This window comes from Hyla sarda, chromosome 4 (assembly GCF_029499605.1).
Source record: "Hyla sarda isolate aHylSar1 chromosome 4, aHylSar1.hap1, whole genome shotgun sequence".
Taxonomy (NCBI): domain Eukaryota; kingdom Metazoa; phylum Chordata; class Amphibia; order Anura; family Hylidae; genus Hyla; species Hyla sarda.
In genome coordinates this window covers 145,492,063-145,564,151 of record NC_079192.1, presented here as the reverse complement: position 1 = coordinate 145,564,151, position 72,089 = coordinate 145,492,063, and the positions used below count along the sequence as shown (strand labels likewise).

At 45.1% G+C, this 72,089-nt stretch overlaps 1 long non-coding RNA gene across 1 annotated transcript; it reads right to left on the bottom strand.

Annotated features, from left to right (window-relative positions):
• Window positions 1–31,293: 31,293 nt before the first annotated feature.
• On the bottom strand, window positions 31,294–56,116 carry LOC130368543 (uncharacterized). Its single transcript, XR_008892498.1, has 3 exons — window positions 56,024–56,116; window positions 52,531–52,719; window positions 31,294–31,439 (listed from the first exon to the last, which is right to left on the bottom strand). It is a non-coding gene; the product is annotated as an uncharacterized LOC130368543 (long non-coding RNA).
• Between the last annotated feature and the right edge of the window lie 15,973 nt (window positions 56,117–72,089).

The following is a 72,089-nucleotide window of genomic DNA, read 5'->3' as shown; positions in this document are numbered from 1 at the left end:
ACAACACATTCGAACTGCATGTAGTGCTTCAGGAAAATGCATCAAAACTGTATGAACTAACTGATTGTAAACCGTCAATGTGTCAGTATTCATTCAACAAGTTGACAGTATACTATCAGTATTTCAGCAGCAACTTGCAGTCTAATTAGATCAGAGGGTCTCAAACTGGTGTCCCTCCAGATGCTGCAAATGTCAACTCCCAGCATGTCCAAACAGCCATTGGCTGCAGCCAATGGTTGCCCAGGCATGTCCAGGCATGTCGGGAGTTGAAGTTTTGCATCATCTGGAGGGCCACCAGTTTCAGACCCATGGATTATATGAACAGATGCAATGATCAAACACCCCACTCAGTCTTTCTGCACAGCAAGAGTCTGGAAATGTAGGCTGCATTATCAAGTGCAATCAGAAATGGCTGGAAACCCACATCTGCCACATCAGCTAAAACAAATAAGCAGAAGGCATATAAAGGAACCTCAACATTATTCTTTAACCCCTTAATGACCACGAGCATATATTTACGCTCGTGGCCTGTTTCTGTTATGTGATGTGCGCTCAGGAGCTGAGCACGCTTCGTACCTGCTGGGTCCAGGTTGCTATGAGCAGCCAGGACCTGCGGCTAATACCGGACATCGCCGATGGGGCTGTTGTCCAGTATTAACCCTTTAGATGCTGCGATCCAAGTTGATTGTGGCATCTAAGCCAGGAGAAAATGCTGCTGGTTAGTTCAGTGGAGCTGCTTGGGACCGCTGCAGTGAAATCGCGGTGTCCCGGACAGCGGGAGGCGCCTTACCTTGCTACTCGCTATCCGATCGTCACTTCATTGCTCGAAGCCTGAGATTCAGGCTGGAGCAATCGAGCACAAATTACACTGATCAATGCTATGCTATGGCATAGCATCGTTCATTGTATGCAATCCAAGGATTGCATCTAATAGCCCCCTATGGGTACTAGAAAAAAAGTGCAAAAAAAAAAGGTGAATAAATGTGATTTAACCCCTTCCAGAATAAGTTTGAATCACCTTCCTTTTCCCATTAAAAAAAAAAAAAACATAACGATGTGGTATCACCGCATGCATAAATGTCCGAACTATAAAATATCATGTTAATTAACCCCTTAAGAACTGAGCCCTTTTTCACCTTAAGGACTGAGCCCTTTTTTGCAATTCTGACCACTGTCACTTTATGCATTAATAACTCTGGGATACTTTTACAGATTATTCTGAGATTGTTTTTTCGTGACATATTCTACTTTAACACAGCGGTAAATTTTTGTCGTTACTCGCATCCTTTCTTGGTGAAAAATCACAAAATTACATGAAAATGTTGAAAATTTTGCATTTATCTAACTTTGAAACTCTCTGTTTGTAAGGAAAATGGATATTCCAAATACCCTATTTATCGAGGTATACCACGCACCGGCCTATAACACGCACCCTCATTTTACCAAGCATATTTGGGTAAAAAACGTTTTTTACCCAAATATCCATGGTAAAATGAGGGTGCGTGTGTGCGCGTGTATACCCCGATACACCCCCAGGAAAGGCAGGGGGAGAGAGGCCATCGCTTCCGGCTTCTCTCCCCCTGCCTTTCCTGGGGTCTAGAGCCCTGCTGCCGGCCCTTCTCTCCCCCTGGCTATCGGCGGCGCTGCCCGTTCTGTCCCCCTGACTATCGGTGCCGGCACCCCATTGCACTGACGTCATGCGCCGCGCCGTGCAGCGCATAGCAACGACGCAGGGGACGCACACTGGAGGCCTGAAGCAGCGCGGACCCGACCTCGGCAACAGGTAATTATGCAACCAGGGATGGGGGGAGGCAACGGGGCAGCGGCGCCGGCAATGGGTGCCGCTGCCCCTTCTCTCCCCCTGGCTGTCGGCGCCGCTTCTCTCCCCCTGGCTATCGGCGCCGGCACCGATAGTCAGGGGAACAGAATGGGCAGCGGCGCCGATAGCCAGGGGGAGAGAGGGGCCGGCAGCAGGGCTCTAGACCCCAGGAAAGGCAGGGGGAGAGAAGCCGGCAGCGACGGCCTCTCTCCCCCTGCCTTTCCTTGGGGTGTATCGGCGTATAACACGCACATAGACTTTAGGCTCAAATTTTAGCCTAAAAAGTGCGTGTTATACGCCGATAAATACGGTATATTTTATATTGATTCACAAATACAATATGTCTACTTTATGTTGGCATCATAAAATTGACCTATTTTTTACTTTTTTAAGACTTTAGAGGGCTTCAAAGTATAGCATCAATTTTCAAAATTTTCATGAAAATTTTAAAATCTTAATTTTTCAGGCACCAGTTAAGTTTGAACTGGATTTGAGGGGCCTTTCTGTGAGAAATACCCCATAAATGACATTCAAAAACCCTTTAGGTGCTTCACAAGAATTGCAGCAAAGTGGAGGAGAAAAATCAAAATCTGCGTTTTTTACACTAACATGTTCTTGTAGTCCCATTTTTTTCATTTTTAAAAGTAGTAAAAGGAGAAAAAGCCCCCCAAAATTTGTAGCCCAATTTCTCTCGAGTATGGAAATACCTCATATGTTGACATAAAGTGCTCTGTGGGCTCACAACATGGCTCAAGAGGGAAAGAGCAACTTTAGGATTTTTGAAAACCAATTTTGCTGTCATGGTTTTTGGGGGCCATGTTGCATTTAGGAAGCCCCCATGGTGCCAGAACAGCAAAAAAATAAAAATAAAAAACACATGGCATACTATTTTGGAAACTACACCCCTCAAGGAACGTAACAAGGAGTATAGTGAGCCTTAACACCCCACAGGTGTTTGACGACTTTGCGTTGAAGTTGCACGTGAAAATGGAAAATTAGATTTTTAACACTAAAATGTTGGTGTTACTCCAAATTTTTCTTTTTCACAAGGGATAATAGGAGAAAATGGACACCAAAATTTGAAGCCCAATTTCTCCCATTTAAGAAAATGCCCCATATGTGGACATTAAGGGGGAGATGTATCAATGTTGTTATTGGTAGACGTTTTTTGTAGATCATTTTGGTTGGTCTAAATTTGGAGCAATTTCTCCAAATTTATCAAACTTGTGCAAGCCCCATGATACATTTTGTGCAATGGTCTAAATCTCCACACAGTTCTATTTGTAGACCTGTTCTACACCTCACAGGAATAGTGGTGTATCCTGGACGCTGGTCTTTTGTTCTATTGTTTTTCAGGATTCCACTGAGGTTTTTTTTTGTCCACCAGCAAAAACTCCTGAAAAACGGTCCCAGCTTTTCCTGCATTTTGGTAATTTTTCTTGGGGGAGATTTATCAAAAACTGTACAGAGGAAGAGTAGTGCAGTTGCCCATGGCAACCAATCAGATTGCTTCTTTACAAAAATGAAAGGAGCAATCTGATAGGTTGCAATGGGCAACTGCACCGCTCTTCCTCTACATAGGTTTTGATTAATCTCCCCCTTGTGTTTTTTCTTGCATTTTTGCTGGTGTGTGGAAACAAACATTTTTGTACCCTGTGTGCATTTTTTTCACTGCAGGTACTACTCCATGGGTCGGATGCAGAGCGCCCGCCCTACGGAGTGTAAGGAGGTGAGGAGTGATGTATAGCATATACATATACAGGGTGCAGAGCATCACTACTTACCTCCGCCCGCTGTATAGTACGCTGTATAGTATACAGGGGGCATAGTGTATCCATGTATACTATACAGGAGCCCAGCAAGGAAAGAGTTAACCCACACTGCAGCTCTGAGTTAAATCTTTGTGCGCTCTCCTGTATATACAGCCATCTATAGATGACTGTATATACAGGATACAGTAGGCAGACAAGAACAATTGGAGGCTCCCTGTTACACACTGCAGTATGGGCGCACTCACCAGGTGAGATCGCAAATGATGTCCTAACCTTTTTTTTTTCTCATTTCAGATACGTGAATGGGGAGGACTACGTCAGATTCAGTGTATTGCGATGATGACCAGCTTTTTTTTAAATGTCAATAAAAGGTTTAATGAGGGCTGTGTGGGGAGTGTTTTTTTTTTTTTAAATACATTTTTTTTTCAATGCCGGGCTTAGCGTTAGCCACAAAAACAGCTAGCGCTAACCCCCAATTATTACCCCGTTACCCACCGCCACAGGGTTGCCGGGAAGAGCCAGTACCAACAGGCCTGGAGTGTCAAAAATAGCGCTCCTGGCTGGGGTTATTTAGGTTGGGGAGAGCCAGTAACAATGGTCCTCACCCACCCTGGTAACGTCAGGCTGTTGCTGATTGGTTGGTATCTGACTGACACTGAAAATATGGGGAACCACACACTTTTTTTTATTACAAAAAAAAACAACACATAGGCTTCCCCATATTTTCAGTGTCAATCAGACACCAACCAATCAGCAACAGCCTGACATTACCAGGATGGGCGAGGACCATTGTTACTGGCCCTCCCCAACCTAAATAACCCCAGCCTGTTACCGCCTAGGCCAAGGAGCGCTATTTTTGATGCTCCGGGCCTGTTTGTAACGGCTCTTCTCGGCACCCCTGTGGCGGTGAGTACCGGGGTAATAATTGGGGGTTAGCGCTAGCTGTTTTCGGGGCTAACGCTAAGCCCAGCTTAGTAATAGATTCCGTCTACAAGACGGCTTCCACTACTAAGCCTGAAATTTCAATTATAAAAAACACAACACATGAAATAAAAAATGGATTTAAAAAAACACTCCCCCACAGCCCTCGTTAACCCTTTTATTGACATTAAAAAATGCTAGTCATCGTCACACTCCACCGAATCTCAGGTAGTCCTCTGCATTCACTTATCTGAAATGACAAGAAAATAAAAACACGAAGAATGGGTCAGTACATTTTTGGTGCTCTCCCCTGGGTAGAGCGCACATAATGCAGTGTGTTCCTAAAGAGGGAGCCTCCAATTGTTGCTAAACTACAACTCCCATCATGGGGGCTGTAGGTTAACAACAGCTGGAGTCTCCCTGTTTGGGAACATGCAAAACGCATAATGAGAACAGAGCCATACTTACCACCCTGGCTTCAGGCCTGGACTGTGAAGCTCCGCCCCCTAATGATGTCATCACTAGGGGGCAGGGGCGGAGAAGTTGCAAGGGGTCTCAAGAGTGAGACCCCTGAGATCCGTCAGTCTGCCCTTGGACTACTACTCCCATCATGGGAAACTTTGTGTCCCATGATGGGAGTAGTTGTAGTACCGCAGTGCTGAGGGAGGGCTCTTACACATCCCCCAGCTGCGAAACTGTATTGTGACTGTTAGGACTACTACTCCCATCATGGACAGACTCTGTCCATGATGGGAGTTGTAGTCCTCGGGCTGAAGGACAGATCGCAGCAGGTCATTCTCCATTGACCCGCTGCGATCTGCATTTATTAACTTAAAAAGCCAGCGGCAACACTGCACTCCCCTCCCCCCCCCCCTCCTCCTGTATACAGATGTCACAATTCATAATCCCCGCCTCCGGGAGAGGGGAGCTCTGATTGGTGGAAAGCTATTCACCACTATACACCAATCAGAGCTCCTGTCTTCTGGTGGGGATTATGAATTGTGACAGGTCTATACAGGGGAGCGAGTGGAGCCGCTTCTACAGTATATAATTGTTATGTGTACTGTACCCCCCCCCCCCCAGACTAATACTGACCCCTTCTATAGTGAGCGCTGGGACCGCTGTGTGATTGACAGGTCCCCAGCGCAAGTGTCCGGCCCCACTGACCTTTACATGTTGTAAATCTTTATGATACACACTGCCCGTCCTCCTCTTCATTCTTCTCATACCGGAGACGAGCGGCTTCTGTATCATAGTCTATAGACAGAGCGCCCCCTCCCGGCCTCCACACTGCACAGGGCTGGGGTCAGACAACAGCAGGGGGCGCTCTGACTATAGTGAAAGCAGAAGCCACGCGACTCTGGTATCAGAGGAATGAAGAGGAGGACGGGCAGTGTGTATCATAAAGATTTATAACATGTAAAGGTCAGTGGGGCCGGACACTTGGGCTGGGGACCTGTCAATCACACAGCGGTCCCAGAGTTCACTATAGAAGGGGTCAGTATTAGTCTGGGGGGGGGGGTACAGTACACATAACAATTATATACTGTAGAAGCGGCTCCACTCGCTCCCCTGTATAGACCTGTCACAATTCATAATCCCCACCAGAAGACAGGAGCTCTGATTGGCTAATAGTGGTGAATAGCTTTCCACCAATCAGAGCTCCCCTCTCCCGGAGGCGGGGATTATGAATCGTGACATCTGCATACGGGAGCCGGCGGCAGCGCAGTGGAGCCGCATATACCGCCGGCTTTTTAAGTTAAGAAATGCAGATCGCAGCGGGTCTCTGGAGAATGACCTGCTGCGATCTGTCCTTCAGCCCCAGGACTACAACTCCCACCATGGACAGAGTCTGTCCATGATGGGAGTAGTAGTCCTAACAGTCACAATAGAGTCCTGCAGGCAGGGGATGTGCGTCTCTCAGCGCTCCGGTACTACAACTACTCTCATTATGGGACAGATTCTGTCCCATGATGGGAGTAGTTGTAGTACTGCAGTGCTGAGAGATGGCTCCTGCATCCCCCACCTGCATCTTCCACCGTCTGCCATTTTCTACGAGTCCTTGCTAGCACTCTTAGGTTTAGACTACTTTACTTGCAAAAAAGCGCAATTGCGCAAAAAAAAACATCTACTTTTTTTTTGCGCAATTGATAAAAACCAGTCCACTGGATTAGGTGGTGTACTGTAGACCAAACTGGTGACAACTTTAGAAAACTGTCCACCAAAAAAAACGCAGCTCTATGCAAAAAAAGCGCAATTGCGCAAAATTTGTAGACGTGAAAAATGGTCTAAATGCAATGATACATGTCCCCCTAAGTGCTCTGCTTGCGCACTACAATGCTCAGAAGAGAAGGAGCAAAATTTGGCTTTTTGAAAGAGAATTTTGGTGAAATGGTTTTTCGGGGGTATGTTGCATTTAGAAAGTCCCCAGGGTGCCAGAACAGCAAAAAAACACCACATGGCATACTATTTTGGAAACTGCACCCCTCAAGGAAAGTAACAAGGGGTATAGTGAGCCTTAACACCTCACAGGGGTTTGATGACTTTGCGTTGAATTGGGAGGTGAAAATGGAAAATGTGATTTTTAACACTAAATTGATGGTTTAACCCCAAATTTTCCTTTTTTACAAGGGGTAATTGGAGAAAATGGACCACAAAATTTGAAGCCCAATTTCTCCCGATTAAGAAAATGCCCCATATGTGGATCTTAAGTGCTCTGCTGGAATACTACAGGTCTCAGAACAGAAGGAGCGCCATTGGTCTTTTGAAGAGAGAATTTTGCTGAAATTGAAGTCGGGGGTCATGTGCATTTTCAAACCTCCCATGGAGCCAGAACAGCAGAAACCCCCCCCACATCTGACAACATTTTGGAAACTAGACCCCTCCCAAAGAAAATGTAGAAAAATGAGCCCTCATACCATCCAGTATAAAGAAAAATAAAAAAGTTATAGTTATAATTTTTTTAAAGTAGTAAAATAAATTAAAAAAAAATCATATATATATATATATATATATATATATATATATATATATATATATATGAATTGAGTATCATTGTTATCGATGAACCTACAAAAAAAATGATGGTGTCATTTTTACTGAAAAGTGCACTGCATAGAGTTGGAAGCCCCGAAAATTTACAAAATAGTGTTTTTTTTACCAATTTTGCCCCACAAATATTTTTTTTCTGGTTTTGTCATACATTTTTGGGTGAAATGATTGTTGTCATTACAAAGTACAATTGGTGACACAACAAACAAGCCCACATATGGGTCTGTAGGTGCAAAATTTAAAATCTTCTGATTTTTAGAAGGTGAGGTGGAAAATACAAAAGTGCAAAAACTGAAAAACCTGTGGTCCTTAAGGGGTTAATAATAGTCTATGCTGCATTTTATAATAGGCCTGCTTCTTTTAAGGGGTACTCCAGTGGAAAATATTGTCTTTCAAATTGACTGGTTCCAGAAAACTAAACAGATTTGTACATTATTTCCATTAAAAAATCTTAATCCTTCCAGTACTTCCAGTTGTTCTTTTCAGTCTGACCACAGTGCTCTCTGCTGACACCTCTGTCCATGTCAGGAACTGTCCAGAGCAGGAAAGGTTTGCTATAGGGATTTACTTTTCTACTCTGGACAGTTCCTGACACAGGCAGAGGTGTCAGCAGAAAGCACTGTGGTCAGACAGAGAAGAACAGCCCAAATTGCACTGGAGCATACAGCAGCTGATAAGTATTGGAAGGATTAAGATGTTCTAATAGAAGTTATTTACAAATCTGTTTAACTTTCTGGAACCAGTTGATATGAATGAAAATTGTTTTTCTCCAGAGTACCGCTTTAAGGGCACACCAACCCCCATCAGCCAGGAGACATAAACATCCAGGAAGTGTCTGAGGGATTACTACCACTATCATCTTAAGTGCAACAACCCCCTTTTTACTGTGCCATCCTGAGGAGTGAGTGACGTCTGGTAGAAGTGCTCCAGCAACTGTGACCCAGATCGTGACAACTAGGGAACTACAATCCTCATCCTGCTAGATGCTCCCATAACATTGTGGATCGCTTCCTAGTTCTGGCTACAATTAAAAGGTCAAACATTAGCATAAAAACTAGGTGCGAATAAGGCTCAATAGAACCACCAAAATTCTGTCCTCTCAACACAACAACTAAGACTTAGTATTTAACCGAATTTTGGTACGATCTTAACAAAACTTGCGCCAAAAACTATCTTAAGTGACTTTCACCATGCACGCAATGTTGTCAGGATTATCACACAAACACAGCAACATTAGAATTTACCCTAAATGTGTTCACATTCCCCAGAACACTTCTAACAGTAATTGCCTGTTTTTCTCAGCCATGCACGTGTATCATAGCAAGTGTCTGGCTTGAAAAACAGGATGGACCAGAACTTCCAGATAGCTATTTAAGGCTTTGATGATGCCATATTTGTATCATTGCTAATAATGTTAATCTACAGTACTTGGATAAAAGAAGCAGAATCCCCCAAGGTGGGGGAAGAAGCCCCAAGGTGAGCATTGTGTGTAACTACACTAAACATGCCAGTCCCCTGATTTCTGCAGTAGCCCAGTACAGACACTGGGGGAGATTTATCAAAGCTGTCTATGCATCAATATAGACCAAACTACAGAGGGTTAGGCTGGTCTATTGTGCACCTAATTTATCAAATGGCGCATGGCTCTTGATAAATTCTGCGCACGAACTATGTGATCTATGCTTTAGACTGTATTTAAACCTGCTCCAACATGGTCTGACATTTCGGTGTACTTTCAGCCTATGCGACTTGTCGCTGAAAGTCGCTTTTGATAAATTCAGCACCAATGCAATTTTCCGTCTAAAATAGACTAGAATGCATCATGTTCCAAAAATCCTCTAAAGCAAAAGTCACAGAAAAGTCGCACATATTTAGACTGTGACTTTCTGTGTGACAAATTTAGACAGGAAAAACCAGTCTAAATCCTTTGATAAATCTCCCCCACTGACATCAAAGCTTAGACAGGCATTGTCAGATTCAAAAACTTTTTATAAGTTGTACATCTTGGCAAAACATTAGCCTTTCTAATATACTTTGAAAGGAAATTTTATTTCCTTTTTATAGAAATCATGGCTTATAAAAAACAAAAACACCCCATACCACCCAGAACATAATCTTGTCTGGCTGCAGCATCATCTTTGTCTAAGCTGAAGCACAGGCATGGACAAACTCCAGTAAGTGAGAGTAGGACTAGCACTCCTCTGTGCTCACTTCTGTCCTATTAGACTGCAGCAGCAGACGGTTTTTAAATTCTCCCACCTGCCATATTGTAAAATCGTGCTGCGAATGTGGCCTTACAGAAAGTATTCAATTTGTATTTAAGTTTATTGGCTGAACAGAAAAAAGGCAAGGACCTAGAAATAGCTACTAATGGGCAAACCTCTTCTGCTCCAGACAGTTCCTGACACGGACAGAGGTGTCAGCAGAGAGCACTGTGGTCAGACAGAAAAGAAGTTCCTGTAGAGCATACAGCAGCTGATAAGTACTGGAAGGATTAAGATTTTTAAATAGAAGTACGGTATTTATCGGCGTATAACACGCACTTTTTAGGCAAAATTTTTTAGCCTAAAGTCTATGTGCATGTTATACGCCGATACACCCCCAGGAAAGGCAGGGGGAGAGAGGCCGTCGCTGCCCGCTTCTCTCCCCCTGCCTTTCCTGGGGTCTAGAGCCCTGCTGCCGGCCCTTCTCTCCCCCTGGCTATCTGCGCCGGTGCCCATTCTGTCCCCCTGACTTTCAGTGCCGGCGCCCCATTGCCGGCGCCGATAGCCAGGGGGAGAGAAGCGGCGCCGACAGCCAGGGGGAGAGAAGGGGAAGCGGCACCCATTGCCGGCGCCGCTGCCCCGTTGCCTCCCCCCATCCCCGGTGGCATAATTACCTGTTGCCGGGGTCGGGTCCGCGCTGCTGCAGGCCTCCGGCGTGCGTCCCCTCGTCGTTGCTATGCACTGCACGGCGCATGACGTCATGCGCCGCGCCATGCATAGCAACGGCGCAGGGGACGCACGCCGGAGGCCTGCAGCAGCGCGGACCCGACCCAGGTAATTATGCCACCGGGGATGGGGGGAGGCAACAGGGCAGCGGCGCCGGCAATGGGTGCCGCTGCCCCTTTTCTCCCCCTGGCTGTCGGCGCCGCTTCTCTCCCCCTGGCTATCGGCGCTGGCAATGGGGCCCCGGCACCGATAGTCAGGGGACAGAACGGGCAGCGGCGCCGATAGCCAGGGGGGGAGAGAAGGGCCGGCAGCAGGGCTCTAGACCCCAGGAAAGGCAGGGGGAGAGAAGCGGGCAGTGACGGCCTCTCTCCCCCTGCCTTTCCTGGGGGTGTATCGGGGTATACACGCGCACACACGCACCCTCATTTTACCATGGATATTTGGGTAAAAAACTTTTTTTACCCAAATATCCTTGGTAAAATGAGGGTGCGTGTTATAGGCCGGTGCGTGGTATACCCCGATAAATACGGTAATTTACAAATCTGTATAACTTTCAGGCACAATTTGATTTGCAAATCTCTTTATTGTTCTGTCATGCTCCACTTCCTGGTTTTACTGTGGGAGGGAGGATTCTAATTACACAGTCCACTTACATAGAGGCCCTCATTTACTAAGAAAATCGTGTTGTAAGTCTATGTTGCTTTCTTACCCGACTGCTTTTTTCCCCTGGTATTTATTATTATGTCGCATCCTGTTTGTCGCACGTGGGTTTTGTAGGTTTTGGTTTCCAACTCCTCTGAGCTGTCGGGAAAAAATCCACAACAATTTAACAAATTCGGGTTGGAAACCTTAATAAATACGTGGGAAAGCTCAGAAATGTCGGGTTACGCCCCTTTTTCGGGTTTGGGAGAATCCACATCGGGTCCGTCAGGAAAAAATGTCGCATAGTGTCGCAGACTGGCGCACGATGTCTGCGACATGGCGCAGACAAAGATGCGCCAAAAAAACCCGACAAAAGAGGTCGGGTTTAGAATAGTAAATGAGGGCCAGAGTGTTGGAGTGTTGTGGCAATGCAGGGTGCCTCCGGGGACGTTACACAAGCCCTAGAGCTGCTTGTCACACACAGAAGGTGGAGGAGCAGGGAAGCGCTCTCCTGAGATTTAAACCACCAAAAAAACTACACCATTTTTGTACCCTGTTCTATTCTTTTCTGTTTTATTAATATCTCTTTGTAGACGAGGTCTCCAGAATTGAACACACTATTCTAGATGTGCTCTCGCTAGAATTCTGCACAATGAGATCACAATCATTCTCTGTCTACTATTATACTTCTAGTTATGCAGCCAAGTATTCAACTTGTAGTTACCTATTAGAACATGCTTAGTCAACTTTTCACTGAAAGTCAATAATGCATTAGAATACAAAATAAGAACACACATTTTCTTTAAAAAATATTATTTACAAAAAAATATATATAGTTGATATCCATGTAAATGTAATAAGCATGAAAAAGGGTTAAACGGGTACTCCAGTGAAAAACAAATGTTTTAAAATCAACTGGTGCCAGTTAGAACAGATTTGTTAATTACTTCTATGTAAAAATCTCAAGCCTTCCAGTACTTATCAGCTGTTGTATGCTACAGAGAAAGTTGTGTAGTTCTTTCCAGTATATGAGTGACAGAGATGTGGCCAGGGGCGGAGTCTCACGTGCGCCCTTGCTTTATTAGGTCCGGGGGCCCTGAGTTTTGTCAGTCCGCACCTGTATGGCTAAGGAATGTAATGGGGATAGTTACAAAAAAATCTTGTGTCCTCAAGACCAAAATTGGCTGTGTCTATAAGGTGTTAATATAACTGAAATTGAGGTAACTACACTTACTTTAACTACAGCAAAGACATGAGCCCCACATATCAGACACACGTCAAAAGCCTTGTCTGATGTAGGAAGGGCCGTAGAAATATCCTGGGTTTAAAGACACTTATGGCTGGAATGAGTACAACTTTAGGGATTATCTGTACCTGGAATGAGAGCATGTATGGCATGTTTTTTGGAGTGCATCTGTGGCTGTCAATGTGGGGGTCATCTGCAACAAATACTCTGGGGGCATCTGTGGCAGGCATTGTATCATGGCATCTATGGTAGGTACTGGATATTAAGCAAAATCGGTGGCCCAAACCCAGGTTTGTAGGTGCTAAGAAAAATGGCAATGGGAAAACATAGTAGCATAGTAGTACCTGTCAGATCCCACACAAAAAAAAATATGTTACTCAGTACTTAATCCTGACCATGTGCATCTAATTTTTATGCCTCTGTCACCTTTATTTATGATAAAAGTACCTCTTTTCATTAACTCACAGTGTAAGCCCATGTTCCGCTGCAGCAAAGGGATTCTGCTGCTTTGTGCACACGGCGGAATTTCCATGCCAGATGTCATCGGCATGGAAATTCTGATTTCCGTGTCTGCACAAAGAATAAACATGTTCTTTCTTTGAGCCACGATTGCACGGAATGCCTAGCCGTCTATGAGACGGCGCCCGCACTCTACGGATTGTCCGCACAGAGAATTTCCGTGCGGACATTGTGTCGTGTGAACATAGCTACATGTTCGTATTTTCTGCTGCAGATTTACTATAGCAGATTTAACTGCCCATTAAAATCAATGGGCAGCAAAATCTGCAGCAAAAATAGGCACATGTGAATGCACCCTTTGAATCCTCTCAGTGGAAGTGGGCGTGTCCCTCCCTTGTGGTGGTGGGATTTGATTGGTAAGTCTGCTCATGCACCCTTGTCCATGAGTCATCTCTTGTCCATGAGCAGGGCTGCCATCAGAAATTTTGGGGCCCCCACCCCTGTGGCCCGCCTACTATCTTCCCCATTGTCTATGAAAAAAATATTTTAAAACACAGGACAAGAAAAACAAGAGCTCTTTAGTTTATTGAGAGAGAAATTAAAGAAGATTAGCACCATACATGTAATCATCATACTGTTACTGACCTAATCCTGTATACTGACCAATATTACCAATAATACTAGTATACAGGGAGGAATATTATCACCATGCATATTGCCATCATACTGTTACTGACCAAATCCTGTACACTGACCAATATTACCAATAATACCAGAATACAAGGAGGAATATTGTCACCATACATATTACCATCATACTGTTAATAACCAAATCCTGTATACTGAGACCAATCTTACCAATATTACCAGTATACAAGTGAGAATAATTCTGCCACACCATGACCACTACCATTAGCACAACATAGTGACTGTATAAATATCACTGAACACAGACAATATCCCCCCATACAAAGCCCATACAGTGTTGACCCTGGCTCTACATACCATGCAGACCATGTAAATAATTACAGTGCAGTTACATCTACTGACTCACAGAAGGTGTCTTCTTAACTGCGTTCTCTTTCCTTTTCTTCTCTGTCTATCTTAGTCTGTCATGAAGTCTTCTTCCAATCATGACTTGTCTCCACATAATCTGCCAGGCAACAAACATATTAGGCTCCGCACTTTTTCAGCACATTCCCCCACCTGCTCTCTATCCTAGGTGCTGCAAATAATTCCTCCCTTGGTGCCCTGTATAGTATAAGGGAGTAAGTATGTGTGTTGGGGGGAAAGGGTAGAGGGATTGGGTGGTGGTGGGTGGGTAATTTCCCCACTCCAATCAGGTAGTGACCCCAGTAGGTAGGTAGGGAACTCCCCCCATTAGGTCGGTAATGCCCCTAGTAGGTAGGTAGTACCGTGTTTCTCCGAAAATAAGATCGGGTCTTATATTAATAATTAATATACATTGCCCCCCCAACATCCCCCCCCCTGCCCCGCCAGTTTATCAGCCCAGCGCTGCACCCCACATCGGGGGGCTAATCATACCGTATGTCACCCGCGAACGCTGCTTCTCCCCCCCTGCCAAATAATTATCAGCCGTTGTGCTGTACTTTGTATTCCTGTGCCCGGGCTGCAAATATTAAAAAACAAACTTTAACTTACCTTAGTACTCTGTTTCCCCGTTGCTAAGGAACCGGCCTCATGGTCCCTCCACTGTTATTGCTGCTTCCTGGTGTTGGGATGTCTCAGAGCCTTCAGCCTTTCACCGGCCGCAGCGATGTCCCGCCTCTGCCGATGATAGGCTGAGCCCACTGTCATGTAAGAAGCAAGCCGGCTCCTTACATGACAATGCAGTCAGCCTATCATCGGCCGAGGCGGGACATCTCTGCGGCCGGTGAAAGGCTGAAGGCTCTGAGATGTCCCAACACCAGGAAGCAGCAAGAGCAGCGGAGAACAGTGAGGCCGGTTCCTTAGCAATGGGGAAACGAAGGACAAAGGTAAGTCAAAGTTTGTTTTTTAATATTTGCAGCCTGGGCATTGCCTAGGTCTTTTTTTCGGGGTAGGGCTTATATTGCAGCCCACCCTGTTAATCCAGCTAGGGCTTATTTTCGGGGTAGGGTGTATTGTCGGGGAAACAGGCTAGGTCATGCCCCCAATGGGTAGGTTGTAGGTGATGTCCCCAGTAGGAAATATGTAATGTCACTAACAGGTAGACAGTAGGTAATGCCCCAGTAGGTGGTATCCCAAGGTAGGTTGGGACTTGGGACCGAGTCAACCAGCCAGCACCACCTTCAACCTGGTTGTGCTGCCCGCTTTCTTTTCGTTAGATAGATATATAGATATGAGATAGATAGATATGAGATAGATAGATAGATAGATAGATAGATGGATATTCTGGATTGACCCATGACCTGGAACAACTATGTACTGGCACCCGCCATTTGCTTTCTTTGTTTGGTTGTGCTGCTCTGCTCTTCTACTTATAGATAGATATGAGAGAGATAGATAGATAGATAGATAGATACAGGGTGGGCCATTTATATGATACACCTTAATAAAATGGGAATGGTTGGTGATATTAACTTCCTGTTTGTGGCACATTAGTATATGTGAGGGGGGAAACTTTTCAAGATGGGTGGTGACCATGGCGACCATTTTGAAGCCGGCCATTTTGAATCCAACTTTTGTTTTTTCAATAGGAAGAGGGTCCTGTGACACATCAAACTTATTTGAAATTTCACAAGAAAAACAATGATGTGCTTAGTTTTAACCTAACTTTAATCTTTCATGAGTTATTTACAAGTTTCTGACCACCTATAAAATGGGTTCAATGTGCTGTACATTGTGTTGGATTGTCAATGCAACCCTCTTCTCCCACTCTTCACACACTGATAGCAACACCGCAGGAGAAATGCTAGCACGGGCAACCAGTATCCGTAGTTTCAGGTGCTGCAGAATGGGCAAAACAAAAATTGGAACAGGACCCTCAGTTTACGCAGAAGATTTTGTTCAGTGATGAGGCAAACTTTAATGTGAATGGTGAAGTTAACAAACAAAACCACCGCTATTGGTCTGACACTAACCCACATTGGATAGATCCCTCCAAGACTGTTGGAACACAAAAATTGATGGTATGGTGTGGTATATGGGATACAAAGATAGTGGGGCCATTCTTCATCAATGGAAACCTCAAGGCCACTGGATATGCTAAATTGCTACATGATGATGTTTTTCCCTCTTTATGCACTGAAGCTGGCACATTCCCTGAGTTTTTCCAGTAAGATGGTGCACCACCACATTATGGGTGTCAGGTCCGAACATTCCTAGATGAACAGTTTCCTGGAAAGTGGATTGGTCGTCGTGGGCCAGTTGAATGGCCCCCAAGGTCTCCCCTTAGACTTTTATCTTTGGGGTCAACTGAAGGCAATTGTCTATGCTGTGAAGATACGAGATGTGCAGCACATGAAACTACAGATACTGGAAGCCTGTGCTAGCTTTTCAACTGCGTCAGTGTATGAAGAGTGGGAGAAGATAATTGATAATCCAACACAATGGGCAGCACATTGAACACATTTTATAAGTGGTCAGAAACTTGTAAATAACTCATGAAAGAATAAAGTTACGTTAAAACCAAGAACATCATTGTTTTTCTTGTGAAATTCCCAATTAGCCCCTAACTGGGGTACTGGCTGTACCTCCCTCACAGCAGCCCTGTCCATGAGTCATCTCTTGTCCATGACAAGCCTTTTGCTGCTGCAGGACTGGTTAGAGTCCCAGTAGGTATGGGGACCCCTAGTGGTTGGATTTTCAGGGGCTATTTTCTTTATTAAATATTCAAAATTGTTTAAACAATCATATTACAAAAGGCCTTAAATTTTTATCAGTAACCAAGTTTTTGGATCTGACAGTACCAATTTAAGATTAGTAAATTGGACTGACAGTCTTTTAGCATCTTCTGTTTTAACCCTTTAACGATCACGGATGTATATTTACGTCCGTGGCCTGCTCCTGGTATGTGAAGCGCGCTTTGAAGCCGAGCGTGCTCGTACATGCTAGGTCCCGGTTGCTATCAGCAACGGCGACCCGTGGCTAATACTGGACATCGTAGATAGGGCTAATGTCCAGTATTAACCCTTTAGACTTCGCGATCAAAGTTGATTGTGGCATCTAAAACGAGAGAAATCAATGCCGGTTAGCTCAGCGGAGCTGTTCGGGACTGCGGCAGTGCATCCCGAACAGCTGAGAGGACAGCGGAAGGCATCTTACCTTGCTCCACGCTGTCCGATCGTCATTTGATTGCTCCAAGCCTGAGATCCAGGCTGGAGCAATCGAACACAGATTACACTGATCAATGCTATGCTATGGCATAGCATTGATCGGTATATGCATCTAAGGATTGCAAGTACTAGTCCCCTATGGGGGCTAAAAAAAAAAAGTGAATAAATGTGATTTCTCACCTTCCTAAATAAAAGTTTGAATGACCCCCCTTTCCCAAAAAAAAAAACTAATGTAAATAAACATATGTGGTATCGCCATGTGTGTAAATGTCCGATCTATAAAAATATAATGTCAATTAAACCGCATGGTCAATGGCGTACACGTAAAAAAAAATCCAAAGTCCAAAATATAGTATTTTTGGTCACTTTGTATAGCCTAAAAATTTTATGTAAAAAGTGATCAAGAAGTCCGATCAAAACAATCATGGTACGGATAAAAACTTCAGATCATGGCGCAAAAAATACCACCCCGTAGATGGAGAAAAAAAAATTGGGGTCAGAATAGGACAATTGTAAACATACTAATATTGGTGCATGTGGTTATAATTTTCTAAAGCAGTAAAATAAAATAAAATTATATGAAGTAGAAACAGAGTCCGGCACTGCTAGAGTGGAAACCAGCTGAACACAAGCGCAGGTGTTGAGGCTAGCCAAACGACCAAACGGGGGTGCTCAATCCAAATAGCACAGACCATCCAGGAAAACCAGTAGATATAGAAGTAAAGATGGCACTCACCCAGGTACGTTATGCTGACAGTTTCTTTATTTCATCCACAAATTCGTGCGGGGAGGTGCAGTGTTAGGCAGATGTAAACAGCAGGAACACTGGAGCTCACAGCGTGATGGCTACAGCTGTGTTGTGCTGCCGCACTTCTTCAGACCACCATTTTAAAAATAAAATAAAACCTATATGAACTGGGTATCATTGTAACCGTATAGACCTACAGAATAAATATATGGTGTCATTTTTACTGAAAAGTGCACTACATAGAATTGGAAGCCCCCAAAAGTTACAAAACAGTTTTTCCAATTTTGGCCCACATATATTTTTTTTCTGCTTTCACCATACATTTTTGGGTGAAATGAATGATGTCATTACAAAGTGCAATTGGTGGCACACAAAACAAGCCCTCTTATGGGTCTGTAGGTGGAAAATTGAAAGCATTATGATTTTTTAAAGGAGGAGGAAAAAACGAAAGTGAAAAATACTCAGTCCTTAAGGGCCTCTTCTGGCCATTTTTTCTGGATTTTATAGCCTTCTGGTATGCTGCTTATGGCAATTTACTCCACTATCACATGCCATGCATGAACCTCTGCCCTCACTCTCCTCTTACAGGACAAGTAGCATGGTTACACTGCAGTAAATTATGCACCTTATAATCCTCCTGGCTTGGTGTTAGCTGTGAAGTTGCATGCATACCTAATAATTCTTTATATAGCACAAACAGATTCTTTAGCACTGTACACTCAAATTGGTCCCTGTCCCTAGTAGGGCTCACAATCTAAATGTACCTATCAGTATGTTTTTGGAGTAATCATACAAACACTTTGCAGATTTTGTCCTTGGTTGGATATGAACCTAGGACCCTAGCGCTGCAAGGCAACAGTGCTCAGAACTGTGTCCTGGCTCGCCATATGGCCAAGACACAGACTGCTTTGGTTCAGGGACATCTCAGCATCTGCTATATACAAGGACCTCTAGTGGCTGATAATATGTTATATTAATCTATTAAAAGTTGTGAGATTGGGGGTTAGGAAGAACTAGAAAAAGATAATAAGAGACAAATGGTCACAAAGCTCAGCCAAGCACTGTCTTTTTTTCTTTATCTTGGTTAGTGGGAGACTCTCAGTAATTCCACTAAATTCCATGGAATTCCATTGACGTGAATTGGCTAAAAATTCATGCAAAATTTTGTGTAGAATTCCATGCAGAAATTCTGCCATGTAATCATAGCCTAGGGGATTGTTTTTTTTCGTGGGGAGTGCTGCAGAATTAATTGGTACCATTTAAGGGTAGATGTGATTTTTTATAAATATAATTTTGTTTTCTTTAAACCTCTTGGGGACGCAGGGCGTACCTGTACACCCTGCACCCCCCGTGATATAACATGGGGTCACGATACAAATATAATGTTAATTTAACCACATGGTAAATGGCTTACTTGTAAAAAAAAAAATTCCAAAGTCCAAAAGTGCGTATTTTTGGTCACTTTATATACCATAAAAAAATGTACAAATAGCAATAAAAAATGGTACCAATAAAAACTCCAGATCACGGCACAAAAAATGAGTACTCATATAGCCCCGTATGCAGAAAAATAAAAAAGTTATAGGGGTCAGAAGAGGACATTTTTAAACATACTAATTTTCGTGCAAACAGTTATAATTTTCACTAGAAGTAACACAAAATCAAACCTATATAAGGCTGGGTTCACACTACGGTTTGTCATTACGGTTCCCGTATACGGCTGGGAGGAGGGGTGGGCGGGGCTTAATCGCGGCACCCACACTCAGCCGTATAGGGAACCGTAGTTAATGTATTTCTATGAGCCGACCAAAGTGAAACGCAGCCTTCGGTCGGCTGCTTTTTCGGCCGTATGCGGTTTCCCGACCGCAAGCAAAAACGTGGTCGACCACGCCTGAAGCCGGGACCCAGGGCTAATAGCGCGGGGCATTGATCGCGGTGCCACGCGCTATTAACCCTTTAGACGCGGCATTCAAACTTGAACACCGCGTCTAAAACGAAAGTGAAAGCTGCCCGGCTGCTCAGTGGGGCTGATCGGGACCACCGCAACAGCTGGAGGCACCCTGTTTGGGAATCACTGGCGTAGAAAACCCCTATGTCCACCTCCATGCAATCACTAATTTAGTTCGCAAATATGCATGGCGCTCTCTCACTCTCACTCATGGAGCCCTGTCTATTTCAAGGAGACAGTTTAGGGCCACATATGGGGTATTTCCGTACTTGGGAGAAATTATACTACAAATTTTGGGGGGCCTTTTCTCCTTTTATACCTCATGAAAAGGAAAAGTTGGGGGCTACCAGGTCGCTACTCCCGACACGGCATGACCACACAGGTAACTGGGCAAGGCAAGGTACAGGAGGATGAGGCTGAGGCGTAGTCAACGTAGCAGAAGGTCAAGGCAGGCAGCAAAGGTTCGGAGTCAGTAAACGTAGCAGGAAGGTCTAGAACACGGGTATGGCAAAAACAGGCTATGGAAACACTTTCTCTTAGGCATTGAGCACTGAAGATCCGGCAGGGGTGTGTGGGAGGTGCAAAAATGTATAATGTCCTGTTCAGGTGCATTACTAATTATGGGCGCACTGGCCCTTTAAATCTCAAAGCACCAGTGCGCGCCCTAAGGGACGGGGCCGCGCGCACCGAGGCTGAGAGGAAGTAGCAGGAGCAGAGCAAGGTGATGGACAGGTCAGGACTCGCATGCGGGCGCGTCCCGCAATGCGAATCCAGGCCCCGCCAGGAGACAGGGATACAGGGACTCTGCACTCCCGGCTGCAACCGTGCAGAGTGTAACACACCTTAGTACGGAAATACCCCATATGTGGGGGTAAAATGCTCTGCGGGCTCAGGAGTGAGAGTGCACTATGTACGTGTTACGCTATGCGCTCCGGTCTCACACGCTGGCCGTGAGCGCATGGTCCCCTTACCTTCTGCTGCCGACGGGGCTGGGACTCGAACTGCGGGACGCACCCGCATGCGAGCCCCAGTCCGTCACTCTCCGGGTGTTTCCCCTGCCTCTGCTTCCACCTCTCTGCTCCGGTGCACGTGTCCCCGTCCCTTAGGGCGTGCGTGCGCCGGAGCTTTAAGATTTAAAGGGCCAGTACGCTCATTAGTGTAACCACCTGTGTCTTGTTGATAAATACCTCCACCCTCCTCAGTTCTCGGCCGGATCTTTGTTGCCTTGTGCCCTAGAGAAAGCGTTCCTTTGTATTGCCCTGCCGTGTACCAGATCTCCTGCTCTTGTGACCTTGACCTTGCTTCTCTGCCGCCTGCCTACTGAACTTATGCTACGTCCTGACTACGCTACTGTGCTGCCTTCCCTGACCTACAGCTATCCTGACTACGAGTTGTCTCATCCCTTCTGTGCTTCGCATCCCCTCAGCCGCCTGTGTGGTCGAGCCGTTGCCTGGGGTTACGACCTAGGTGTCGCCTGCAGCAGCAAGCCCATCCTGCTTTGCGGCGGGCTCTGGTGAAGACCAGCGGCACCTTAGACTCCGTTCCCTGGCACGGTCCGAGTCATCTGCCACACAGGTCCAGCAGATCCACATACACCGGAGTTCCTGTCTTCAGAAACGTGAGTGTTACAGTACATTTGAGGCCTAAATTGGTGATTTGCACAGGGGTAGATGATTTTACCGCGGTTCTGACATAAACGCAATAAAATAAATACCCACAAATGGAAACTACACCCCTCACGGAACATAACAAGGAGTATAGTGAGATTTAACACCCCACAGGTGTTTAATGAAAATTCTTCAAAGTTGGACGGAAAAATGAAAAAAAAATATATAAATTCACTAAAATGCTGGTGTTGCCCTACATTTTTCAAGGGAAAATAGGAAAAAATCCCCCCAAAACTTGTAACCCCATTTTTTCTGAGTAAGAACATACCCCATATGTGGATGTAAAGTGCACTCCTGGCGCACTACAATGCTCAGAAGAGAAGGTGCACCATTGGGATTTTGAAGAGAAATTTTGTCCGGAATTGAAGGCCACGTGTGTTCACAAAGTCCCCATAGGGCCAGAACATTGGACCCCCCCACATGTGACCCCATTTTGGAAACTACACTGTTCTGGCAGTACAGGGGACTTTGTAAACGCACATGGCCCTTGACTTCCATTCCAAACAAATTTTCTTTCCAAAAGCTCAATGGCGCTCCTCCTCTTCTGAACATTGTAGTGCGCCAACAGAGAACTTGACATCCATGTCTTGACATGGGGTATTTCCATACTCAGAAGAAATGGGGTTACAAATTTTGGGGGTCATTTTCTCCTATTACCCCTTGTAAAAATTTAAAATTTGGGGAAAAAACTGCATTTTAGTGGAAAAAATTTTTTTTTTTCATTTACACTTCCAACTTTAACAAAAAGTCGTCAAACACCTGTGAGGTGTTAAGGCTAACTGTTCCCCTTGTTACGTTTCTTGAGGGGTGTAGTTTCCAAAATAGTATGCCATGTGAGTTTTTTTTTTGCTTTTCTGGCAGCATAGGGGCTTCCTAAATGTGACATGCCCCCAAAAAACCATTTCAGCAAAATTCACTTTCCAAAAGCCAAATGTGACTCCTCTTCTGAGCATTGTAGTACGCCAGTAGAGCACTTGACGTCCACACATGGGGTATTTCCATACTCAGAAGAGATGCGGTTTCTTGTGGTGTGTAGTTTCCAAAATAGTATGCCATGTGTTTTTTTTTTGTTTTGTTTTTTTGCTGTTCTTAAATGTGACATGCCCCCCAAAAACCATTTCAGAAAAACTCACTCTCCAAATTCCCACTGTCGCTCCTTCCCTTCTGAGCCCTCTAGTGCACCCGATGAACACTTGACATACACATATGAGGTGTTTCCTTACTCGAGAGAAATTGGGTTACACATTTTAGGAAGATTTTTCTCCTTTTACCCCTTGTAAAAAATTCAAAAATTGGGTCTACAAGAACATGCCAGTGTAAAAAATGAAGGTTTTGAATGTTCTCTTTCAATTTGCTGCTATTCCTGTGAAACACCTAAAGGGTTAACAAACCTTTTGAATATCACTTTGAATACTTTGAATACAGTTTTTATAATGGGGTCCTTTATGGGGTATTTCTAATATAAAGGCCCTTCAAATCCACTTCAAAACTGAACTGGTCCCTGAAAAATTTCGATTTTGAAAATGTTGTTAAAAATTGGAAAATTGCTGCTATACTTTGAAGCCCTCTGATGTTTTCCAAAAGTAAAAACATGTCAACTTTATGATGCAAATATAAAGTAGACATATTGTATTTGTGAATCAATATATAAATTATTTGGAATATTCATTTTCCTTATAAGCAGAGAGCTTCAAAGCAAAAAAAAAAATGCAACATTTTTAATTATTTCATCACATTTTTGAATTTTGGAAAGAAATTATGCAAGTATCGACAACATTTTACCACTATCATAAAGTAGAATATGTCACGAAAAAACTATCTCGGAATCAGAATGAAAGGTAAAAGCATCCCAGAGTTATTAATGCTTAAAGTGACAGTGGTCAGATGTGCAAAAAATGGCCGGGTCCTACACTGAAAATTGGCTGGGTCCTTAAGGGGTTAAAGTCCCATGCAAATCAATGGGAAATGTATGTTCCCACATAACTTCTGTACGGCTGGAGATATTTGAATACCTGGTAAACATATTACGGGTTGGAATATGAGGTCGGGATAGGAGGACAGGATAGGAAGTCGGTATAGGAGGTCGGGATAGGAGGTCAGGATAGGAGGTCGAGATAGGAGTTCGGGATAGGAGGTGGGGATAGGAGGTCTAACTAGGAGGTCTGGATAGAAGGTCAGGATACAAGGTCGAGATAGGAGGATGGGATAGGAGGACAGGATAGGAGTTCGGATAGGAAGTCGGGATAGGTGGTAGGGATAGGAGGTCGAGATAGGAAGTCGAGATAGGAGGACGGGAAAGGTGGGCGGGACAGGTTAGGTGGTCGGAATAGGAGGTCAGGATAAGAGTTTGAGATAGGAGGTCAGGATAGGAGGTCAGGATAGGAGGTCGAGATAGAAGGTCGAGATAGGAGGATGGGATAGGAGGTCGGGATAGGAGGTCGAGATAGGAGGACGGGATAGGAGGTCGGGATAGGAGGTTGCGATAGGAGGACGGGATAGGAGGACAGGATAGGAGGTCAGGATAGGAGGTTGAGATAGGAGGACGGGATAGGAGGACGAGATAGGAGGTCAGGATAGCAGGTCGGGATAGGAGATTAGGATAGGAGGTCGAGATAGGAGGATGGGCTAGGAGGTCGGGATAGGAGGTCGGGATAGGAGGTTGGGATAGGAGGACAGGATATCGGGTTGGGATATGACAACAATATATGAGGACGGGATATGAAGACAAAAGCTTCATCCTTTGTTGATTTTCCTCCCCAACATGGATTAGGAAGGAAAAACCGGGCAATGCCAGGTACTCAGCTAGTCTATATATACGGTATATAAAACTCAATGGGGGAAATGTATCATTATTTGTCTATTGTAGACACAGTTCTACCCCTTTACACTGCTTGTCTAATTTACACTCTTGCTCAGAATTTACTAAGGCTGTGCACTTCTTTGATAAATCTTGTGCAATAGAAACGCCTCCCTTCGCTCTACCATACACTCCTCTATCTCACAGGAAAAGTGGAAGTAAGGATTTTGTTCTATTGCTTTAAGGTTAGATTCCATTGAGGTTTTTTGTCCATCAGCAAAAAAGCCATAAAAACTGTCCCAGCTTTTTTCTGCGTTTTGTCAGTTTTTCTTGCATTCTTTTCTTGCGTTTTTGCTGGTGTGTGGAAAAAAATGTACTAAACTTTTTGTTGTTTTTTTTTCTTCAAAATTTAGATACGTGAATGGGGAGGACTATGTCAGATTTGGTGGACTGCTATGATGAACAGCGTTTTTTTTTTTTTTTTAAATGTCAATAAAAGGGTTAATGAGGGCTGTGGGGGAGTGTTTTAAAAAAAAAATTTTTCAATGTGTTGTGTTTTTTATAATTGGATTTTCAGGCTTAGTAGTGGAAGGCATCCTGTAGACAGAATCTATTACTAGGCCGGGGCTTAGCGTTAGCCCACAAATCAGCTAACGCTAGCCCCCAATTATTACCCCGGTACCCACCGCCACAGGGGTTCTGGGTAGAGCCGGTAACAACAGGCCCGGAGCATCAAAAATGGCGCTCCTGGGCCTAGGCGGTAACCGGCTGGCTTTATTTAGGCTGGGGAGGGCCAGTAACAATGGTCCTCGCCCACCCTGGTAATGTCAGGCTGTTGCTGCTTGGTTGGTATCTGGCTGATACTGAAAAAATGAGGGAACCACACACTTTTTTTAAATGTATTTATTTATATAAAAAAAAACCCGCAGAGGGTTCCCCCTATTTTCAGTATCAGCCAGATACCATCCAAGCAGCAACAGCCTGACATTACCAGGGTGGGCGAGGACCATTGTTACTGGCCCTCCACAGCCTAAATAATGCCAGCCTGTTACCGCCTAGGCCCAGGAGCGCCATTTTTGACGCTCCGAGCTAACACTAAGCCCCAACTTAGTAATGGGTTCTGTCTATATGACAGCTTCCACTACTAACCCTGAAAAATCAATTATAAAAAACACGACACATTGAAAAAAAAATTTTTATTTAAAAACAACACTCCCACACAGCCCTTGTTAACCATTTTATTGAAATAAATAAAAACAGGTCATCGTCGCAGTCCACTGAATCTGACGTAGTCCTCCGCATTCAGGTATCTGAAATGAGAAGAAAAGAAAAACAAGAAATATGGGTAGTACATTTTTGCTCTCTCCCCTGGCAAGAGCACACATAATGCAGCATGTTCCTAAACAGGGAGCCACCTATTGTTGCTAAACTACAACTCCCATCATGGGGGGCTGAAGTTAAGTTTGGGAACACACTGCCAGAAAGGCTCTGTTCCCATTATGCAAAACACATAATGTGAACAGAGATCTGTCCCTCTTCCCTTGGACTACTACTCCTATCATGGGACAGAGTCTGTCCTATGATGGGAGTAGTTGTAGTACTGCCGGGAGACGGGAGCTCTGATTGGTGAATAACTATTGACCAATCAGAGCTCCCATGTCCCGGCGGCGGGGATTATGAATTATGACAGTGTATACAGGAGCGGAGTGGAGCACAATGGAGCCGCATGTGCCGCCGGCTTGTATAGGTAATAAATGCGGATCGCAGCGGGTCTCTGCAGAATGACCCAGTGCGATCTGCACCTCAGCCCCTGGACTACAACTTCCATCATGGGCAGAGTCTGTCCATGATGGGAGTAGCAGTCCTTACTGTGTCAAAATAGACACTTTGGTACGTGTCCTCCGAGTTGGTGTATATTTGCGCAAGAAAATGCCAAAATCCTCTACGGTAACCGTAACCGTAGACAAGGCGATGAAAAATTCTATAAAAAAAAAAAGACGCATATTTTTGCGCAAAAAAAAATAGACACAAAACAGCTCTATATACAATGATAAATTCCCCCCCATAGTGTGCATGTGTGTATGTTCCAGCATCATGTTCAAACGGCTAAAGATATCAACATGAAACTTGGCACACATGTTACTTATATGTCAACAACAAACATAGGATAGGTCATTTAACCCTTACTCATCCCTATTTGCCAGGGTCAGGGTTTTTGTTTAAAGTCCCCTACAAGGCTATGGGAAATATATGTTACTGTATAACTTCCAAACGGCTGGAGATATTTGGATATATATATATATATATATATATATATATAAATATTTTTTTTTTTTAAAGTCCCCTGCAAATCAATGGGAAATGTATGTTCCCACATAACTTCCATATGGCTAGAGATATTCCAATACCTGGTACACATATTACGAGTCGGGATATGAGGACAGGATAGGAGGTCGGGATAGGAGGTCAGGATAGGAGGTCGAGATAGGAGGTCGAGATATGTGGACGGGAAAGGAGGACGGGAAAGGAGGACGGGATAGGAGGTCGGGATAGGAGGTCGGGATAGGAGGATGGGAAAGAAGGACAGGATAGGAGGTCGGGATAGGAGGTCGAGATAGGAGGTCGAGAGAGGAGGTCAGGATATGAGAACGAGATATGAGGTTGGGATATGAAGTCAAAAGCTTCCTCTGTTGATTTTCCTCCACAACAAGGATTAGGAAGGAAAAACCGGGCAACGCCAGGTACTCAACGTGTGTGTGTATGTTCCAGCATCACTTCCAAACGGCTAAAGATATTAACATGAAACTTGGTACACATGTTACTTATATGTCAACAACAAACATAGGATATTTAATTTAACCCTAACCTACCTCCATTTGCAAGAGTTAGGGTTTTTATTTAAAGTCCAATACAAGTCAATGGAAAATACAGTATATGTTACTGCATAACTTCCAAATAGCTGGAGATATTTTGATAATACTTGGTCACATGTTACTTATATGTCCACTAAAAATATAGGATAGTTAATTCAACCCTAACCTACCCTCATTTGCGAGGGTCTGGGTTTTTGTTAAAAGTTCAATGCAAATCTATAGGGAATGTATGTTCCAGCATAACTTCTGTATGGCTGGAGATATTTTGATAATACTTGGTCACATGTTACTTAAATGTGAAAAAATTAATAAATAATGGTTAACTTAACCCCTAACCTACCCCCATATGTGAAGGATGGGGTTTTTGTTACAAGTCCCATGCAAGTATATCAGACTTCCAGTACCTTACTCCACAAGCTCTGCTCTGCATCTCATGGTGAATGTGTCAATCCGGCTTGCAAGCCACACCCCATCTCACAAAGACATTCCCACATTTTAAGCCCCACCCCTTTTGTTATCTACTCATTTTGTGCATCGGTCTGGCTTGCAAATCACACCCAGTCCCACCAAGCCATGTCCTCTTCTATTTTCAGCTTACAATATCTTCATCACAAATCAGTCCCACCTGAGGACAGGATATGAGGATGGGATATGAGGTCGGGATATGAGGTCGGGATATGAGGACGGGATATGAGGATGGGATATAAGGACAGTATATGAGGTCGGGATATGAAGACAGGATATGAGGACAGAATATGAGGACGGGATAGGAGGTCGGGGGAGGAGGTTGAGATATGAGGATGGGATATGAGGTCGAGATAGGAGGACGGGATAGGAGGTCAGGATTAGTGATGAGCTGCATAGGCCATATTCAAATTCACGATATTTTGCGAATATATGGACGAATATTCATCATATATTCGCGAAATTCGCATATTCGTTATATTCTTTTTTTTTTCTATGCGCATTAGCAACCAATCAGATCGCTTCTTTCATTTTTCACAAGGCCTCGGCAAAAGGAAAGAAGCAATCTGATTGGTTGCTATGGGCAACTCAGCAGCTTTTCCAGGAAAAGCTGCTGAGTTGCCCATAGCAACCAATCAGATTGGTTCTTTCTTTTTTGAAAAGGCCTCTGAAAAGGGAAGGAAGCAATCTGATTGGTTGCTATGGGCAACTCAGAAGCTTTTCCTCTGGACAGGTTTTGATAAATCTCCCTCTATGGGGGAGATTCATCAAAACCAGTGTAGAGGAAGAGTGGTGCAGTTGCCCATAGCAACCAATCAAATTGCTTCTTTCATTTTTCACAAGGCCTCTGCAAAATGAAATAAGCGATCTGATTGGTTGCTATGGGCAACTGGACAACTTTTCATTTGCACAGGTTTTGATAAATCTCCCCCAATGGGGGAGATTTATCAAAACCTGTCCAGAGGAAAAGTTTTTGAGTTGCCCATAGCAACCAATCAGATTGGTTCTTTCATTTTTGAAAATGTCTCTGAAAAATGAAAGAAGCAATCTGATTGGTTGCTATGGGCAACTGGGCAACCTTTACTCTGCACAGGTATTGATAAATATCCCATTATGTTCCTTAACCTCCCATTCATTCATTCATACCCAGCCTTACACATTACATCCAGTTTCAATTAACTCCAATACCCATATTTGGTACCCCATTAACCTAGTTCCCACGGTTCAAACACTCAGTTAATTGCCAATTGACCTAGTTCCCACGGTTCAAAGGCTTTCTTAATTACCAATTGACCTACATTTGTCAATCACGAGTAAAAAAGTTAAACCACAACACTGTAACACTCTGTCCCACCCCGGGACTCGAACCACCGCACGGTCTGCCGTCCACTGTACTGCCGAGACCCTCATGCTTATCTTACAGTTTTACATACTGTGAGATGCCCATAGACCACAATGGGCCTATTGATTTCAATGGGCAAAAAATCACAGAGTTAATGCACTAGTGCAATGGTCTCCAACCTGCGGACCTCCAGATGTTGGAAAACTACAACTCCCAGCATGCATGCTGGGAGTTGTAGTTTTGCAACATCTGGAGGACAGCAGGTTGGAGACCACTGCACTAGCCCATTAGTTCCCTGTACCATTAAAGAAGGGAGGGCTCAATATTCACGAATATGCGCATATGCGAAGAGCAGAGAGGGATGATCAGTGATCACTGTGATGTGTACTGTGAACAACAAAAAAAAGCAAATATTTGTAATTGCCAATATATAGTGTTATATTCGCAATATTCGCGAATTCACGAATATGCTATATTCGCGATTAAAATTTGAATTGCAAATATTCGCCAGCTACACTAGTCAGGATATGAGGTCAGGGTAGGAGGTCAGGATAGGAGGTCGGGATATGAGGACGGGATAGGAGGATGGGATATGAGATCGAGATATGAGGACGGATAGGAGGTCAGGATATAAGGTCGAGATATGATGACGGGATATGAGGTTGAGATATGAGGACGAGATATGGGGTTGGGATATGACAACAATATATGAGGACAGGATATGAAGTCAAAAGCTTCCTCCTTTGTTGACTTTCCTCCCCACCAAGGATTAGGAAGGAAAAACCGGACAATGCCGGGTACTCAGCTAGTTAATAAATAAATTAAACAAAAGTGGGCCCAGTAAAGAACCTTGGGGCACACCACTAATAACCGAAGACCAATCAGAGTACGAATCATGGCCACCACTCTCTGGGTACGGCCCAGTTTTCCACGCAGTTACAAACCCAATTTTCGAAACCTAAATAGCTTAATTTACCTATCATTGACCTCTTTGTTCTCAAGATAACACTTTCTGCTTACAAAATGAAATGACAGTTCCAAACTATGTTCGTCATACATTTAAACAAATAAAGTTTACTAATCAAATCAGAACATGTATCTGTCCCTACAGCAATAATAAAGTATCAGTGCACACAACAGGAAGTGCTGAGAAGAGAAGTTACAGGCAACTGGTGTATAATTTCAAAGACTGATATCCCAGCAAAAATGTAAACTACTACAACACTTTTACAACATTTTTTATGAACATTAAGTTACCTTTTATATAACACTTCTGGTGATTCTCCCAGTACATGTCATGTTTCCAGCCCTGAACCTGACAATCATTCAATGTTTTTATCATCACCTGTTCTACTTTGCCCTACTTAAACAGTAACACGTGAGTGGAGAGTCAGCAGCTGTTCCTGGAGCGTCACAACATTCCAAGAAATACAGATGTAATCTCAGCTGGGAATGTATAAATAGCCAGGGGATACCCCCAAATGGCTTAAGTACCCTGCAACAATTTTCTTAAAGTTTTCTGTAAATTGCATGGTGTTCAAACCCTTGAGATTACTAAACTGCCTTTTAAAAATGATGCAATGTATGGCAATGAATGACAGCAGCAAGAAAACCATAGTATTGCAGTATTGATTTTGTAGTGTCTAAAGTCTATAGGAAAAAAAAAACTCCTGGTGAAGTAGAAAATTCAAGGGCAAACACAAAAGTCACCTGAAGATGAACCCAAGGCACCAAGGTAGAATTTAGAATTCATGCATAGTAAACTAGAAGCCTATTCTATTCAAAATGAACATATTTTAGAATAGAGTCACACTGTCCAAGTTTTTGGATGTAGTGTTGTCCCATTTAGGGTAGGGTCACACGTAACGGATCCGCAGAGTATTTTATGTTGCGGATCTGCCGGTGACCCAACCCATATTGTGCCTCCAGCTGTTGCCACACTGCCCCCTTGCCTGCTCACAGAGGCAATCTGCCACTCAGAGCAGCCAGACAGGGGCCTGCGATTCGCCGTGCGCATTCACAGTGTACTCAGAAATCGTGGCTGCTCTGTGAGCTTGGCAAATCGCAGGCCGCAGTGTGGCTGCTCGGAGCGGCGGATTGCTGGAGGCACACTATAGGTAGAGTCACCGGCGGATCCGCATCGTAAAATCTGCTGCAGATCAGTTACGTGTGACCCTACCCTTAATGAGGATAACCTGTGCCCGAGCTAGCCAGCACACAATTGGCATGAATGCAGAGTTCAAAACACTTCATAAAGCATCTGTGCTGTAGTTCATAGTGTGAAATACGGTGCAAATTCCAATTGAAAACAAAGGAAAGCGGAATCAACAAGGTTTTCATGCCGTTTATGACTCAGTGTGAACAAGACAACAATGTGCATGGAGCCTGTATGGAATCACAAGATGTCCTTACTTTTCTATTTATTGGATCTGGAGATGCTCTGGGCCTCATGTTCTATGTTTCTTCTTTTTCCCCATGTTTCCTGTTTTAAGAGAATTGTTATTCATTTTTCTCTAACATGCATTTATTTCATGACATTTTGGTGTTTTACATTTATTTAACCCCTTAAAGGGGTACTCCGCTGCTAGGCATTTGGAACAAACTGTTCTGAACGCTGGAGCAAACGCCGGAAGCTTGTGACATCATAGCCCCGCCCCCTTGTGACGTCACGCACCCTCAATGCAAGTCTATGGAAGGGGGCCTGACAGCCGCTCCCATAGACTTGCATTGAGAGGGCGGTGCGTGATGTCAACAGGGGGCGGGGCTATGATGTCAAAAGCTCCCAGCGCCGGCTCCAGCGTTCGGAACAGTTTGTACCCCTTTAAGGACCTTTCCATTTTTCATTTTTACACTTTCGTTATTTCCTCCTCAACAATTTTAGTCCATATGTGGGCTTTTTTTTTTTTTTTTTTTGCGCCACCGATTTCACTTTGTAATGACATCAATCTATTCACTACAAAATCGAAACCATAAGAAAAATATTTGTGGGGCAAAATTGAAAAAAATTGGCCATTTTGTGAATTCTGGGGGCTTCCGATTGTACGAAGTGCACTTTTCAGTAAGAATGACTAATTATCTTTATTCTGTAGGTCCACATGGTTACAAGAATACCTAATTTATATAGCTTTTATTTTATTTAACTACTTATAAAAAATTATAACTACATGCACCAAAATTTGTATGTTCAAAATTGGCTTCTTCTGACCCCTATAACTTTTCTATTTTTTCGTATACAGGGATGAGTGAGGGCTCATTTTTTGCACTGTCACCGTTTTTATCGGTACCATTTTTGTTTTGATGGGATGTTTTGATTGCTTTTTATACATATTTTTAGGGTATTCAAAGTGACCAAAAATATGCAATTTTGGGCTTTGGTATTTTTTTTAGGTAAACGCCATTGACCGTGCAGTTTAATCAACGTTATATTTTTATAGTTCGGATATTTGCGCACTCGGCAATACCACATATGTTTATTTTTATTATGTTTACATATTTTTTATATGGAATTTGGGAAACGGGGGAGTGATTCAAACGTTTAATATGGAAGGGGTTAATGTTTTTTTAATTTTTTTTTACTTTTTATGCAACTTTTTTTTACACTTTTAGTCCCCTTAGGGGACTTTTAGGAGGAATCAGTAGTTTCCTCATACAGATCAATGTGGTTCCATAGAACTACATTGATCTGTGTGCTCTGCACTTGATTGATAAAGCCTGGTTCAGCCAGGCTCTATCAATCACAGAGTCAGGACCAGCGTAGGAGCAGAGGTAAGCCCTCCGGCTACTTCCACGATCCATCCCACTGGACCACCAAGGACTGATTAAAGGTCCCTTTAGATGCCGCTGTCAACTGTTAACAGCGGCAATCTAAAGGGTTAATAGCTGCCGCATATTGGCTATTAATGGCAGCCCCCAGCTACAGGAATCAGATGGCAGTTGTAGGACAAGCCGGCTCATCCTTAGACGGCAGCCGGTAAACCTCTCTGTTACCCATAAATGACACAGGGCGTATATGTGCGCCCTGGCAAGTTTACTGTATATGAAGCAAGCAAGGGAGCTGCACTCACTTCATAGTGCATGAGTACTGGCTGCTATCAGTAGCCAGGGACTTACTGCTTATAAAGGACAGCACTGTGATGTTTGCCACTAACCCTTTAGATGCCATGATCAATGCCTATAGGGAAAATGACAGTTGTGTGACTCATTGGACACCCCCCCCCCCCCCCCCCCCCCAGAGAGAACGCAGATAGGGGATAAATTTTATTTTACAACATAACTCCTTTAAAGGGGTTATCGAAGAAAAAACTTTTTTGTATATATCAACTGGCTTCAGAAAGTTAAACAGATTTGTAAATTACTTCTATTAAAAAATCTTAATCCTTTCAGTACTTATGAGCTTCTGAAGTTAAGGTTGTTGTTTTATGTCTAAGTGCTTTCTGATGACACATGTGTCGGGAACCGCCCAGTTTAGAAGCAAATCCCCATAGCAAACCTCTTCTAAACTGGGCGGTTCCCGAGACACGTGTCATCAGAGAGCACTTAGACAGAAAGAACAATCTTAACTTCAGAAGCTCATAAGTACTGAAAGGATTAAGATTTTTTAATAGAAGTAATTTACAAATCTGTTTAACTTTCTTTAGCCAGTTGATATATAAAAAAAAGTTTTTTCCTGGATAACCCCTTTAAGGCCAAAACGAAGTGCATCCTTAACCACTTAAGGACCCAGGACGTACTAGAACGTCCTGGCACCCTGGGCTTTAAGGACCCGGGACGTACTAGTACGTCCTGGTGTTTCTTCGGTCCCTGCCGCGCCCCGGACAGAGATCGGAAGCGGATGCCTGCTGAAATGCTTCAGCAGGCATCCAGGGCAAATGCCATGTAGGCCCCCCATGTCGGCGATCGCAGCAAATCGCTAGGGAAATCACCCCTGCGATCTGCGGCAATACCTAGCTGATCGGGTCTCTGGGACCCGACCGCCCAGTAATTTTGCATGATCCTGGCTGTACCAGACAGCCAGGACCATGCTGAAGTATAAGAGCGAGGTGGCAAGCCTGCCACCTCCTCCTATCCCCTGCGATCCGTCGGTTAGTTAACCGACCAATCGCGGGGGGGGCGGTTACTTCCTCCCGCCCTGCCCGGCCCCTGGAAGTCCGTAGAGGACGGGAGGAAAACCAGAGGACGCGGCGGGGGACGGGGGAGTGCCGGGGACTGGCACCGGTACTTACCTCGTCCCTGAAGACCTGGATGCCGGCGATGAAGACGGCGGCGGCGGCGACAGGTGAGTTCCTCTTCAGCCGCGGTCGGGCCCTTTACAGCAATGCACGTCGCCGTACAGCGACATGCATTGCTGTATTGGGACCCTGTATACTACAACTCCCAGCATGCCCAGACAGTCCTCAGCGTCTGGGCATGCTGGGAGTTGCAGTTTTGCAACATCTGGAGCTCCACAGTTTGGAGACCACTGTGCCCTTCCAGATGTTGCAAAACTACACATCCTCAGCATGCCCTTACTGTCCAGGCATGCTGTGAGTTGTAGTTCTGTAACATCTGGCCCTTCAGATGTTGCAGAACTACAACTCCCAGCATGCCTGGACAGTTTTGGAATACTGGGAGTTGTAGTTTTGCAACATCTGGAGGGCTACAGCTTGGACACCACTACACAGGGGTCCCCAAACTGTTCTCCTCCAGCTGCTGCGTAATCACTACTCCCAAAATGCCCTTCGGCTGTCTGGGCATGCTGGGAGTTGTGGTTTTGCAACAACTGGAGGCACACTGGTTGGGAAACATTGTCTGTTTCCTAACTCAGTGTTTCCCAACCCGTGTGCATCCAGCTGTTGCAAAACTATAACTACCAGCATGCACTGATAGACCGTGCATGCTGGGAGTTGTAGTTTTGCAACAGCTGGAGGTCCCCCCCCCCCCCTGTGAATGTGCAGGGTACATTCACATGGGCAGGGGGCTTACAGTGCGTATCAGGCTGCAAGTTTGCGAAGCAGCAAATTTTGCGCGGCAGCTCAAACTCGCAGCGGGAATCCCCCGCCCGTGTGATTGTACCCTAAAAACACTACACTACACTAACACAAAATAAAATAAGTAAAAAAAACACTACATATACACATACCCCTACACAGCCCCCCTCCCCAATAAAAATGAAAAACGTCTGGTACGCCACTGTTTCCAAAATGGAGCCTCCAGCTGTTGCAAAACAACAACTCCCAGTATTGCCGGACAGCCATTGACTGTCCAAGCATGCTGGGAGTTTTGCAACAGCTGGATACACACTGTTTGGGAATCACTGGCGTAGAATACCCCTATGTCCACCCCTATGCAAATCCCTAATTCAGGCCTCAAATGTGTATTGCACTCTCACTTCGGAGCCCTGTCGTATTTCAAGGCAACAGTGTAGGGCCACATATGGGGTATCGCCGCACTCGGGAGAAATTGCCTAACAAATTTTGGGGGGCTTTTTCTCCTTTCACCCCTTATGAAAAAATTGTTTAAACTAACATGCTGGTGTTGCCCTATACTTTTCATTTTGACAAGAGGTAAAAGGGAAAAAAGCCCCCCAAAATTTGTAATGCAGTTTCTTCTGACTACGGAGATACCCCATATGTGGGCGCAAAGTGCTCTGGGGTGCACAACAAGGCCCAGAAGGGAGAGTGGACCATGTACATTTGAGGTGATTTGCACAGGGGTGGCTGATTGTTGCAGCGGTTTTGACAAACGCAAAAAAAACAAAACCCCAAATGTGACCCCATTTTGGAAACGACACCCCTCACGGAATGTAATGAGGGGTGCAGTGAGAATTTACACCCCACTGGTGTCTGACAGATCTTTGGAACAATGGGCTGTGCAAATTAAAAATTTTGTACAGCCCACTGTTCCAAAGATCTGACAGACACCAGTGGGGGTAAATGCTCACTGTACCCCTTGTTACGTTCCTCAAGGGGTCTAGTTTCCAAAATGGTATGCCATGTGGAGGTTATTTTGCTGTCCTGGCACCATAGGGGCTTCCTAAATGCGACATGCCCCCCGAGCAAAATTTTCTCTCAAAAAGCCAAATATGACTCCTTCTCTTCTGAGCATTGTAGTTCGCCCGCAGTGCACTTCAGGTCAACTTATGGGGTACCTCCATACTCAGAAGAGATGGGGTTACAAATTTCGGGGGTATTTTCTGCTATTAACTCTTGCAAAAATGTGAAATTTGGGGGGAAACACACATTTTTTTTTTTACATATGCAAAAGCCGTGAAACACCTGTGGGGTATTAAGGCTCACTTAATTCCTTGTTACGTTCCTCAAGGGGTCTAGTTTCCAAAATGGTATGGCATGTGTTTTTTTTTTTTTGCTGTTCTGGGACCATAGGGGCTTCCTAAATGCAATATGCCCCCCAAAAACCATTTCTGAAAAACGTACTCTCCAAATTCCCCTTGTCGCTCCTTCCCTTCTGAGCCCTCTACTGCGCCCGCCAAACACTTTACATAGACATATGAGGTATGTGCTTACTCGAGAGAAATCGGGCTACAAATACAAGTATAAATTTTCTCCTTTTACCCCTTGTAAAAATGCAAAAATTGGGTCTACAAGAAAATGCGAGTGTAAAAAATGAAGATTGTGAATTTTCTCCTTCACTTTGCTGCTATTCCTCTGAAACACCTAAAGGTTTAAAACACTTACTGAATGTCATTTTGAATACTTTGGGGGTGCAGTTTTTATAATGGGGTCTTTTATGGGGTATTTCTAATATGAAGACCCTTCAAATCCACTTCAAACCTGAACTGGTATCTGAAAAATAGTGAGTTTGAAAATTTTGTGAAAAATTGGAAAATTGCTGCTGAACTTTGAAGCCCTCTGGTGTCTTCCGAAAGTAAAAACAAGTCAATTTTATGATGCAAACATAAAGTGGACATATTGTATATGTGAATAAAAATAAAACAATATTTGGAATATCCATTTTCCTTACAAGCAGAGAGCTTTAAAGTTAGAAAAATGCTAAATTTTCAAATTTTTCATCAAATTTTGGGATTTTTCACCAAGAAAGGATGGAAGTTACCACAAAATGTTACCACTATGTTAAAGTAGAATATGTAACAAAAAAACAATCTCGGAATCAGAATGATAACTAAAAGCATTCCAGAGTTATTAATGTTTAAAGTGACAGTGGTCAGATGTTCAAAAAATGGCCGGGTCCTAAGGTGTAAAATAGCTAGGTCCTTAAGGGGTTAAAGGTGTACTCCGCCCCTAGACATCTTATCCCCATCCAAAGGATAGGATGCCTGATCGCTTGGGTTCCCAGCGGCAGACATCTCGTCCACTATCCTTTGAATAGGGGATAAGATGTCTGGGGGCGGAGTACCCCTTTAAGGGATTAAAAGTGAGAAACCACAGCCTGGAAAAAAAAACTAAAACAGGATGAACAATTTCTTAAATCACTTAGATTGTAAAAATTGTGAATAGGGTGAAAAAAAACTGGGATATTACAAGTAGAGACATTTTACCATATTTTTTCCACCTAAATTTACACGTAACTCCAACTTTCTATGGCAATTTGCAGTATTACAATTGTGAGCAACATTGATTTCTAATATGGTCAGGTTTATGGGTCTAGAAGCTTTGATATTTATAGACATCTTCCTATAACATACAATACTAAATAAAACAACAACAACAAAGATGGATTATAGTAAATGAAGTATCAATGTAGTGACTAATATTAAAAAAACTTTTATCCACTTCCCTTATTGAGAAATATTAGACACTATGGATTGGGTGGGTACATATTTTGTCATCCACAATAATAGGAAGGCTTTTAACAACAAATGGCATGTGAGGATACACCCCTAACATTATATAAATATTTCAGACAAGTGATTACAAAAACAGAAACAGCAGTGACGAAGGCGCTCATGAGTTAACGACAAAAGCTATTCAGCAAATACAAATGGAGCCTGAGCTGAATTAAGTCTACAGCACGATTGTCTGCAATGTACTAAACCTAAAAGAAGCACAATAAACTATAAAAGGCACTGGTCACCCTGTAGACCTCCGTGTATTCATTTGCTGTGTATCAATGAACTCCCTGCCTACTTTAGAAATGCCATTATAGAATGGAATGCTCACAGTATAGAGAAAATAAAAACTTCCAAGTACAGAGCACAATTCAATAAATATCACATGTAGCTACAGCTCTTTGTAATAATATACTGTAACGTAAAATATAACAGGGAAGGCCATAAGCATGATACAAAATTTGAATTGAAGTGTATGTTATACTCTTTATACACTGCTCAAAAAAATAAAGGGAACACTAAGATAACACAATGTAACTCCAATGCAACACTGATTGACAATCAATTTCACATGCTATTGTGCAAATGGAACAGACAACAGGTGGAAATTATAGGCAATTAGCAAGACACCCCCAATAAAGCAGTGGTTCTGCAGGTGGTGACCACAGACCACTTCTCAGTTCCTATGCTTTCTGGCTGATGTTTTGGTCACTTTGGAATGCTGGTGGTGCTTTCACTCTAGTGGTAGCATGAGACAGAGTCTACAACCCACACAAGTGGCTTAGGTAGTGCAGCTCATCCAGGATGGCACATTAATGCGAGCTGTGGCAAGAAGGTTTGCTGTGTCTGTCAGCATAGTGTCTAGAGCATGGAGGTGCTACCAGGAGACAGGCCAGTACATCAGGAGATGTGGAGGAGGCCGTAGGAGGGGAAAAAAACAGCAGCAGGACTGCTACCTTCACCTTTGTGCAAGGAAGAGCAGGAGAAGCACTGCCAGAGCCCTGTAAAATGACCTTCACCAGGCCATAAATGTGCATGTGTCCACTGAAACAGTTAGAAACAGACTCCATGAGGGTGGTATTAGGGCCCGACGTCCACAGGTGGGGGTTGACCTTACAGCCCAACACCGTGCAGGAAGTTTGGCATTTGCCAGAGAACACAAAGATTGGCAAATTTGCCACTGGCACCCTGTGCTCTTCACAGATTAAAGCAGGTTCACACTGAGCACATGTGACAAATGTCTTGAGACGCTGTGGAGAACGTTCTGATTCTTGCAACATTCTCCTGCATGACCGGTTTGGCGGTGGGACAGTAATGGTGTGGGGTGGCATTTCTTTGGGGGGCCGCATTGCCCTCCATGTGCTTGCCAGAGATAGCCTGACTGCCATTAGCTACTGAGATGAGACCCTCAGACCCCTTGTGAGACCATATGCTGGTGCGGTTGGCCCTGGGTTTCTCCTAATGCAAGACAATGCTAGACCACATGTGGCTGGAGTGTGTCAGCAGTTCCTGCAAGAGGAAGGCATTGTTGCTATGGACTGGCCTGCCCATTCCCCAGACCTGTATCCGACTGAGCACATCTGGGACATCATGTCTCGCTCCATCCACCAACGCCAATTTGCACCACAGTCTGGAAGGAAATTCCTCATGAGACCATTGGCCACCTCATCAGGAGCATGCCCAGGAATTGTTGGGAGGTCATATGGGCACGTGGAGGTCACACACACTACTGAGCCTCATTTTGACTTGTTTTAAGGACATTACATAAGAAATGGATCAACCTGTAGTGTGGTTTTCCACTTTGATTTTGAGTGTGACTCCCCATCCAGACCTCCATGGGTTGATAAATTTGATTTCTATTGATCATTTTTGTGTGATTTTGTTGTCAGGAACATTCACCTATCTAAAAACAAACGTATTTCATATGATAGTTCATTCATTCAGATCTAGGATGTGTTATCTTAGTGTTCCCTTTATTTTTTTGAACAGTGTATTATGTTATAGCTGTGCCTAGCAAGGAAACTGCAGTTTTGAAACAGTAAGGTGCTCACCCATTCCCCACAAAATAAAGACGGGGATATACTGTAATTGTACAAGTAAAACTAGAAGAGGCTTGACTTCAACATTTTTATTTACATTTTCACTGTATTTATTTTGAAATGTTTTAATGACTTTTAAGGGTAGGGTCACACGTAGCGCATCTGCAGCATATTTCATGCTACGGATGCGCTAGAGAAAGCTCCCTGCTGTGTTTGTGTGTCCTATATGCCTGCTCAGACCAGACACACAGGGATCTGCAAGTCTGTAGTAAACTGCGTGTGCATGCGCAGTTTACTCACAGACAACACGGTCGCTCCCCCTGCTTCCTGAGCCAGGCTGAGAGGCACTGCGATGTCTGAGAGTAAACTGCGCATGCGTGCGCAGTTTAATACAGTCTCCCACATCCCTGTGTGTCTGCTCGTAGCAGCGGATACTGTGGCAGCTCTATGGAAAGATTACGCAGCTTTTTATTATGTAATTGCTGCATTTTCTATAACATGTCCAGAGGAAAAGTTGCTGAGTTGCCCATAGCAACCAATCAGATCACTTTTTTCATTTTTCAGAGGCCTTTTCAAAAATGAAAGAAGCGATCTGATTGTTTGCTATGCAACTCATCAGTTTTTCCTCTTGCCAGGTTTTGATAAATCTCCCCCACTGTGACTCTGTAATCAAAACTGATATGCATAAGCTTGAATGCCTTCTAATAATGAGAATAAGCTGGACATTTATATTAAAATTACTTTGTATCTGAATACTATTGTGCTTTACTTTTGCATCTGTATTAACTTTAAGCAAAATATACAACAAATTATACAGACAAACTGTTGCAGCAGCTACGTGTGCCTGTTAATAAAGCCCAGAAGGCTAATTCACTCTTTAGGTTTTTAACTAGACAAGAGTAAGGCTGGGTTCACACTACGTTTTGTCCCATACGGGAGCGCATACGGCAGGGGGGAGCTAAAAGCTCGCGCTCCCGTATGTGACCGTATGCGCTCCCGTATGTCATTCATTTCAATGAGCCGACCGGAGTGAAACGTTCGGTCCGGTCGGCTCATTTTTGCGCCGTATGCGCTTTTACAACCGGACCTAAAACCGTGGTCAACCACGGTTTTAGGTCCGGTTGTAAAAGCGCATACGGCGCAAAAATGAGCCGACCGGACCGAACGTTTCACTCCGGTCGGCTCATTGAAATGAATGACATACGGGAGCGCATACGGTCACATACGGGAGCGCGAGCTTTTAGCTCCCCCCTGCCATATGCGCTCCCGTATGGGACAAAACGTAGTGTGAACCCAGCCTAAGACAATTCTCATATTGAAGAAATGGCCTGACCTTCTAACCTCTCTGACTGGGATTTTTGTCCTGTCTGCTCTCAACAGCCATGAACTTTTCCAGGCTGCTTTGTTACATTTTTGCCAGTGTACTAAAGTGGCTTTTAGCTTTTGTTTTCTTGTCTTTAACTTTTATTTAGCCTACACCAAAAAGTAAAAAAAATAAATAAAATAAAAGAATGATCCCAATTTAGAACCATGATGGATTCCAGCAAAACCTCAGCTTAGAATCTTAACATTATCCAGTCTGCATTTAAAGTGCAGTTACAACCCATATATAGTGGGGTAACACGCCTTAACATGTTCTGGTTGGCTTTAGGCATGCCTGCATTTGTTTTGTTTTGTTGTTTTTTGCAGGATTTGTTTGTATTATAGAGCATAGGTGACCACATTTTAATGTACAGTTAACATAACAAGTACAGTGGTCCCTCAAGTTACAATATTAATTGGTTCCAGGACGACCATTGTATGTTGAAACCATCGTATGTTGAGACCATAACTCTATGGAAACCTGGTAATTGGTTCTGAAGCCACCAAAAGGTCATTCAAAAATAGGAAAAAGTGAGGATTAAAGAAAAATAAGTAGATAAATAATATATAGATAAAGCAAGTCCTTACATATAAAAGTAAGAAAGATCTGCTGGGAGCTGTAAATCACTGTCTATGTCAGTGTTTCCCAAGCATCGAGACTCCAGCTGTTGCAAAACTACAACTCCCAGCATGCCCGGACAGCCAACGGCTGTCCGGGCATGCTGGGAGTTGTAGTTTTGCAACAGCTGGGGCCACCCTGCTTGGGAAACACTGGTCTATGTAGAGGACAGGAGCTTCTTCAGGGTCCTGCACAGTACACAGTGTCCTAAAAAGTAATGGAGTCACCCTCACCTGTTGTCCAAAGGAGCAGCTAACCCTGGTACAGGTAAAGTGTACAGAACATGTTATACCTCCCTGTACTGTAGGGGGCGCTACTAGACACTCTCAGTGCATACGCTTCAGTAATACAGGGGTTTTACCAGTGAATGCCAATTCTGATTGGTCGGTTCTTCCGGCCATTGACAGGTATCACAGATCTGGACTGTCTGTACATTGTATGTTGAGTCTGGTTTCAACTTACGATGGTCCAGAAAAGACCATTGTATGTTGAAACTATAGTATGTTGAGACCATTGTAAGTTGAGGGATCACTGTATCCTGACATACTGGTCTAATGTATGCCAAAAGGAAATTCTGGTAACTCTTTGGGTAATGATGTCTTTAGGGACATGGATGTGTACATTTGGAGCAATAACCGAAATATACGCCAAAAAAACAGTAAGAGCCCATGCACACTACAGATATTCCGCTCGGAATTAATTGCAGCAGCAAGGATTCTGCTGTTTAGTGCCCACTACGGAACTCCCCACACGGATCCAGATTCAACCCAAAGAATAAAAATGTTAATTCTTTCTGCCAAATCTGTTCAGAAAAGCCTATTATTCAGTGGGACTTTCATTTCTGACAGTTGTTTCCATGGTAAAATTCTGTGCAGTATAATGGCAATCCCAAGTGGCGTGGATCCATGCAGAAATTCCTCACTCAATTTCAGTAGTGTGCATGGGCTGTTATTCTTAAAACCAAATCCACTTACAACAATATTATTTATGGATATAATCAAGGAGAGCTGTATGGGGTGCAGGAAGTGACAGTGACATTGGTGGTCAATTATATATATATATATAGTTTGTCATAAAAATGAATCATGCTGAATATACATGAATAGGTGCTCTCTGAAAAACCACAGACATATCTGCACTATTTTCTACTTATTTTAAGCATTAAACATATTAATTAGAAAACTGAGAAATAAATGTGTCACTGACATCAATAGTCTTTGGTGCCATTAACATTTACCGGCTTAAGGCAAATAAATTGCATCAGGGAAAAGACATTTATTTTCAGGGGTTTGGTGTAATTGGGGAATAACATGAATCATAGCTGCCATGAAGGATTCTCTCTGTACCTCTTCATGTATAATGATCATACCGAGATGGTAAGCTCTGTAGGTTTAGCTTTTACATTCAGAAAAAATAAATTTTTACAAATTAATAAATAATAATTTTGCTTTATAAAGTCCCTTATCGATAGCATTATACTTTCTATACAATGCTTAATCTCTAGCAATCTGGTCCTCCAAAACAGAAGATGGGGGTCCCAATGTACTGAGAAGGGAAACACAGTGGGGTTTATTTACTAAGAGTGGAGTGTTGTTTTCTTTGTGGGTTTTGATTTCCGACAGGTATTTCCATACATTTTGCACTTTTTTTTTTAACGCATGCTCTGATCTGTTGGGTTTTCCTCAGTTCAAATCCACCACATTTTCTGTGGAAACCGTAGTAAATATGTTGGGATTTTTCAAAACTGTTGGACACATGCCCTTTTTGTTGGGATAACGCCCACTTTCTCCTGTGACCACGCCCCCGTTTTGGGGTTTTCATGTAAAATGGAGGGTTTTGGTTCTTTTGGTCGCAAATTGTGTCACATGGAACGAGCGACACAATTTGGGCACAAAACCCGAGAAAAAAGTCTGGATCACGTTAGTAAATAAACCCCAGTGTCCACAAGGAATGAGCAAAGAAGAAAAGATGAAGATGTGCAGACTCGCTTAACCTCCCTAGCGGTATGATTCCGTCTGGAAATTTGTACCAAAAGCGGTACAATTTTTTGCATTGAAATTCCACATCTCCCCCCCCCCCCCCCGTCACATTCCCCCTCCCTTGTCACATTTCCCCCCCCCATATCACATTCTCCCCCTCCTTGTCACATTCCCCCCCCCCCTGTCACATCCCCCCCCTTGTTGCATTCTCCCCCCGCTGTCACATTCATCCCCCCTGTCACATTCTCCCCCCTTGTTACACTCTCCCCCCCCCCGTCACATTCATCCCCCCGTCACATTCCCCCCCTTGTTACATTCTCCCCCCCCCCCTTGTTACATTCTCCCCCCTCTATGTTACATTCCACTCCCCCCCTCTGTCACATCCCCCCTTTGTCACATTCCTCCCCCCTGTCACATCCCCCCCTTGTCACATTCCCCCCTCTGTCACATTCCCCCCTCTGTCACATTCCCCCCTCTGTCACATTCCCCCCTATGTCACATTCCCCCCCCCCCCCTTGTCACATCCCCCCCCCCCCCCTTGTTACATTCTCCCCTGTGTCACATTCCCCCCTCTGTCACCTTGTCTTGTCCTGCAGCAGAATACACTAGGTTTGCCGGGCAGATTTCAAACCTAGTGTATTTGCTGCAGAACAAGCCCTTTCCCCTTCAGCCAATCACAGGCTTTACACCACTGCGGCCTGTGATTGGCTGAAAAGTGAAAGGTCCTGTAAGATGAAGAGAGCAGTGACCAGAGCGCATGGAGGGGAACGACATCTGCAGGATTAGGTGAGCAAAAGTTTTTTTTATTTTCTTCCTTTTTACTTTTACACTTAGTTCAGGGTTTTTCTACCAGGGGGCCTCCAGCTGTTGTGAAACTACTGCTCCCAGCATGCCCGGGCAGCCTTTGGCTGTCCGGGCATGCTGAGAGTTGTAGTTTTGCAACATCTGGAGGCCCCCTGGTTGAGAAACACTGACTTTTAGTATATGTCTTTACCTGCTCTGGCCGGCCCCCGCCACGGGAGCCGACCCGAGCAGATAATCACATATTTTCCCGGGGGCTGCATCACTACATCACCAAAAGCAAAAATCGCGATTCGATTGCTTTTGCGATATACTGTGCAGCCCGCACAGCAACTCTGCAATTCTACCCCGAGCGTGACTCGGGGTTACCGCTTCTAGCAGTGAAAATTAACCCCGTGTCACGCTCGGGAATACCGCTAGGCTGGTTAATGATGTTAGGGCATGTGTGACTACCAATGCCACATTACTGTAAATCTTTTTTGGGCTTCAGGAGGCTGTGCCCCCTCACCACTAAGTGTAAAGCAAGTCAAACAAGCCAATAATACTGGCCCAATGACTCCTAGCCCCGTTCCAGACTATAGTTATAACAGCTCTTCAGAGTGTATGATAAATCATTGTGATAAGGCAGCCTGTCAGTAAACCATGGTTCAAGTAGCCTGAAACTAAAGACAGGTTCACTGTAACCCCTTAACGACGCAGGGCGTAAATGTACGTCCTGGTGAGGTGGTACTTTACGCCCCAGGACATACATTTATGTCCTATACATAACTGTGAGCATCGGAGCGATGCTAGGGTCATGCGCAGCAGGTCCCGGATGCTCATAGCAGCCAGGGACCCGCCAGTAATGACCGACATCTGCGATCGCGCGGATGTCCGCCATTAACCCCTCAGATGCCATGATTAATACAGATCACGGCATCTGCAGCACTGCGGTCACTAAAATGGATGATCGGATCGCCAGCAGCGCTGCCGTGGCAATCCGATCATCCAGAGCGGAAGACGGAGGTCCCTTCACTTGCCTCCACTTCCTTCCATGGGTCTTCTGCTCTGGTCTGAGATCGAGCAGAAGATGACCGATAACACTGATCAGTGCTATGTCATATGCATAGCACTGAACAATATTAGCAATCGAATGATTGCTATAAATAGTCCCCTATGGGGCCTATTAAAGTGTAAAAATAAAAGTAAAAAAAGTAAAAAAAAATTTGAAAAATACCCTCTCCCAATAAAAATGTAAAATGTCCCATTTTCCCCATTTCACCCCCAAAAAGTGTAAAAAAAAAATACATTTTTATAAACATATTTGGTATCGTCGCATGCTTAACCCCTTAACGACCAAGGACATATATTTACGTCCTTGGTCGGCTCCCCCGATATGACGCGGGGTCACCCCGTGTCATATCGGGTCGGTCCCGGCATGTATCTGATACCGGGGCTAATAGCGCGCGGCAGCGATGGCGGTGCCACGCGCTATTAACCCTTTAGACGCGGCGTTCAAAGTTGAACGCCACGTCTAAAACGAAAGTGAAAGTGAAAGCTGCGCTATTAACCCTTTAGACGCGGCGTTCAAAGTTGAACGCCGCGTCTAAAACTAAAGTGATGGCTGCCCGGCTGCTCAGCGGGGCTGATCGGGACTACTGCAGTGAAAATGCGGCGTCCCGATAAGTTGGGACACGAGCGGAGGTCCTCTTACCTGCCTCCGGCGTGTCCCCTCAGCGGTGCTCCAAGCCTGAGATTCAGGCTTGAGCAATCGACTGCCGATAACGCTGATCATTGCAAAGCTATGGCTTTGCAGTGAACAGTGCTGGCAATCAGTGTGTGCAGTGTTATAGGTCCCTATGAGAGCTATAACACTGCAAAAAAAAAGTTTTTTCTTCAATTTCGTCGCACAATGATTTTTTTTTTCGTTTCGCCGTAGATTTTTGGGTAAAATGACTGATGTCACTGCAAAGTAGAATTGATGGCGCAAAAAATAAGCAATCATATGGATTTTTAGGTGCAAAATTTAAAGGGTTATGATTTTTAAAAGGTGAGGAGGAAAAAACGAAAGTGCAAAAACGGAAAAACCCATGGTCCTTAAGGGGTTAAATACCCGAACTATTAAAATATAATGTTAATGATACCATACGGTGAACGGCATGACATTTTATTCCCAAAAAATTTATTAAAAATGTACTAAAAGTTTTATATATACAAATATAGTATCAATAAAAAGTACAGATCATGCAGCAAAAAATAAGCCCTCATACCGCCGTTTATACGGAAAAATGAGAAAGTCTTCAAAATAGAGGGGTTTTAAACTTAATAATTTGGTTAAAAAGTTTGCGATTTGATGGGTATCATTTTAATCGTATTGACCCAAAGAATAAAGAACACATATCAATTTTACCGTAAATTGTACGGCGTGAAAACGAAACCTTCCAAAATTTGCAAAATTACTGATTTCTTTTTAATTTCCCCACACAAATAGTATTTTTTTGGTTGCACCATACATTTTATGGTAAAGTGAGTGAATGCATTACAAAGGACAACTATTCGCGCAATAAACAAGCCCTCATACTAGTCTGTGGAAGAAAATATAAAAGCGATATGTTTTTTTGAAGGCGAAGAGGAAATAACTAAAACGTCCTTAAAGAGTTCTTAAAGGGGTAGTCCAGTGGTGAAAAACTTATCCCCTAAGGATAGGGGATAAGTTTGAGATCGCAGGGGGTCCGACCGCTGGGGCCCCCTGCGATCTCTCTGCACGGGGGCCAGGCTCTCCGGCCAGATAGCGGGTGTCGACCTCTGCACGAAGCGGAGGCCGACACGCCCCCTCAATACATCTCTATGGCAGAGCCGGAGATTGCCGAAGGCAGCGCTTCGGCTCTGCCATAGAGTTGCATTGAGGGGGCGTGTCGGCCACCGCTTCGTGCGGAGGTCGACATGCCCCCTTCCCGCAGGCTGTCGGGGCTCCGTACAGGAGATCGCGGGGGCCCCAGCGGTCGGACCCCCCGCGATCTGCAACTTATCCCCTATCCTTAGGATAGGGGATAAGTTGTTCACCACTGGGTTCACCACTGGACTACTCCTTAAACCACTTAAGGACCCATGATGTACCGGTACGTCATGAGTCCGCTCCAGTTCTATAATAGCGGGTCAGGTCTGGCCTCTAACAACGGCCGGGACCCGTGGCTAATAGCATGCGGCACTGATCGCAATGCCGCGGGCTATTAACCCTTTAGACGCGGCATTCAAAGTTGATCAACGCGTCTAAAGTGATACTAAACTGCTGCCGGTTAGCTCAGGGGGCTAAATCGCGGCATCCCGAACAGCTGTAGGACACGAGGAGGGTCCCCTTACCTGCCTCCTGGTGTCTGATCGCCGAATGATTGCTCAGTGCCTGAGATCCAGGCATGAGCAGTCAAGCAGCAGAATCATCGATCAATGGTTTCCTGTGAGAAACCATTGATCAATGTAAAAGATCAGTGTGTGCAGTGTTATAGCCCCCTATGGGAGCTATAACATTGCAAAAAGAAAGTGAAAAGAAAAGTTTATAAAAATCATTTAACCCCTTCCCTAATAAAAGTTTGAATCACCCCCTTTTCCCATAAAAAAAAAAAAGACTGTGTAAATAAAAATAAAATTAAACATATGTGGTATCGCCGCGTGTGGAAATGTCTGAATTATAAAAATATATAATTAACTTAACCGCACGGTCAATGGTGTACGCGTAAAAAAATTCTAAAGTCCAAAATAGCGTATTTTTGGTCACTTTTTATATCATGAAAAAATAAATAAAAAGCGATCAATAAGTCCGATCAATATAAAGATTGTACCGCTAAAAACTTCAGATCATGGCGCAAAAAATTAGCCCTTATACCGCCCCATATGCAGAAAAATAAAAAAAGTTATAGGGGTCAGAAGATGACAATTTAAAACGTATACATTTTCCTGCTTGTAGTTGTGAATTTTTTCAGAAGTACAACAAAATCAAACCTACATAGTAGGGTATCATTATAATTGTACGGACCTACAGAATAAAGATAATGTGTAATGTTTTCCAGAAAATGTACTGTGTAGAAACGGAAGCCCCCAAAAGTAACAAAATGACGCTTTTTCTTCAATTTTGTCGCACAATGTTTTTTTTTTTTTTTATTCGTTTCGCCTTTGGGTAAAATGACTAATGTCATTACAAACTAGAATTGGTGTTGCAAAAAATAAGCCATCGTATGGATATGGATTTAGGTGCAAAATTTTAAGAGTTATGATTTTTTAAAGGTAAGGCGGAAAAAACAAAAGTGCAAAAACCCCAGGATCTTAACCCCTTAAGGACTCAGCCCATTTGGGCCCTAAGAACAACTTTTACGTTTTCGTTTCTTCCTCCTCGCCTTCAAAAAATCATAACTCTATTATATTTTCATCCACAGACTAGTATGAGGGCTTGTTTTTTGCGCAACCAGTTATCCGTTGTAATGCCATCACTCACTTTACCATAAAATGTATGGCGCAACCAAAAAAATACTATTTGTGTAGGAAAATTAAAAAGAAAACTGCAATTTTGCTAATTTTGGAAGGTTTCGTTTTCAGGCCGTACAATTTACGGTAAAAAATGACATGTGTTCTTTATTCTTTGGGTCAATACGATTAAAATGATACCCATGATAACATACTTTTCTATTAATGGTGCGCTTAAAAAAAATCGCAAACTGTTTAACCAAATAAATACGTTTAAAATCCCTCTATTTTGAAGACCTGTAACTTTTCCATTTTTCCGTATAAGCGGCGGTATGAGGGCTCATTTTTTTGCGCCGTGATCTGTACTTTTTATTGATACCATATTTGCTTATATAAAACTTTTAATATTTTTTTAATTAATTTTGTTTTGGAATAAAATGTTATAAAAAAGCAGCTATTTTGGACTTTTTTTTTTTTACGTTCACGCCGTTCACCATAAAGTATCATTAACATTTTATTTTTTTTCAAAACTTTATTTATCAGGTTTTACAGGTATATAAAGCACAAACAAGCATAGCATGTGGACGGGTGACCACACAGATTACAATACAGCCTATCAAACTCAGATAAGGGAGAGAGGGAGAGGAAAGAAACAAACAAGGGATACCGACATGGGGAGGAAGGGAGGGGGAAGGAGAAGGTGCACAACCCTTAGAATAAATGTTTTGTCACAAATGTCGACACGAACTGTAAGCAAGTGGTAGCGAACAATGTCGAGCCCAGGAGCATGGTTAGTGAGCAACTAATCGAGAAGGTCCTTAGTAAGAGAATACGACTTAGTAAAAAGGAAAGATAAAAGAAACAAAGTAAATAAAATCATAAAGCAAGGCGGAGATTGAGTATTTCTTCACTGAGCGGCTAATTGGTTACGGGCAATATACCGCAACCATCTGTCCCACAAATGAATAAAGTTCTGTTCCTTGCCCTGTCTGCGGGCTATCATTCTCTCCATTTCACAGGCATATGTTATCTTGGTGCGCAAGTGGGCAAAGTCCGGAACGTGTTTGGACTTCCATGAAGAGGCAATAAGAAGACGAGCAGCCGTAAGAATGTGAAATGCAATAGTTTTGCATTGATTAGGGAGGTCAACAATGTGATTGGAGAGTAGAGCAAAGTCTGGACCTCAGGGGATAACTATGTCCAGAACATCATGGAGTAGGTGGAGAACTCTAGACCAGAAGAGCATTAAGGCACTGCATGTCCACCAAATATGTAGGAAGGTCCCCACTTGAGCGCCACACCTCCAGCAGGTAGGGTCCGTTCCAGGGTATATCTTAGACAGTTGTTCCGGGGTGTAATACTAACGGTACAAAAGTTTTCGGGCAGATTCAACATGGTTGGTGCACTTAGAGAGCTTAAACGGGAGAGAATTTAGGGATAGCCATTGGTCCCCCGAGATATCCCTACCCAAGTCTCCCTCCCACAATTGTTGAAAGGGATGGGTGTCAGAGGCTCGCAATAATTGTAAATGTTTATATGCTTTAGACACTCCTCCTCTAATCCCTACGGTATTGGAAAAGTAGAAAGCGTATAGCTTATCACCTGCTCCCGAAGGCCAAGAATGTGAGGAGATGAAGTGCCGCAGCTGGAGGAACTTATAAAAATCAGTATGAGGTATGCGATACTTGGGGGCAAATGTTGAAAAGGGGAGCAGAGAGGTAGAAGAGCATACATCACCCAAGCTCTTGACCCCCCCATTCGTCCAGTTAGTGAAGTCAATGTGAGGAAGAAGATGTTGTATAACAGAGAAGGGAGTAGAGGGGAGGGTACAAAGGGAAAGGACCCCAGAAGAGAGTGCAAAGTTCCAGATGTGGAGACAGGCAGAGATGGTAGGGCTAGGAGACGATAGGGGAATTTTAAGGATGGCCACTCTCCAAAGTAAATGCTGTAGAGACGGGACTTTAGCAATAGCCGCTTCCATTGGAAGCCACCGGGCATCTGTATCGCTCCTCCACCACTGCTTGAGACTCACCAAGTGGGAAGCTCTGTAATAATTGATTAGATCAGGACACCCCAAGCCCCCAAATTTAGTCGGAAGGAACAATAACTTGGCCGCAACTCTCGCCCTACCACTCTGCCAGATAAAATGCATAAGTAAGGATTGGAGTCTTTTAATAGCAGGGACAGGGAAGGTAACAGGTAAGTTGCGGAAGAGATACAGAATGTTGGATAGAAGAAACATTTTGGAGACCGCTATGCGGCCAAACCAAGAGAGCTGAATATGAGAGAGGCGCTTGATTTCAGAAGAGAGGGTAGAGGTCAAAGCAGAGAGATTAGAGGAAACAAGTGAGGACAAGGAAGGTGTAAGAAAAACCCCTAGGTATGTAATGCCTTCAGTAGCCCACTGAAGAGGGTACCTAGATTTAAGCTGTGTAGTATCAGACTGAGACAAGAAAAGAGGTAGAACGGTTGATTTAGAGGTATTAAGTTTATAAAGACTAGCCTCACTGAAGAGAGAGATAAGGTTCAAGACATTGGGTAGAGATTGTAGGGGAGAGGACAAGGCAATCAGGACATCATCTGCGAATAGTCCAATTTTGTGCTCTTCGCTGCCAACAGTTATGCCGGTAATACCAGTATCGCACCTGAGATGTTCTGCAAAGGGTTCCATAACCAGAGTAAAGAGAATGGGGGACAGGGGACACCCCTGCCTAGTCCCATTCGATATGGTGAATGAGGAGGATAGAGCGTTGGATGAAAACACTTTGGCGGATGGCGAGGAATACAACGCCATCAGACTGGTAATAAGGGGAGGGGGAAAACCAAATTTGGCGAGGACCTCCCGGAGATAACCCCAATGCACCCGGTTGAACGCCTTCTCCGCATCCAAAGAAAGGAGAAGAGAAGGCGTCCGACCACGGCATGCCATGTTAATGATGTTAAGAAACCGCCTAGTGCCATCGGAGGACTGACAGCCCATGACAAACCCCACCTGATCGGCGTGGATTAGGGATGGGAGAATAGCTGAAAGGCGAATCGCCCACAATTTGGAATAAAGTTTGAGATCACAATTTAGAAGAGAGATCGGTCTAAGGTTGGGGGGTGATGTAGGGGGCTTCCCTGGCTTGGGGAGGGTGACTATGATAGCTTCTAGCATATCAGGTGGGATCTGGCACGTTTGAGCCATATCGTTAAAGAGATCTGTCAAATGAGGTATCAATGTGTCGGCAAGTATTTAAAAAAAAATCATTTACCAGCCCATCAGGACCTGGTGACTTTGCTCCCTTCAATGTCCCGATTGCCTCTGAAACCTCTAAGGATGAAAAAGGGAGGGTCAGAGAGGAGACAGCCTCCGAAGACAGAGATGGCAAGGAAACCGAGGATAGAAAGGAAGAAATGGAGTGAGGGGTAGGTGCCGTTGAGGAGGGGTCAGAAGTGAGATTGTATAGGGAAGAGTAGTAGGAAGCAAAAGCATTAGCAATGGATTGGGGGTCAAAAGCTTTCGTGTCATCAGGTAAGGATAAAAATGGAATGCGGCTCCTGGCTGCTCTCACCTTAATTTGCCTAGCTAAAACTTTCCCCGGCTTATTGGCAAGCCAGTATGTCTGGAGTTGCAGACGACATAGTGCCAGGTCGAATTTGTGCAGGTCCAGGGAACGAAGTTCAGTATTCAGCGCAGATATGCGCGAATGTAGGCTTGGAGAGGGAGATATCTTGTTTTGTCTGTGCAGGATGGCGAGGTCCTGTTGGAGGGAAAGCCGTTTGGTGTTAATCTGTTTGGTATGATGAGCTGAAGTACCTCTAACGTTGGCCTTAAAGGCACACCACAAAACCGCTTCAGATGAGACAGAGCCCTTATTGATAGAAAAGAAGGATTCAATGCTGGAGCGCATATCAGGTTGGTAAGTGGGGTGTTGGAGGATATATGGGTTGGCCCTCCATAATGATGATCGGCGGGTAGGGTATGACTCTTCTACAGTGAGGGATACAGGGGCATGGTCCGACCATGTAATATTATGGATCTGCGATGTGGATATGGATTGTAAAAGGGGGTTAGTAACTAGGAAAAAAACAATTCTGGTGTAGCAACTATGTGGGTGAGAAAAAAAGGAAAAATCGCGCTCACCAGGATGCTGTATCCTCCAGACATCAAATAGGCCTCTGTCGGAGATCGTTCGGAAAATAGGCGTGGGCTCAGTAAGGTGTGTGGGGGAAGTAGAATCCATAGAGGGCCAGAGGGTGACATTAAAATCACCCACAACTAGTAAACGGTCAGCAGGAGAGGACCTCGCCACCCTGGACAGGACATGTTTGATGAAAGCATGTTGTTTAGTGTTGCGTGCATAGATAACAACAATAGAATACTTAATTAGGTTAAGTAGACAATGTAAGATCAAATACCTGCCGCCCTCATCCGCCTCCATTCTCACATCTGAGACTGCAATAGAGTCTCTGATAGCAAGCGCAACACATCTTTTTTTCCGGTGCGCATGAGAGAAGAAAATATGCGGGTCATTTTTATGGTGGAGACGGGTGGAATCAGCCTCCAGTAAATGAGTTTCTTGCAGACAGAGTAAATCTGCCTGCAAACGCTTGGCTTCAGCCCACACCATTGATCGTTTGAAGGGGGAATTCAGGCCCCTCACATTAAGGGAGACAAATTGTATTACCATGGCGGAGAAGGAGACGGATCGCTGGGCAAGAGGTTAACATTGACAACAAATTCACAATAAAAAGGGACATATGTTCTCAACACTGTGGGTGTGCGTGGGGGGGGCTGTAAACAGACATATACCACATAAGTGTCAACAGGACACAAACTGTAAAATAGAATGCAGAGTGACAAATTACTCCAGGAGAGAGCAATTTAGGGGGAGATACAGGAGAAACTATACCCATATCTAACATGTGCCGGACCGGCAATATAAGAACTACACCCCAACTATGACATTTGGAAGAAAGTTAAGAAGATTTCCGCTTTCCATACTGTACCACAGTCCAGTCTTCTGTCATCTTCGTCGGAGATGGTTGAGGCGCAGTGGGGACCTCCGCAGGAATCTGTGGTGAATTAGTTGAAGAGGCAGTGAGGTGCCACTTGGAGCACAGCTCTAACAGATCCTCAGGAGAGGCAGCTAGGTGTTTAGATCCGTTGTAGGTGACAATGATTTTAGTGGGGAACCCCCACTTATAGGAGATTCCATTAGCTCTAAGTAGGCCAGTGCCTTTGGTAAACTCTCGTCTTCTAGCCATGGTAGCGGGTGAGAGGTCAGCGAAGATAGAGAGAGAAGTAAACCTGGTCGGCAGAGCAGGCGGGTTCCTGGCTGCAAACATAATCTTCTCCTTAAGATGAAAAAAGTGCACCCGTAGAATGAAATCCCTCGGCACCGTCTGCGGGATAGATTTCGGCTTGGGTAGCCTGTGGACTCGATCCAGGAGAAGATCTGGCAAAGATGCATTTGGTAGAAGCAAGGCAAAGTAGTCCGTCACAAAGCCAGCCAAATCCTCCGTTTTGACCTCCTCCGGTACTCCCCTAATGCGGAGATTGTTCCTCCGGGAGCGATCTTCCATGTCCGCCATCTTGGACCTAATAGCCGCGATATCTTCTTCGAGGGAGGAAACCTTGTCCACTACAGCATTGTGGGCCGAGGTAAGTTCTCCCATCTTGTTCTCCACATGAGAAGTGCGGGATCCAAGCGAGTGGAGTTCCTTTTGGAGGTTAGAGACTGCAGCACGTATTTCCTTCTGGATGGTGGAAGTGAGGTCTGCTGCAACTGCCATTAGCGCGGCCTCCGTGAGGGGCGAGGAAGGGCCAGGTGAGGACCTACCGGTAGGAGCGGAGGAATGCCGGAGAGAGGAGCAGGCAGCTTCAGGTGAGGCCGGAGGAGAGCGAGAGGTAGAGCCACTGGAAACCGAACCAGCCGAGCCTGGGGAGGAAGGTCCACGTGGATGACCGGAGCTCATAGATGAAGGGGAGCTCCCGGCTTCTGGAGATGTTCTTGCGCTCGCAGCTGGCAGGCCGCCCGCGCCATCTTGTAGGTCAGCCGCCGGGAAGAATTGGGTGAGCTTCAGTGGGCTCTTCTTGGCTTTTTTCGTCCGAGCCATCACACACTCGGTGCAGCAGGAATTAGCAAGTTCGAGGGTAGTTAAATTAGCCGAGATGAGCCGGTTTGAGCCGCTCTATTGCCGGAGACTAGCGGAGCACAGGGATTATGCGACCGCCACCATGCGCGTCCAGGCCACGCCCCCATTAACATTTTATTTTAATAGTTGGGATATTTACACACGCGGCAATACCAAATATGTATATAAAACATTTTTTACACTTTTTGGGGGTAAAATAGGGAAAATGGGACAATTTACGTTTTTATTGGGGGAGGGGGTTTTCACATTTTTTTTTACTTAATTTTTTTACTTTTATTTTTACCCTTTAATAGTCCCCATATGGGACTATTTATAGCAATCATTCGATTGCTAATACTGTTCAGTGCTATGTATAGGATATAGCACTGATTAGGGTTATCGGTCATCTTCTGCTCTGGTCTACGGGAAGGCAGATCAGAGCAGAAGACGCTGGGAAGGCAGCGGAGCAAGGTGAGGGGACCTCCAGCTGCCATGCCGGATGATTTGATCGCCGCGGCAGCGCTGCGGGCGATCCAATCATCCATTTTAGTGACCGCGATGCTGCAGATGCCGTGATCGGTATTGATCACGGCATCTGAGGGGTTAATGGCGGACATCCGTGCGATCCGTGCGTTAAGTACCAGCTTACCAGGACGTACATTTACGTCCTGCGTCCTTAAGGGGTTAAGAGGTTAAAGGGTTAAAGGGGTACTCCACTGGAAAACTTTTTTTTTAATTTAAATCAACTGGTGCCAGAAAGTTAAACAGGTTTGTAAATTACTTCCATTAAAAAATCTTAATCCTTCCAGTACTTATCAGCTGCTATATTCTCCCGCCTGCAAGAACCCTGGCCAGGACTACACAGATTTGTGATTGTGGACCTGAGGAAGGCGCGAGTGAGCACCGAAAAGCGTTGTCCTGTTTTACCTTTTGACTTCTTTTTCTAATAAAAGTAAGTCCTGCGTAAGTGCTGGCTCAGACCTCTGTTTCATTTGACCCCCGTTGTCACACAGTAGCGCTCTCAAAAAAAAAAAAAATTTTCACACTGGTATATTCTCCAAAGGAAGTTCTTCTCTTTTTGAATTTCCTTTCTGTCTGGCCACAGTGCTCTCTGCTGACATATATGTCCGTTTTAGGAACTGTCCAAAGTCCAAGCAAATCCCCAAAGCAAACCTATCCTGCTCTGGACAGTTCCCAAAATGGACAGAGGTATCAGCAGAGAGCACTGTGGTGAGACAGAAAGGAAATTCAAAAAGAAAAGAACTTCCTGTGGAGAATCTAGCAGTTGATAAGTACTGGAAGGATAAATATTTTTAAATGGAAGTCATTTACAAATCTGTTAAACTTTCTGGCACCAGTTGATTTAAAAAAAAATGTTTTAGGGTGCGCTATTACTTGCAGCGGGAATCTCGCTGCGAGTTACGCTACCATTGATGTAAATGGGTCCACAGACAGTCCGCAATAGTGTCAGATTTGCGGACTGTCTGCAGACCCATTCAAATGAATGAACGCTGCTAGTTACTAACGTGTGAACGCACCCTTACAGTGGACTACCCTTTTAACCCCTTAAGGACTCATTCTGATTCCAAGATAGTTTTTTCGTGACATGCTCATGTCTACTTTATGTTAGTGGTAAATTTTTGTTGATACTTGCATAATTGCTTGGTGAAAAATTCCAAAATTTGATGAAAAATTTGAAGATTTAGCTTTTTTAACTTTGAAACTCTCTACTTATAAGGAAAATGGACATCACAAATAAATGATATAATAATTCACATATTTAATATGTCTACTTTATGTTGGCATCATAAAGTTGACATGTTTTTACTTTTGGAAGACAACAGAGGGCTTCAAAGTTCAGCAGCAATTTTCCAATTTTTTCACAAAATTTTCAAAATCAGAATTTTTCAGGGACTAGTTGAGTTTTGAAGTGCATTTCAAGGGCCTTCTTATTATAAATACCCCATAAATGACCCCATTATAAAACCTTCAGAATGGGTGTTAACCCTTTCGGTGTTGCACAGGAATAGCAGCAAAGTGAAGGAGAAACAGAACACCAAAAAAAAAAAACAACAACAAGGCATACTATTTTGGAAACTACACCCCTCAAGGAATGTAACAAGGGGTACAGTGAGCCATAACACCCCACAGGCGTTTGACGACTTTTCGTTAAAGTCGGATGTGTAAATGAATTTTTTTTTCACAAAAATGCTGGTTTTCCCCCAAATTTTACATTTTTACAAGGGGTAATAGGAGAAAATGCCCCCCAAAATTTGTAACCCCATCTCTCCTGAATATGGAAATACCCCATGTGCCATGTGTAGACATCAAGTGCACTGCGAGCGAATTACAATGCTCAGAAGAGGAGTCACATTTGGCTTTTGGAAAGCAAATTTTGCTGAATTGGTTTTTGGGGGGCATGTCACATTTATGAAGCCCCTGTGGTGCCAGAACAGCAAAAAAAAAAAAAAAAAAGCCCACATGGCATACTATTTTGGAAACAACACCCCTCAAGGAACGTAACAAGGGGTGCAGTTAGCCTTTACACCCCACAGGTGTTTGACAAATTTCCACTAAAGTTGGAAGTAAAAATGAATTTTTTTTTTACTAAAATGCTGGTGTTACCTCAAAATTTTTCATTTTCACAAGGGGTAATAGGAGAAAAAGCCTCCCAAAATGTTTATCCCTATATGTGGATATAAAGTGCTCTGTGGGCGAACTACAATGCTCAGAACAGAAGGAGCACCATTGAGCTATTAGAGAGAGAATTTGTTTGGAATGGAAGTCCAAAAGCCCAATGGCGCTCCTTCTCTTCTGAGCATTGTAGTGCACCAGCAGAGCACTTTACATCCACATATGGGGTATTTATATACTCAGAAGAAATGGGGTTACAAATTTTGGGTGGATTTTTTCCTATTACCCCTTGTGAAAATTATAAATTTGGGATAACACCAGCATTTTAGTGAAAAAATAAAAAATTTTCATTTTCACGTCCAACTTTAACAAAAATTCTTCAAATACCTGTGGATAGTTAAGGCTCACTATACCCCTTGTTACGTTCCATGAGAGGTGTAGTTTCCAAAATGGGGTCACACGTGGGTATTTATTTTTTTGCGTTTATGTCAGAACTGCAGTAACGATCAGCCACCCTTGTGCAAATCGCCTCAAATGTACATGGTGTTCTCCCTCCTGAGCCTTGTTGTACATCTGCAGAGCATTTTACGTCCACAAAGCAACAGTTTAGGGTCACATATGGGGTATTTCCGCAACGAAATTGCGTTACAAATTTTGGAAGTCTTTCTTTCCTTTTACCTATTGTGAAAATGAAAAGTATGGGGCAACACCAGCATGTTAGTGTAAAAAAATAAACCTTTTTTACAATAACATGCTGGAGTAGACCCTAAGTTTACCTTTTCATAAAGGGTAAAAGGAGAAAAAGCCCACCAAAATTTGTAAGGCAATTTCTCCAGAGTACGGAGATACCCCATATGTGACCCTAAACTGTTGATTTGTGGACGTAAAAATTACCCCACGGCAGTGTTTCCCAAACAGGGTGTCTCCAGCTGTTGCAAAACTCCCAGTCAATGGCTGTCCGATAATACTGGCAGTTGTTGTTTTGCAACAACTGGAGGCTCTGTTTTGGAAACACTGCCGTGTGAGAAGTTTTTCATTTTTATTGAGTGGGAGGGGTGGTAACTGTGTAGGGGTATGTGTATATGTAGTGCTTACCATATATTTTGTGTAAGTGTAGTGTAGTGTAGTGTTTTTAGGGTACACTCACACAGGCGGGGGTTTACAGCAAGTTTCCCGCTGGGAGTTTGAGCTGCAGCTGAAAATTTGCCACTATAATTGCAAAGCTACAATTCCCAGCATGCCCTTTGGCTGTCCATGCTGTGGGGTTGTAGTTATGCAACAGCTGGAGGCATACTGGTTGCAAAACACTGAGAGTTTGTTACTTAACTCAGTGTTTCCCAACCAGTCTACCTCCAGCTGTTGCAAAACCACAACTCCCAGCATGCATGGTCTGTCAGTGCATGCTGGGAGTTATAGTTTTGCAATAGCTGGAGGCACACAGGTTGGGAAACACTGAGTTAGGAAACAGACAATGTTTCCCAACCAGTGTGCCTCCAGTTGTTGCAAAACTACAACTCCCAGCATGCACTGAAAGCCGATGGGCATGTTGGGAGTTGTATTTTTGCAACAACTTGAGGAAAACAGTTTGGAGACCACTGTGTAGTGGTGTCCAAACTGTAGCCCCCCAGAGGTTATAAAAATTCAACTCAAAGCATGCCCAGACTGCGCAGGCATGCTGAGAATTGTAGTTTGGCAACATCTGAAGGGCCAGATGTTGTTGAACTACAACTCTCAGCATGCCTGGACAATCACGGCATGCTAGGAGTTGAAGTTTTGCAACATCTGGAGGGCTACATTTTGGACACCACTGTATAGTGGTCTCCAAACTGTGTCCTTTTAGATGTTGCAAAACTATAACTTCCAGCATGCCGAGACTGTTCATGCATGCTGGGAGTTAGAGTTCTGCAACATCTGAAGGGCCAGATGTTACAGAACTACAACTCCTAACATGTCTAAACTGTCTGGACATGCTGAGAGTTGTAGTTTTGCAACATCTGGAAGGATACAGATTGGAGACCACTGCACAGTGGTGTCCAAACTGTGGCCCTACAGATGTTGCAAAACTACAACTCCCAGCATGCCCAGACAGCCAAAGGCTGCTGCCTCTGCCTCTGATGTCGCCGCCGCATCCACTTGCCTGCGCCTCCTTTCTGCCGCCGGTCCCCGCCTGTCCTCAAGGTATCTGCCGCCAGTCCCCCCACATCAACGGCCTCCGCAGCCGTCGCCGCCATTAACTTTCACCCCCTGCACCTGCCCTGCGATTCGCCGGTCAGTGCTGACCGGCCAATCAGAGGGGATAGGAGGAGGTGGCACCCCTGCCACCTCGCTCCTATCCTTTAGAATGAACGGGGATGTCTCTGACAGCTCCGATCAATTCTATTTTTCAGGCGATCGGGTCACCGGAGACCCGATCAGCCCGGAATCGATGCAGATCGCAGGACCCCCCCCCCCCCAGGGGTTTGCATGGTGTGCCTGTTGAACGATTTCAGCAAGCATCCCCGGCGAGCGGTGTGGACCGGAATTCCCACAGGCAAACAGGTACACCCTGTGTCCTTAAGTACCAAGGCATCTGGGCATACCTATATGCCCTGGGTCCTTAAGGGGTAAAGGACCACATGTTTTTTCCATTTTTGCACTTTCGTTTTTTTTCTCCTCACCTTCTGAACATCATAACGCTGTCAATTTTCCACCTACAAACTCATAGTAAAATAGTTCATAAGGTTGTAAAAAGACCAGAGTCCATCAAGTTCAACCTATAACCCTAATGAGTCCCTACTGAGTTGATCCAGAGGAAGGCAAAAACCCTCATACTAGAGGTAAAAATTCCTTCCCAACTCCAATATGGCAGTCAGAATAAATCCCTGGATCAACGTTCTGTCCCTATATATCTAGTATCCATAAGCAGCGATGTTATTATTCTCCAAAAATGCATCCAGACCCCTTTTGAACTCTTTTACAGAGTTCACCGTGACCACCTTCTCAGGGAAGAGAATTCCACGGTCTCACTGCTCTTACAGTTGTCACGATGCCGGCTGGCAGGTAGTGGACCCTCTGTGCCAGAGAGGGATTGGCGTGGACCGTGCTAGTGGACCGGTTCTAAGCCACTACTGGTTTTCACCAGAGCCCGCCGCAAAGCGGGATGGTCTTGCTGCGGCGGTAGTGACCAGGTCGTATCCACTAGCAACGGCTCACCTCTCTGGCTGCTGAAGATAGGCGCGGTACAAGGGAGTAGGCAGAAGCAAGGTCGGACGTAGCAGAAGGTCGGGGCAGGCAGCAAGGATCGTAGTCAGGGGCAACGGCAGAAGGTCTGGAAACACAGGCAAGGAACACACAAGGAACGCTTTCACTGGCACTAAGGCAACAAGATCCGGCAAGGGAGTGCAAGGGAAGTGAGGTAATATAGGGAAGTGCACAGGTGGAAACCCTAATTGGAACCACTGCGCCAATCAGCGGCGCAGTGGCCCTTTAAATCGCAGAGACCCGGCGCGCGCGCGCCCTAGGGAGCGGGGCCGCGCGCGCCGGGACAGAACAGACGGGGAGCGAGTCAGGTAGGGGAGCCGGGGTGCGCATCGCGAGCGGGCGCTACCCGCATCGCGAATCGCATCCCGGCTGGCAGCAGGATCGCAGCGCCCCGGGTCAGAGGACGTGACCGGAGCGCTGCAGCGGAGGGAGTGAAGCGAGCGCTCCGGGGAGGAGCGGGGACCCGGAGCGCTCGGCGTAACAGTACCCCCCCCCTTGGGTCTCCCCCTCTTCTTGGAGCCTGAGAACCTGAGGAGCAGACTTTTGTCAAGGATGTTGTCCTCAGGTTCCCAGGATCTCTCTTCAGGACCACAACCCTCCCAGTCTACTAAAAAAAAATTTTTCCCTCTGACCTTTTTGGCAGCCAAAATTTCCTTGACCGAGAAGACGTCCGAGGAGCCGGAAACAGGAGTGGGAGGAACAGATTTGGGAGAAAAACGGTTGAGGATGAGTGGTTTGAGAAGAGAGACGTGAAAGGTATTAGGGATACGAAGAGAAGGAGGAAGAAGAAGTTTATAAGAGACAGGATTAATTTGACACAAAATTTTGAAAGGACCAAGATAGCGTGGTCCCAACTTGTAGCTAGGGACACGGAAGCGGACATATTTAGCGGAGAGCCATACCTTGTCTCCAGGGGAAAAAACGGGGGGAGCTCTTCTTTTCTTATCCGCGAACCTCTTCATGCGTGAAGAAGCCTGTAAGAGAGAATTTTGGGTCTCTCTCCATATAATGGAAAGGTCACGAGAAATTTCATCCACAGCGGGCAGACCAGAGGGCAAGGGGGTAGGGAGGGGGGGAAGAGGGTGACGGCCGTACACCACGAAAAATGGGGATTTGGAGGAAGATTCAGAGACCCTGAAGTTATACGAAAATTCGGCCCATGGAAGGAGATCTGCCCAGTCATCCTGGCGGGAGGAAACAAAATGTCGCAAATAATCACCCAGGATCTGGTTAATTCTTTCTACTTGTCCATTGGACTGGGGATGATATGCAGAGGAAAAATTTAATTTAATCTTGAGTTGTTTACAGAGAGCCCTCCAGAATTTAGACACGAATTGGACCCCTCTATCCGAGACAATCTGCGTAGGCAACCCGTGAAGACGAAAAATGTGTACAAAAAATTGTTTAGCCAACTGAGGCGCAGAAGGAAGACCAGGAAGAGGGATGAAATGTGCCATTTTGGAGAATCGATCAACGACCACCCAAATAACGGTGTTGCCACGGGAAGGGGGTAAATCAGTAATAAAATCCATACCAATCAGAGACCAAGGCTGTTCGGGGACAGGCAGAGGATGAAGAAAACCAGCGGGCTTCTGGCGAGGAGTCTTATCCCGGGCACAGATAGTGCAGGCTCGCACAAAGTCCCCAACATCCGTCTCCAGAGTCGGCCACCAATAGAAGCGGGAGATGAGTTGCACAGATTTCTTGATGCCCGCATGACCTGCGAGATGGGAGGAGTGACCCCATTTGAGGATTCCGAGGCGTTGGCGTGGAGAAACAAAGGTCTTTCCTGGAGGAGTCTGCCTGATGGAGGCAGGAGAAGTGGAGATCAGGCAGTCAGGTGGAATGATGTGTTGCGGAGGGAGATCAACTTCTGAGGCATCCGAGGAACGAGAGAGAGCATCGGCCCTAATGTTCTTATCGGCAGGACGAAAGTGAATCTCAAAATTAAATCGGGCAAAGAACAGAGACCACCGGGCCTGGCGAGGATTCAGCCGTTGGGCCGACTGGAGGTAGGAGAGGTTCTTGTGGTCGGTGTAGATAATAACAGGAAATCTTGATCCCTCCAGCAGATGCCTCCATTCCTCAAGTGCTAATTTAATGGCTAGAAGCTCTCGATCCCCGATGGAGTAGTTCCTCTCCGCTGGAGAGAAGGTCCTAGAGAAAAAACCACAAGTGACAGCATGCCCGGAAGGATTTTTTTGTAGAAGAACAGCTCCAGCTCCTACTGAGGAGGCATCAACCTCCAATAGGAAGGGTTTGGAAGGGTCAGGTCTGGAGAGCACGGGAGCCGAAGAAAAGGCAGACTTGAGTCGTTTAAAGGAGTCTTCTGCTTGAGGAGGCCAGGACTTGGGATCAGCATTTTTCTTGGTTAAAGCCACGATAGGAGCCACAATGGTAGAAAAATGTGGAATAAATTGCCTGTAATAATTGGCGAACCCCAAAAAGCGTTGGATAGCACGGAGTCCGGAGGGGCGTGGCCAATTTAAGACGGCAGAGAGTTTGTCTGGATCCATCTGTAGTCCCTGGCCAGAGACCAAATATCCTAGAAAAGGAAGAGATTGGCATTCAAACAGACATTTCTCAATTTTGGCATAGAGTTGGTTGTCACGAAGTCTCTGAAGAACCATACGGACATGCTGGCGGTGTTCTTCTAGATTGGCAGAAAAAATTAGGATATCGTCCAGATATACCACAACACAGGAGTATAACAGATCACGAAAAATTTCATTGACAAAGTCTTGGAAGACGGCAGGGGCATTACACAGTCCAAAGGGCATGACCAGATACTCAAAGTGTCCATCTCTGGTGTTAAATGCCGTTTTCCACTCGTCCCCCTCTCTGATGCGGATGAGGTTATAGGCGCCTCTTAAGTCCAATTTAGTGAAGATGTGGGCACCTTGGAGGCGATCAAAGAGTTCAGAGATGAGGGGTAAGGGGTAGCGGTTCTTAACCGTGATTTTATTAAGACCGCGGTAGTCAATGCAAGGACGTAGGGAGCCATCTTTTTTGGACACAAAGAAAAATCCGGCTCCGGCAGGAGAGGAGGATTTACGGATAAAGCCCTTTTTTAGATTCTCCTGGACGTATTCGGACATGGCAAGAGTCTCTGGGGCAGAGAGAGGATAAAGAGAGGATAAATTCTGCCCCGGGGTGGAGTAGTACCCGGGAGGAGGTCGATAGGGCAATCATAAGGCCTGTGAGGAGGTAGAGTCTCAGCTTGTTTTTTGCAGAAAACATCCGCGAAGTCCATATAGGCCTTAGGGAGACCGGTTACTGGAGGAACCACAGAGTTACGGCAAGGGTTACTGGGAACCGGTTTTAGACAGTTCTTGGAACAAGAGGACCCCCAACTCTTGATCTCCCCAGTGGACCAATCCAGGGTTGGGGAATGAAGTTGAAGCCAGGGAAGTCCAAGGAGAATCTCCGAGGTGCAATTGGGGAGGACCAAAAGTTCAATCCTCTCATGATGAGATCCGATGCTCATAAGAAGGGGCTCCGTGCGGAAACGTATGGTACAGTCCAATCTTTCATTATTTACACAATTGATGTAGAGGGGTCTGGCGAGACTGGTCACTGGGATGTTGAACCTGTTGACGAGAGAGGCCAAAATAAAATTTCCTGCAGATCCAGAGTCCAAGAAGGCCACTGTAGAGAAGGAGAAGGCAGAGGCAGACATCCGCACAGGCACAGTAAGACGTGGAGAAGCAGAGTAGACATCAAGGACTGTCTCACCTTTGTGCGGAGTCAGCGTACGTCTTTCCAGGCGGGGAGGACGGATAGGACAATCCCTCAGGAAGTGTTCGGTACTAGCACAGTACAGGCAGAGGTTCTCCATACGGCGTCGTGTCCTCTCTTGAGGTGTCAGGCGAGACCGGTCGACCTGCATAGCCTCCACGGCGGGAGGCACAGGAACAGATTGCAGGGGACCAGAGGAGAGAGGAGCCGAGGAGACGAAACGCCTCGTGCGAACAGAGTCCATATCTTGGCGGAGTTCCTGACGCCTTTCAGAAAAACGCATGTCAATGCGAGTGGCTAGGTGAATAAGTTCATGTAGATTAGCAGGAATTTCTCGTGCGGCCAGAACATCTTTAATGTTGCTGGATAGGCCTTTTTTGAAGGTCGCGCAGAGGGCCTCATTATTCCAGGACAATTCTGAAGCAAGTGTACGGAATTGTACGGCATACTCGCCAACGGAAGAATTACCCTGGACCAGGTTCAACAGGGCAGTCTCAGCAGAAGAGGCTCGGGCAGGTTCCTCAAAGACACTTCGGATTTCCGAGAAGAAGGAGTGTACAGAGGCAGTGACGGGGTCATTGCGGTCCCAGAGCGGTGTGGCCCATGACAGGGCTTTTCCGGACAGAAGACTGACTACGAAAGCCACCTTAGACCTTTCAGTGGGAAACAGGTCCGACATCATCTCCAGATGCAGGGAACATTGGGAAAGAAAGCCACGGCAAAACTTAGAGTCCCCATCAAATTTATCCGGCAAGGATAAGCGTATCCCAGGAGCGGCCACTCGCTGCGGAGGAGGTGCAGGAGCTGGCGGAGGAGATGACTGCTGAAGCTGTGGTAGCAACTGTTGTAGCATAACGGTCAGTTGAGACAGCTGTTGGCCTTGTTGCGCTATCTGTTGTGACTGCTGGGCGACCACCGTGGTGAGGTCAGCGACAACTGGCAGAGGAACTTCAGCGGGATCCATGGCCGGATCTACTGTCACGATGCCGGCTGGCAGGTAGTGGACCCTCTGTGCCAGAGAGGGATTGGCGTGGACCGTGCTAGTGGACCGGTTCTAAGCCACTACTGGTTTTCACCAGAGCCCGCCGCAAAGCGGGATGGTCTTGCTGCGGCGGTAGTGACCAGGTCGTATCCACTAGCAACGGCTCACCTCTCTGGCTGCTGAAGATAGGCGCGGTACAAGGGAGTAGGCAGAAGCAAGGTCGGACGTAGCAGAAGGTCGGGGCAGGCAGCAAGGATCGTAGTCAGGGGCAACGGCAGAAGGTCTGGAAACACAGGCAAGGAACACACAAGGAACGCTTTCACTGGCACTAAGGCAACAAGATCCGGCAAGGGAGTGCAAGGGAAGTGAGGTAATATAGGGAAGTGCACAGGTGGAAACCCTAATTGGAACCACTGCGCCAATCAGCGGCGCAGTGGCCCTTTAAATCGCAGAGACCCGGCGCGCGCGCGCCCTAGGGAGCGGGGCCGCGCGCGCCGGGACAGAACAGACGGGGAGCGAGTCAGGTAGGGGAGCCGGGGTGCGCATCGCGAGCGGGCGCTACCCGCATCGCGAATCGCATCCCGGCTGGCAGCAGGATCGCAGCGCCCCGGGTCAGAGGACGTGACCGGAGCGCTGCAGCGGAGGGAGTGAAGCGAGCGCTCCGGGGAGGAGCGGGGACCCGGAGCGCTCGGCGTAACAACAGTAAAGAACCCCCGTCTGTGCTGGTGTAGAAAAATTCTTTACTCTGAACATAGAGGATGCCCCCTTGTTATAGATACAGTCCTGGGTATAAATAGATCATGGGAGAGATCTCTGTAAGGTCCCCTGATATATTTATACTTAGTTATTAGGTCTCCCCTAAGCCTTCTTTTTTCTAAACGAAATAACCCCAATTCTGCTAATCTTTCTGTGTACTGTAGTCCTCCCATTCCCCGTATTATTCTGGTTGCCCGTCTTTGAACCCTCTCCAGCTCATATGAGGGCTTGTTTCTTGCGCCACCAATTTTACTTTGTAATGACATCAATAATTTTACCACAAAAATTATAACTTTATGCATGAAAATTAGTAGGTGTTACACTATGCGCTCCAGCCTCACACGCTGGCCGTGAACGCATGGTCCCCTTACCTTCTGCTGCCGACGGGGCTGGGACTCGCATCGCAGGACGCGCCCGCATGCGAGCACCAGTACGTCACTCTCTGGGTGTTTCTCCTGCCTCTGCCTCCACCTCTCTGCTCCGGCGCGCGTGTCCCCGTCCCTTAGGGCGTGCACGCGCCGGAGCTTTAAGATTTAAAGGGCCAGTACGCTCATTAGTGTAATCACCTGTGGCTTGTTTTTAAATTCCTCCACCCTCCTCAGTTGTCTGCCGGATCTTTGTTGCCTTGTGCCCTAAAGAAATTGTTCCTTTGTATTGCCTTCCCGTGTACCAGATCTCCTGCTCTTGTGACTTGACCTTGCTCCTTTGCCGCCTGCCTACTAAACTCCTGCTACGTCCCGACTACGCTACTGTGCTGCCTGCCCTGACCTACTGCTATCCTGACTACGAGTTGCCTCATCCCTCCTGTGCCTCCCATCTCCTCAGCCACATGTGTGGTCGAGCCGTGCCAGGGATAGTGACCTAGGTGTCGCCTGCAGCTGCAAGACAGTCCTGGAATTGTGCTCTGAGAGGGAATCTGCCCGCCTGACACCTGTGTGCCAACATCCACCTCTTCTGTCTTTTGCGCTTCTTGCCGAAGAGGTTATACAAGGAGATCTTTCTCGTCTTACGCAACAGGAGAAGTCACAACGACGCAATGAGAATTTGTGTTTGTATTGTGCTAGCCCGCACCTAGAGTACATGGGAGAGGCGTCCCTGGGTGTGAAGACTACCTCTCCAAGCTTAACTATTCCTGTACAAGTCTTTGCTTCAGCCAAGTCTTCCTTCAGCGCTACAGCATTTTTGGATTCTGGAGCAGCAGGGGACTTTATTGATGCGGCTTTAGTCCACAAGTATCATCTTCCCCTTACTCGACTTGCCAAGTCCTTGTTCATCTCCTCTGTTAATGGACAAAATCTGGACTGTAAGGTTCACTTCCTTACTGAATCTCTCATCATGCAAGTGAGAGTATCGCTTAAAGAAAAGATTGAATTCTATGTTCTGCCACACTGTACTTCTGAGATTCTTCTTGGCCTTCCTTGGCTGCAACGCCATTCCCTGCAACTGGATTGGAGGACTGGAGAAATAATTCACTGGGGACAATCCTGTCAAAATTTTTGCCTCCAACCTGTTTTGCGTAAACTTGTTTCTCGTCTTTCACCTTCACCTGGCTTGCCGCCACCTTACCAAGATTTCTCAGACATCTTCTGCAAGAAACAGGCTGAATCTCTGCCTCCACATCGTCCTTATGACTGCACTATTGATCTTCTGCCTAGTACCACTCCGCCTCGTGGGAGGATATATCCTCTTTCAGTTCCTGAGACCAAAGCCATGGCTGAGTATATCCAGGAGAATCCCCAAAAGGGTTTTATTCGTAAGTCCTCTTCTCCTGCTGGAGCAGGTTTCTTCTTTGTAGGGAAGAAGGATGGCTCACTCCATCCATGCATTGACTACAGGGGACTTAACAAAATCATGGTCAAGAACCGTTACCCTCTACCTCTTATCTCAGAACTTTTTGACCGCCTACGTGGTGCTAAGGTCTTCTCCAAGCTGGACTTACGTGGTGCGTATAACCTCATACGTATCCGCAAGGGAGATGAATGGAAAACGGCCTTCAATACTCGTGACTGACATTTTGAGTATCTTGTAATGCCTTTTGGTCTCTGCAATGCTCCAGCCGTTTTCCAGGAGTTCGTCAACGATATCTTCTGTGATCTTCTCTACACCTGTGTTGTCGTATACCTAGAGGACATCCTGATCTTCTCTTCCAACTTAGAGGAGCATTGTACTCATGTTCGTCTGGTTCTTCAGTGACTACAGAAGAATCATCTCTACGCCAAACTGGAGAAATGCCTGTTCGAGAAATCTAATCTTACGTTTCTTGGCTACATTGTCTCTCATCAGGGCCTGCAGATGGATCCAGATAAGTTGTTTGCAGTATTGGATTGGCCTCTTCCCTCGGGCCTACGTGCGATTCAACACTTTCTGAGATTCGCAAACTATTATCGTCAGTATCCCACATTTTTGATCCTTGGTTGCTCCTATTGTGGCTCTCACTAAAAAGGCATTTAATTCTAAATCTTGGCCTCGAGAGGCTGAAGAGGCCTTCTCCCGTTTAACCCCTTAAGGACTCAGGGTTTTTCAGTTTTTGCACTTTCGTTTTTTCCTCCTTACCTTTTAAAAATCATAACCCTTTCAATTTTCCACCTAAAAATCCATATTATGGCTTATTTTTTGCGTCGCCAATTCTACTTTGCAGTGACATTAGTCATTTTACCCAAAAATGCACGGCGAAACGGAAAAAAAAATCATTGTGCGACAAAATCAAAGAAAAAACACCATTTTGTAACTTTTGGGGGCTTCCATTTCTACGCAGTGCATATTTCGGTAAAAATTACACCTTATAATTATTCTGTAGGTCCATACGGTTAAAATGATACCCTACTTATATAGGTTTGATTTTGTCGCACTTCTGGAAAAAATCATAACTACATGCAGGAAAATTTATACGTTTAAAAATGTCATCTTCTGACCACTATAACTTTTTTTTTTTTCCACGTACAGGGCGGTATGAGGACTCATTTTTTGCGCCGTGACCATTTTTTATCGGTATGATTTTTGTTTTGATCGGACTTTTTGATCACTTTTTATTCATTTTTTAATGGTATAAAAAGTGACCAAAATGCGCTTTTTTTGACTTTGGAATTTTTTTGCGCGTACGCCATTGACCGTGCGGTTTAATTAATGATATATTTTTATAGTTCGGACATTTACGCACGTGGCGATACCACATATGTTTATTTTATTATTTTTTTTACACTGTTTTATTTTTTTTATGGGAAAAGGGGGGTGATTCAAACTTTTATTAGGGAAGGGGTTAAATGACCTTTATTAACACTTTTTTTTTGCAGTGTTATAGGTCCCATAGGGATCTATAACACTACACACACTGATCTCCTATGCTGATCACTGGCTTGTATTAACACGCCTGTGATCAGTGTTATCGGCGCTTGACTGCTCCTGCCTGGATCTCAGGCACGGAGCAGTCATTCGCCGATCGGACACCGAGGAGGCAGGTAAGGGCCCTCCCGGTGTCCTGTAAGTTGTTCGGGACGCCGCAATTTCCCCGCGGCGGTCCCGAGCAGCCCGACTGTGCAGCCGGGTCACTTTCACTTTAGAAGCGGCGGTCAGCTTTGAACGCCGATTCTAAAGGGTTAATACCGCAGATCGCCGTGATCGGCGATGTGTGGTATTAGCCGCGGGTCCCGGCAGTTGATGAGCGCCGGGACCGACGCGATATGATGCGGGATCGCGGCGCGATCCCGCTTCATATCGCGGGAGCCGGCGCAGGGCGTAAATATACGTCCTGCGTCCTTAAGGGGTTTAAAGTCTTCGTTTGCCTCTGCTCCTGTGCTTACAAGACCTGATCCAGAGAGGCCCTTCGCTTTGGAGGTTAATGCCTCATCTATTGGAGCGGGTGCCGTCCTCACTCAGAAAAATGCCAAGGGCAAGAGTGTAACTTGTGGGTTCTTCTCCAAAAATTTCTCTCCTGCTGAGAGGAATTACTCCATTGGAGATTGTGAACTCCTTGCTATCAAGCTAGCTTTGGAGGAATGGCGACATCTATTGGAAGGTTCTTCTCATCCGGTCAACATCTACTCCAATCATAAATCTTCTATACCTTCAGTATGCTCAGTGTTTGAATCCCCCCCCACTTCTTCATTCACTTCCGTCCAGCAGACAAGGTCCTCTAACGTCATTGGTTCGGACTTTACGCCTAGGCATATTATTCCTCCTGACCATTTGATTCCTGCAGCTCCTGCCGAGATTCAACAAGTTCCTCCGGGAAAATCCTTTGTGCCCACCAGATTGAGACGCAAGGTACTGAAATGGGGTAATTCTTCCTTGACAGCAGGACATCCTGGAATACGCAAGACCCTACTTCTTATTTCCCGGCACTACTGGTGGCCCCATCTTGAAAGTGATGTTTCTGATTTTGTTTGGTCCTGTGTAACTTGTGCCTGTGACAAAACTCCTCGGCAAAGACTTGCAGGACTCTTACAGCCTTTACCCATTCCAGAGACTCCCCGGTCCCATATTGAAATGGATTTCATCACCGATTTGCCACCTTCTCATAATAACACTGTCATCTGGGGCGTGGTAGATCGGTTTTCAAAGAAGGCTCATTTCATTCCTCTACCAGGTCTTCCTTCTGCTCCACAGCTGGCGAAGTACTTCTTGTTGCATGTCTTTCAATTACATGGTCTTCCACAGCATATAGTTTCAGATCGAGGGGTGCAGTTAGTCTCTAAGTTCTGGTGAGCCCTTTGTAACCATCTGGACATCAATCTGGACTTCTCCTTGGCCTACCACCCTCAGTCCAACGGTCAGGTGGAGAAAGTTAATCAAATCCTTGAGACTTATCTTCGGCATTTTGTTTCAGCTCGCGAAGATGATTGGGTCGACCTTCTCCCCTGGGCTGAATTCTCATATAATCTTAAGGATTCTGAGTCCACGAGGTCGTCTCCCTTTTTTGTTGTCTACGGACTCCATCTCTGTCCTCCTCTTCCTCTCCCAGTCTCCTCCGGTGTGCCTGCTGTTGATGAGCTGGTCCGTGACTTCTCCACCATCTGGCAACAGACCCGATAGTCGTTGTCCCTAGCTTCTTCATGCATGAAGGCGCAAGCGGATAAAAGTAGAAGACCTCCTCTGTCCTTCTCTCCTGGTGACATGGTGTGGCTTTCATCCAAATACAATCGCTTCAATATCCCCTGTTACAAGCTCGGTCCCCGCTACCTTGGTCCCTTCCAGATTCTACAAAAGATCAACCCTGTCTCCTACAAACTCCGTCTACCTGCTACGTTATGTATTCCCAATTCCTTCCACGTCTCTCTCCTCAAGCCTCTTGTCGTAAACCGGTTCTCTCAGAAGAATCCTGTCTCCGGCTCCCAACACCTGTCTCCGGCTCATCTGGCGTCTACAAAGTTAAACAGATTTTTGCTGCAAAAACTTTGAGAGGTAACAAATTTTTTTTTGTCGATTTGGATGGTTACGGTCCTGAGGAGAGATCTTGGGAACCTGAGGAGAATATCCTGGACCGTGACCTTCTCAGGAGTTTTCTCTCTCCAAAAAGGAGGGGGAGAGCAAAAGGGGGGGGGGGGGTACTGTTACACTATGCGCTCCGGCCTCACACGCTGGCCGTGAACGCATGGTCCCCCCTAAGCCTTCTTTTTCTAAACTAAATAACCCCAATTTTGCTAATCT